Below are 71,779 nucleotides of genomic sequence, written 5' to 3' on the forward strand. Positions count from 1 at the left end.
TTAAGACCTGGCTTCAGGAAAAAGGCATCTTCATACCGTGGTCAACAAGCTGCTTTTTATGCAAAAAGCACGAAACCATAGAGCACGTATTCCTAGACTGCTGGGACCCGATTTTCCATGGGGACGTACTCCAGCGCATATTAAAGAAACAGTTGCCTCTTGACCCATATGGAATACGATTCCTGCCGGTAGACGCTGCGGACGATATACCGTACGACCTTATCATGGTCCTGGGAGCAGTGGCGCAATGAAAAAGTGGCGCAGTGGAAGCGTGCTGGGCCCATAACCCAGAGGTCCGTCGATCGAAACCACGCTCTGCTATAGTTCTTTTTTCTCTCTTTGGCGGCAGGCTCTCTCTCACGGCCACCATGCTGCTTCAAATTGAAATACGTGGAACTTTTCCTAATCCCTCGTCCAGCGGAGTGGCGCATCATTCTGCTTCCGGCAGCCGAGCTGAACGGATCGCAGGGTCATGGGCCGCGGAAACAGGACCGATGACTGCGATGATAAGGATTACCAGATTATTTTGCCGACACTGCCAACAGGACGTGTTGTTTTCAACACCGTTTTTCTTCACGGCGATGTGCGAGCGAGGCCGTTCAAAGTCGAGGACTTCCGTGACGCCCTGGCCGAGACCGGTACGCTCCCCGACGTGGTCGCGTTGGGGGCGTACCAAATCAACCATGTGTGGGCGGTTACCCTGCGGAGCACGGAGGCAGCTAAGAAGTTGCTCGCCTTCAATGAACTGCAAGTCAAGAAACGCCGTTGCCTCATCATCTACCCCGAAAACCAGCAGGTAAAGCTGCGGCTACACTGGATGCTTCACGGTGTGGCCGACGACGACATCCGGACGGCATTCGCGGCGTTTGGCAAAGTGACCGACGTTACGCGTGAGCGGTGGAGGATACAAGGCGTCAATGACAAGAGCTCAACGACAAGAACTGTCCTATTGAAGTTGAAGCCCGGCTTGAAAGTGGAAGACCTGCCACACCAGGTACGTGTCGCCGGAGAGTTGGCTCCTGTCGTGGCGCCTGGGCGTCCAATGCAGTGCTTGCGCTGCCATGGTACGGGCCACGTGCGGCGTGAATGCAAGGTTCCCCGCTGTACGAAATGTAGGCGGTACGGCCACGCGGATAACGAGTGTGTCCGTACTTACGCGGTGGCTACGGGCGGTGCATCGAAAGACGACTCCGCGGAACTTCTCATGGATGTAGTCGAGGCCGAAGAATCTGCGAAAGGCATAGAGGAACCCGAAAAGCAAGCAGGCTCGACGGGCTCTTCGGGACCCTCCAGCAGCAATGCCGGACGGAAACCTGAAGGGGCGGAACCTTCTAAAAAGGAGACGGAGACTTCGAGTGATGAAGCAAGCGTGCCGGCGCTCCCAGAAACCGAGCCAGCGACTCTGACCGAGGAGAACCTTGACCAGAGCTGCGCCCGCACGACCAGCGTCCCTGCTCCAGCGAAGCGGCCACAAGCCCAGACCGGTACCGAAGGAGACAAGGCGGAAGCCCCCAGCGTCGAGGAGCCGCCGGCAAAAACGACCCAAGGACGGCGGTCCTCCATCCGGCCACGACCAAATGTGTCAACGGAGAGGAGAGCCCTCGACAAACCGCCCCCGCAGCCAGGCCTGGCACCAGCACCGGATGGCTCCGGTGTCAATGATGTCGCCTAGCCAAGCGCTAGACGCGAAGGGTAAGCACCATGTTCCCGGCCTCTTTCTTCTGCATGAAAATGGATCATGCGTTCCCCATAAAAGTCGGTACACTTAATGTCAGGGGACTGTCAAGCAAGAAGAAGCAGAGCCAGGTGTACCGCCTTTTAACTGAGCATGACATTGACGTCCTGGCAGTGCAGGAAACGAAAATTGACGGGGAAGAAGAGACCGGGAGCATGGTGCGACGTTTCACGTCTAGGTTTTTTGCAGTAGCAGCCCACGCTGTAGGCACGTCTGCGGGTTGTCTCATTTTTGTAAAGAATGTACCGGAACTTGAGGTTCAGGCATATACGGCGTGTCCATCGGGTCGATTTGTTTTGATTGACTTCCTGTACAACAAAACATATTGCCGCATCATTTGTGTGTACGCCTCAAATGCGGTGGATGAGAGGACAGCCTTTCTTCAAAACGTTCAAATGTACTTCAGTTGTGAGAAATACCTGATCGTCATGGTCGACTTCAATTGCGTCCTCGGAGGCTGTGACAAAACCAGTGCACCTCGATGATGTGGCCGAATGTTTAGAAGGCACGCGTTGTGTGAGGTTCACACATTTTCAGCGGTCAAGCCATGCGCGGCTAGATCGCATTTATGTGTCGCAGGACGTTATTACAAAATGCAGTAGCTACAGTGTAGTACCGGTATCATTTTCTGATCATTGTTTAGTGTTGTGTGGGATAGGGACAAAGAAACGAGGAAATTAGTTTTCTTGGGATATGTGGAAATTAAATAATAAGCTCATTACAGACGACATCTTTAGCAGGAAAGTAAACGAAGAAATCAGTAAATTAAAGCCGCGCGGGGAACTGAAAGTATGGCAGCAGTGGGAACTGTGCAAACAACAAATAAAGATAGCAGCAATCGAAAGGTCAAACTGTATACGACAAGAGGAGAGGCGTGAGGAGGATAATTTAAGATCCTTACTGGCTAAACTTCTCGAAAAAGAAAGCGAACAGCCAGGCAAATGGATGGACGACATTAGAAAAATAAAACACAAAATTGAACTCTTCGAGGAAGAGCGCTATCGCGGTGCACTTGTGCGGGCTAGGGTGCAAGATTTAGCTGTTGGGGAGACACCTTCAAAACGAGCTCTAGGAATCGAAAAAACGCACGCTCAGCGAAACCACAATGAAAAGATTGAATGGGGCGGGGCGTTATCTGGGGACAGCGGGCATATCCAGCAGGCATTTCTTGAATATTATCAGGGGTTGTTTGCGAAGCAAGAAGTGGATGTGTGCGCATTCAAGGAAAAGTTTCTTGGTGCTTTACCGCGATTAGATGACCAACAGAAAGAAAGGCTGGAGCTGTCGATAACTGCGTCAGAGGTCGAGCACGCGATAGAAAATTTGAACCTGGGAAGATCTCCTGGACCCGATGGGTTAAGCGCGGCTTTTTACAAAGCATACAAACACGAAATAGTGCCAGTACTGACAGCAGTGTATAATGAAGCCTACAAAGTAAATGAATTGCCCCCGTCTTATGGTAAATCCCATACAGTGCTAATCCCTAAATCCGATGAAGCAGAAAAGTTAAAGCAGGTCACAGCATATCGTCCTATCGCCCTCACAAACGTAGATTATAAAGTTTTCATGAAGATTTTAGCCCGTAGACTACAGTCAGTAATTCAAGATATAGTCGGTCCCCACCAGACGTGTGGGATCAAGGGACGCTCTATTGTTTCCAATATTCATAGAGCGAGGTGTGTGCTGGAATGTTGTGATAACACAAATAGCTGTGTAGCCATCCTTCAGCTAGATCTTGAGAAGGCATTTGATTGTGTTTCGCACGATATCTTGTTCTGCATACTGGACCATGTGAATATAGGGTCCATTATTTGCGAGGGAGTGGCCTTGGCGTACCGGAGCTGCACGACAAGATTAATATTAAATAAGAGTTTGGGGGCCCCCATTAGCCTGCAGCGTTCGGTGCGCCAGGGTTGTCCCCTCAGCCCTCTTCTATTCTGCATTTACATTGAAGCGTTATGTTTGAATATCATGGAAAGTGAAAAAATTCGAGGCTTCCAGCTACAGGCGGCAGAAGTTAAGCTGCTGGGTTATGCGGATGATGTCGCGGTGTTCACAGTGAACCGGGAAGGTGTAACCGAGGCCGTGGCATGCGTAAAAGAATTCACCAAGGTCACCGGTAGTAAAGTGAATTGGTCAAAGTCCCTGGGGCTTTGGCACGGAGAATGGCCAACGAAGCCCGGCAATTTTGCAAACGTGTCCTGGGTGACGACCCCAGTAAAGTACTTAGGCGTCCCACTGGATGGTTATCGCGATAGCGATTCGTACTGGATTCGTACGCAAGCCACGCGTGAAAAGGTTGAGAGGTGGAAAGGGCGACATCTTTCAATTTTCGCAAGGGCCACAGTGTGCAATCTGTTTTTTATGTCTAGGCTGTGGTACGTGATGCAAGTGTTGCATTGTGCAAGGATGAGCGTACAGAGACTGCACCGGATCTTTGCCGTTTTTGTGTGGGCTGCGGACTGGGAACGCTGCAGCCGGACCAATTTGTTTAGGCTGGTGAAGGACGGTGGCCTGAGTCTGGGACACTTATTTCTGCGGCAGATTGTAAGCAGATTTTGTTTTGTGCGCGATGTAAGTGATCCCTTTTTGCGCACTGTGTGCCAATTAAGGCTCGGAAATGCACTGCCGGACTTTGTTGTTTCAACCGAAAGTTTCTCGGGACATATTTTTGGTTACTTTAGAGAGGTTGTCGCGAGTGTTCGATTCCTGTCTGTTCGATTTTCGTATGAATATTTATCTTCTGTTAGCAGGAAGAAGTTGTACAAGGATTTGTGCGATGTACTTCTTCCACAACCTATGTACAGGGCCTTATACAATGGAGGACGGGGGCGCGACGTACTTAAGCGTGTGAAGGCGATGCAGGTGCCACCAAGTGCAAAAACATTTTTCTTTAAATTAGATACCGGACGACTACCAGTATAGAAATTTTTGGAGGGGAAGCATTTATTTCTACCTTGGGGAACACACTGTTTAATTTGTAAACAATCAGAAACAATAGACCACGTTTTTTTACACTGTTGGGAGGGGGTATACTTTTGGGACATCTTACAAAGGACTTTAAAAAAGGAATTACCGCTGGACTCTCATGGTATTCGGTACTTGCCTGTAGAGAGTGAGGATGGGACACCATTCGACCTTATTATGCTAATGGGCCTCCATTGTATTTGGCGCTCCAGAATGGCAGGATATCATCGCGATCCTGATGCACGGCCAGCACGCATCTATTTTCGGGAGTGCATGCATAGGTATATTGAAGGTCAGAAACTTGCTCCTGAAACTCCCGAGTGGCTCGAAAGAGTCGAGCCTTTGGTGACGCTTAAAAAGAGCTTTAACGTGACGAAGCCACGCCCCGTCAGGCGGATAGTGTTCTTAATTATTGCTCATTGTGCTCTGTAAGTGTATTTGTGTATTGTGGTTCTTGCCGAAGTCAGGCAATAAAGAAAAAAAAAGCAGAGTGGCGCAGTGGAAGCGTGCTGGGCCCATAACCCAGAGGTCCGTGGATCGAAACCACGCTCTGCTATAGTTTTTTTTTCTCTCTTCGGCGGTAGGCTCTCTCTTATGGCCACCATGCTGCTTCAAATTGAAATACGTGGAACTTTTCCTGCTCCCTCGTCCAGCAGAGTGGCGCAGTGGAAGCGTGCTGGGCCCATAACCCAGAGGTCCGTGGATCGAAACCACGCTCTGCTATAGTTCTTTTTCTCTCTTCGGCGGCAGGCTCTCTCTCACGGCCACCATGCTGCTTCAAATTGAAATACGTGGAACTTTTCCTGCTCCCTTGTCCAACAGAGTGGCGCAGTGGAAGCGTGCTGGGCCCATAACCCAGAGGTCCGTGGATCGAAACCACGCTCTGCTATAGTTCTTTTTCTCTCTTCGGCGGCAGGCTCTCTCTCACGGCCACCATGCTGCTTCAAATTGAAATACGTGGAACTTTTCCTGCTCCCTCGTCCAGCAGAGTGGCGCAGTGGAAGCGTGCTGGGCCCATAACCCAGAGGTCCGTGGATCGAAACCACGCTCTGCTATAATTCTTTTTCTCTTTTCGGCGGCAGGCTCTCTCTCACGGCCACCATGCTGCTTCAAATTGAAATACGTGGAACTTTTCCTGCTCCCTTGTCCAACAGAGTGGCGCAGTGGAAGCGTGCTGGGCCCATAACCCAGAGGTCCGTGGATCGAAACCACGCTCTGCTACAGTTTTTTTTTTCTCTCTTCGGCGGCAGGCTCTCTCTCACGGCCACCATGCTGCTTCAAATTGAAATACGTGGAACTTTTCCTGCTCCCTTGTCCAGCAGAGTGGCGCAGTGGAAGCGTGCTGGGCCCATAACCCAGAGGTCCGTGGATCGAAACCACGCTCTGCTATAGTTCTTTTTCTCTCTTCGGCGGCAGGCTCTCTCTCACGGCCACCATCCTGCTTCAAATTGAAATACGTGGAACTTTTCCTGCTCCCTTGTCCAACAGAGTGGCGCAGTGGAAGCGTGCTGGACCCATAACCCAGAGGTCCGTGGATCGAAACCACGCTCTGCTATAGTTCTTTTTCTCTCTTCGGCGGCAGGCTCTCTCTCACGGCCACCATGCTGCTTCAAATTGAAATACGTGGAACTTTTCCTGCTCCCTCGTCCAGCAGAGTGGCGCAGTGGAAGCGTGCTGGGCCCATAACCCAGAGGTCCGTGGATCGAAACCACGCTCTGCTATAATTCTTTTTCTCTCTTCGGCGGCAGGCTCTCTCTCACGGCCACCATGCTGCTTCAAATTGAAATACGTGGCACTTTTCCTAATCCCTCGTCCAGCAGAGTGGCGCAGTCATTCTATTTCCGGCTACCGTTTGGTGCGGACGCAGAATCATGGCCTCCAACGGAGCAGCGACAGCGGCCCTTGCCAGCCGCGGTAACAGGATGGAACACGCTGAAGATGATTATCAGATTATTCTGCCGACTTTGCCTACAGGACGTGTTGTTCTCAACACCGTTTTTTTGCACGCAGACGTGCGAATGCGACCGTACAAGGTCGAAGATTTCAGGGATGCTCTCGCCAACGTTGGCGCGCTCCCCGACGTGATAGCGTTGGGGGCGTACCATATCAACCATGTCTGGGCGGGGACGTTCGACTGTGCGGATGGTGCTAAGAAATTGGCTGCGCTGAAGGAGCTGAAGGTGAAAGAACGCCGCTGCCTGGTCATTGACCCCGAGGACCAGCAGCTCAAGTTGCGGCTCCACTGGTTGCTGCACGGCGTACCCGATGAAGATGTCCGAACGGCTTTCGCGGCGTACGGAACGGTGACGGAGGTGACGCGGGAGCGTTGGCGCGTCGAAGGCGTCAAGGAGAAGGGCTCGACAACGAGAACCATTCTTCTGAAAATTAAACCTGGCATGAAAGTGGACGACCTGCCTCATCAGGTACGAGTCGGCGGCGAATTGGCTCTCGTTGTGGCGCCTGGACGCCCAATGCAATGCCTACGTTGTCGCGGCACAGGACACGTCCGACGCGAGTGCAAGGTGCCCCGGTGCTCAAAATGCTGGCGGTTCGGCCACACTGACGTCGAGTGCGTTCGCACGTACGCGACAGCTACAGGGCCTGTACTCACGGACGTTGCAGCGGATTTGACTATGGACGTGGTTGAGGCAGAGGATGCGGCGAAAGGCACTGATTCAGCCGATAAGGGCCAGGCAGGGACGGCCTCTTCAAAACCGGGCAGCGGTGACGCCAAGGGCAACGACGCAACCAGAGAGGCGGAGGTCGCCGAACCGTCAAGGAGCGCGGATAACCCAGACAAGGGCGGAGCACACACTGCTAGCGTCACCGCAGCAGCTAAGCGACCCCACGACCAGACCGGCGGCGATGGAGACAAAGTGACAGTAACCAACGTCGAGGAGCCGCCAGCGAAAACGGCCCAAGGGCGGCGGCCCAGTTTCAAGCCGCGGCCTAATGTCTCGTCGGAAAAGTGGGTCGACGACAAGGGGCCTGTGCAGCAGAGCCAGGCTCTTGCACCGGATGGTTTTGGTGGCGGCGACGGCGTCTAGCTGCGTGCTAGACGTGAGCGGTAAGCACCGATCTCTCGGTCTCTTCACTCTCTATAAAAATGGCTACTGCGCTTAAGCTCACGGTGGGTACGCTCAATGTGAGGGGTCTAGCGGGTAAAAAGAAGCAGAGCCAAGTTTACCGCCTCCTAACAGACCGTGGGATTAATGTTCTTGCTATCCAAGACACAAAAGTGGAAGGGGACGAAGAGACCGGGATTTTGATGCAGCGTTTCACGGCCAGATAGTACGCAGTCGTTAGCCACGCAAATGGCACATCGGCCGGATGTATTATTTTTGTTAAAAAACTGCCGAGTCTTGAGGTGCAGGCGCATTTTTCATCTCCATCGGGGCGATGTGTAGTGGTTGACCTTTGTTTTGCGAGGGTTGAATGGCGATTCATTTGCATTTATGCGCCCAATGTGCTGGAGGAGCGAGTTGTGTTTTTTGAAAGTATCCAGCAATATCTAAGCACTGAAAAACAGGTAGTTCTACTGGGTGATTTTAACTGTGTTTTGAATGCTGCTGATAAAACCAGCACACGTTCCCACCGGGATGGAAGTACCGATGTTTTGAGCCAATTAACAGATCTTTTTGCCTTGGAGGACGTGGCTGAATGTGTGGAAAGCACGCGTAATGTTTGGTTCACGCATTTTCAACGCAGTAGTCATGCTCGTCTCGATAGAATGTATGTATCTTTAGATCTGGTGCCAGAATGCAATAGTTATGATGCCGTGCCCGTGATTTTCTCAGATCACTGCATGGTGCAATGCAATATAGGAGTTAAAAGACGATCTAGTGTATTTCAGTGGGACTTATGGAAATGAAATAACCAGCTTTTACGGGACGAAACATTCACTGAGATGGTAAAAGTAGAAGTAAATAAAGTAACGTGCGACGGCATACACATATGGGGGATGCAATGGGAAATTTGCAAACAACAAATTAAAATAAAAGCTATCGACAGAGCTAGCTGTATAAAATACCAAGAAAGGTTACACGAAGCACAATTAAGGTCCCTGCTAGACAAATTATTTGCTGAGGAGTGCAAATCACCGGGTATGTTCTTAGACGATATAAAAAAAATCAAGCAAAAGATAGAAGTGATTGAAGAAGACCGATATCGAGGGGCGCTTGTGCGCGCGAGAGCCGAAGAATTTGCTACTTGTGAGACGCCCACAAAGCGAGCACTGGGAATAGAAAGAGCGCGCGCACGGCGAAATCACGTAGCAGAAGTTGAGAGGGGAGGCCAAACGGTGTATGACAACGACAGTATCGCGCAAGCCTTTTTTGATCATTATCAAATGCTTTTTGCCCAGCATCGAGTAGATGTGGCACGGTTCAAAGAAGATTTTTTGGAGGCTATGCCTCGTGTAGACGATGAAGACAAACAAAGATTGGAGCGAGCGATTAGTGAAGCCGAAGTAGAACGGGCCATAGATAAATTGAACGCGGGAAAGTCGCCTGGACCTGACGGGCTGAGCGCGGCGTCTTACAAAACATTTAAGAACGATCTAGCACGAATACTAACCGCTGTGTTCAACGAAGCTTATAAATTACATTCACTTCCCGCATCGTACGCGTCATCTCACACCGTACTTATTCCGAAAACCGAGCAGATAGAAAAATTAAGACAGGTGTCCTCTTACAGGCCGATCGCTTTGACAAATGTGGATTATAAGATATACATGAAGGTTCTAGCGGCCAGGTTACAAACCGTAATACGGGTATTAGTTGGGTCACACCAAACATGCAGGATAAAAGGGCGTTCCATTGTAAATAACATCCACAAAGTAAAGTGCGTGCTCGAGTGCTGTGATACCACGCAAGACCGTGTGGCAGTCCTCCAGCTTGACCTCGAGAAAGCTTTTGATTGTGTGTCTCATGAACTTTTGTTTTGTGTTCTAGACCATATTAATGTCGGGTCTGTAATTAGTGAGGGAGTTGCCATGGCGTACCGTAACTGCAGTACAAGATTAATTGTAAATAAGAAGTTGGGGCCCCCATAAGCGTACAACGTTCGGTGCGCCAAGGCTGCCCCCTCAGCCCGCTGTTGTTTTGTATATATATCGAAGCATTGTGTCTAAGAATTATTGAAAACGAGTCAATCCATGGTTTTCGAGTGCAGGCAGCGGAAGTGAAGTTGCTTGCATACGCAGACGACGTCGCTGTGTTTTGTACCGATCAGAGCAGTATAACCCATACGGTCGACATTTCAAGGCGCTTTAGTGCAGTTACCGGAAGCTTGGTGAACTGGCGGAAGTGTCTTGGATTCTGGCACGGTGATTGGCCATCAACCCCAGAAACTTTCACCAATGTCTCATGGGTGACAGCACCCGTTAAGTACCTGGGCGTTCCGTTAGAATTTTATCAAGATTCTGAGCCTTATTGGCGAGAGCAAGTGAAAAAAACACGTGAGAAGGCAGCAACATGGAAAAGCGCCCATTTGTCTATTTCTTCGAGAGCCACAGTTTGCAATCTTTTTCTCATAAGTAAGCTTTGGTATGTCATGCAAGTGTTGCACTGTTCTCGGTTGAATGTACAAAAGCTTCATCGTGTGTTCGCAGTTTTTATTTGGGCCTCAAGCTGGGAGAGGTGTAGTCAGTCGAATCTTTTCCGGGGCGTCAAAGTAGGCGGACTTGGACTCGGGCATTTATTTTTGCGCCAAGTTGTAAATAGGTTCTTTTTTTTACGGGATATTAAGGATCCCTTTCTTAGTACAATGTGCCAAGTAAGGCTCGGGCGCGCTTTACCGGAGTTTGTTGTCTCAACGCAACAAATGACTGGACGAACTGCAGGGTTTTTTAGAGAGATTGTCCTCAGTGTTCGTTTTCTCACCGATCGTTTTTCAATAGAATTTCTAAGCAATGTTAAGAGGAAAACGTTGTATAAGAGGCTATGTGAAACTGTTTTCGCGGAACCTATGTACAGAGCCTTATACTCTGGAGGCCGAGGAAGCGATGTCCTTAAACGAATTAAAAATATGCATGTGCCGTCAGGGATAAAAACTTTTTTTTTCAAGTTGCACATAGGCACTTTGAGTGTGAAATCATTTCAACAGGCTAGGGGGCTCTTTCTTCCATGGGGATCACTTTGTCTAATATGCAAGCAACCAGAAACCGTAGATCACGTTTTTCTTCATTGTTGGGAGGGAGTTTATTTCTGGGACGTCCTGCAAAGGACCTTAAAGAAAGAATTACCGCTGCACCCTCAAGGAATCAGGTTTCTGCCTACAGAGAACGAAGGTGGCGTACCAGATGATCTTACTATGCTCGTGGGCCTTCACAGTATATGGCGCTCTCGAACGGCGGGGTACCACTGCTACCCGGACGCGAGGCCAGCTCGAATGTATTTCCGGGAAAATATCCACAAGTTTTGTGAGATAGTACAAACAAGACCATGTGTTCCTGAGTGGTTGTCAAAGTTAGAACCTTTGACGCATCTCAGAGAATTTTAATCTGACAACGCCTATCCAAAGTGGGTTTCAGGCTACTATTGTGCTAGTTATTGTGATTGTCTTTGGTGAATGTGCTTTGTGTAACCTCTGTCGAAGTCCGGCAATAAAGAAAAAAAAAGCAGAGTGGCGCAGTGGAAGCGTGCTGGGCCAATAACCCAGAGGTCCGTGGATCGAAACCACGCTCTGCTATAGTTTTTTTTCTCTCTTCGGCGGGAGGCTCTCTCTCGTGGCCACCATGCTGCTTCAAATTGAAATACGTGGAACTTTTCCTAATCCCTCGTCCAGCAGAGTGGCGCAGTGGAATTCTACTTCCGGCCACCGAGCGTGACGGACGCAGTTTCATGAGCTCCGGCGGAGCGGCGATAGCGGCACTTGCTGGCCGCGGAAACAGGTTTGCTGCCGACGCAGATAAGGAATACGAGATAGTTTTGCCTACCCTGCCTACAGGACGTGTTGTTCTTAACACGGTGTTCCTTCACGGCGACGTGCGAGCGAGGCCCTACAGGGTGGAAGATTTTCGGGATGCCCTGGCCAACGCTAGTGCGCTCCCCGACGTCGTAGCGTTGGGGGCGTATCAGATTAACCACGTGTGGGCGGTGACGATGAGCACCTCAGAAGCTGTGAAGAAACTTGCTGCCTGCAAAGAGCTACAAGTGAAAGGGCGCTGGTGCATTATTTTCGACCCTGAAGATCAGCAGGTAAAGCTGCGCCTGCATTGGATGCTGCACGGGGTGGCTGACGACGACATCCGGACTGCTTTCGCGGCGTTCGGCAACGTGACGGAGGTGACGCGGGAGCGTTGGCCTGTCCAAGGCATGAAGGAGAAAGGCTCGACCACCAGGACCGTGCTACTGAAGTTGAAGCCGGGAATTAAGGTGGATTATTTGCCACATCTGGTCCGAGTAGCCGGTGAGCTTGCCCTCGTTGTTGTCCCTGGGCGACCGATGCAGTGCCTGCGTTGCCATGGCACGCGTCACGTTCGCCGCGACTGCAAGGTGCCCAGGTGTTCCCAGTGCAGGCGCTACGGACACGTGGACGCGGACTGCGTCCGTACCTACGCGTCAGCTACCGGGCTCGGAAAGGCGGACGACACTGCGGAACTCATGGACATCACCGAGGCGGAGGAAGCAGCCACTGGTACGGACGAGGCGGGCAAGTCGGCTTCTACGCTTGCGACCTCTGGGACTCCCAGTGACGACACCAAAGCGGCCGACGAACCAGAGAGCCAAAAGCCGACGGGAGGCTCCCTCGGCGTCTCTAACGAGACGTCAGAGAACGGGGCGTGCCCATCAGAGCCCGTGGTCGACGAGGGAAAGGACCTGAACGAGGACCACCACGAGAATACCGGCGCCCGCACAACAAGCGTCCCGCCCCCCGTTACCACCCCGGCGAAGCGTCCCCATGACCAGGCCAGCCCCAAAGGGGACAAAGTGGTAGTACCCGGCGTCGAGGAGCCCCCTGCAAAGACGACTCAAGCCCGGCGTTCGTCGTTCCGGCCACGCCCTAACTATGCGGCCGACAAACGGTACTCCTCCGCAGACAAGGGAGTACTCGAGAAGACTGATGTTCTTGCGTCGGATGATACCGGCGGCAACAGTGGCGTCTAGCTGCGCGCTAGACGTGGATGGTAAGCACCATGCTGTTGGTTCCTTCCTCTTGCGCAAAAATGGCTCCCGCCTCCGCCTTTAGAGTCGCTACATTGAATGTGAGGGGCCTGGCGGCAAGGAAAAAACAAGGTCAGGTGTACCGACTTATTACGGAGCGCGAGATAGATGTATAGGCCGTGCAGGAGACGAAAGTGGACGGCAACGAAGGAACCGACAGCATGGTGCGACGTTTCACGACTAGATTTTATGCTGTCGTCAGTCAAGCAGTGGGAACATCGGCTGGCTGCGTGCTTTCTGTAAAGAAGATGCCGGGGCTAGAGGTGCAGGCTTATTTCTCGTGTGTGTCTGGCCGGTGTATTGCGCTTGATTTTTGTCTGAATGGCACTGAGTGGCGCATTGTTACCGTGTACGCGCCGAATGTGATTGAGGAAAGGGTTGCCTTTTTCCAAAGCGTCCAAGAGCGCCTTTGCACGGAGAGGCGGCTCATTGTATTAGGGGCCGCCGCGGTGGCTCAGTGGCTATGGTGCTCGCTGCGGGCCCGAAAGACGTGGGTTCGATCCCGGCCGCGGCGGTTGAATTTCTTTGGAGGAGAAATTCGAGGCCCGTGTACTGTGCGATGTCAGTGCACGTTAAAGAACCCTAGGTGGTCGAAATTTCCGGAGCCCTCCACTACGGCGTCTCTCATAGCCTTAGTCGCTTTGGGACATTAAACCCCATAAACCAAACTAACCAAACCAAACCATTGTATTAGGCGACTTCAATTGTGTTCTTAATGCGCGCGATAAGTCAAGCATCCGGGGGTTTCGAGACAGGAGCACTGAAGTGTTGATGCGAATGATCGAGAACGGAAACCTTGAGGATGTGGCTGAACTTATTGAGGGTGCGCGGGCAGTGCAGTTCACTTATTTCCAGGGCTCAAGCCATGCACGGCTGGACCGCATTTACGCATCAGTCGACCTTGCCCCTGATTGCAACCATTATGAAGTTGTAGGAGTCTCCTTCTCAGACCACTGTTTAGTTGAGTGCTGCCTGGGAAGTGTGAACCGAAGCAAGGCATTTTCGTGGGAAATGTGGAAGCTAAACAACACGCTTCTTCACGACGATATCTACTGCAGAGCAGTAAAGGATGAAATAGGGAAAATAAACCCGCGCAAGAACCTGCAGATTTGGCAACAGTGGGAGCTAAGTAAAGAATCTTTAAAAATCAAAGCAATAGAAAGGGCGACATGTATCCGTTATAAGGAAAAACAAGACGAAGCTGAGCTACGGGCACTGCTTCAAACGCTGATGAAGCAGGAATGCAAAGAGCATGGGAAATGGATAGAAGATGTCGGGAAAACAAAACAAAAGATAGAGCTTATGGAAGAACGGCGTTATCGCGGAACACTAGTGAGGGCCAGGGCGGAAGACACAGCTGCTGGCGAAGCGCCATCGAAACGTGCTCTTGGTCTAGAAAAAGCGCGCGCTGAAAGATATCACATCGATAAAATAGATTGGGGGGGGGGGGGGTATCTTATCGGCAGACACTGACCACACCAAAGAAGCCTTTAATGAATACTACCAGAGGCTTTTTTCATCGACTCCTGTAGACGCAGTAGCCTTTACGCATCAGTTTCTTGGTGCAATGCCAAGGCTTGACGAAGAAAGCAAAAAGAGAATGGAACTAGCAATAACTCCCAGCGAGGTAGATCACGCGATAGATCAGTTAAACCTAGGAAAATCACCAGGACCAGATGGACTCAGTGCGGCATTTTATAAAGAATTTAAGCACGAAATTGCCCCAGTGCTGTGTACAATGTTCAATGAAGCCTATGAAATAGATTGATTTATTGGGGTTTAACGTCCCAGAGCGACTGAGGCTATGAGAGACGCCGTAGTGAAGGGCTCCAGAAATTTCGACCACCTGGGGTTCATTAACGTGCACTGACATCGCACAGCACACGGGCCTCTAGAAGTTCGCCTTCAAGAAATTCAGCCGCCGCGGCCGGGATCGAACCCGCGTCGTTCGGGTCAGCAGTCGAGCGCCGTAACCACTGAGCCACCGCGGCGGGGCGAAGCCTATGAAATAAACGTATTGCCTCCGTCTTTTGGGACCTCCCATACAGTGCTCATACCTAAAACGGATGATATAGAGAAATTACAATTGGTTACAGCGTATCGACCGATAGCACTCACTAATGTGGACTACAAAATTTTTATGAAGGTATTGGCGCGAAGACTGCAGACAGTGATATCGGATATTGTTGGACCCCACCAGACATGTGGAATCAAAGGGCGCTCAATTTTTTCCAATATTCACAAAACGCGCAGTGTGCTTCATAGCTGTGACGACATCAGTGGGCGAGTGGCGATGCTTCAGATTGATCTCGAAAAGGCATTTGATTGTGTTTCCCATGAAATTTTGTTTACCGTTTTAGACCATGTGAACGTCGGTTCAGTTATCCGTAAGGGTGTAGCCCTGGCGTATCGAAACTGCACGACAAGACTGATCGTTAACAAGAGTCTGGGGGCCCCCATTAGCGTGCAGCGTTCGGTGCGTCAGGGCTGCCCCCTCAGCCCTCTCTTGTTTTGTATTTGCATCGAAACGCTGTGCATGAAATTCATAGAAAACAATAGTATTAATGGCTTTAGGTTACAAGCAGCTGAAGTTAAGCTGCTGGCCTATGCAGATGACGTTGCAGTATTTACGGTTGATCAGGGGAGCATAAGTGAAGCTGTCGGGTGTGTACGCGCGTTCAGCGAAGTCACAGGTAGCGGGGTTAACTGGTCCAAGTGCCTTGGGCTCTGGCATGAATGGTGGCCATCCCACCCGGACCATTTCGCCAACGTACCGTGGGCGACGACCCCGGGCAAGTATTTGGGCGTTCCGCTCAATGCTTATCGCGATAGCGAGGAGTATTGGAAAGAGCAAACTAAAGACGCACGTGACCGATCTGGGAAATGGAAAGGCACCGGCCTTTCAATTTTCGCCAGAGCTACAGTCTGCAATCTTTTTTTTTAATAGCAAACTCTGGTATGTGATGCAGGTTTTGCATTGCTCGCGTGGGAACATTAAGAAGGTACACAGGAATTTTGCAGTTTTCATATGGGCGTCCGAATGGGAACGTTGTAGCAGAACGAACCTGTTCCGGCGGGTAAAAGACGGGGGGCTACGGCTAGGGCACCTCTTTTTAAGGCAGCTGGTGAACCATTTCTTGTTTTTTCGCGACGTCACAGACCCGTTCTTGCGCACAGTGTGCCAAGTGAAGCTGCGGCGATTGCTGCCGGAGTTTGTGGTATCCACAGAAGAGCTCTCTGGTGGAACTTTTGGTTACTACAAAGAGATTGTAACAAGCGTTCGGTTTCTTTCGGCACGTTTTTCCACCGATTATTTGTGGAAAAGTAAAAGGAAAAAGTTGTACAATGATCTTTGTGATATTGTTTTCCCAGAGCCCATGTACAGGGCCTTGTACAGTGGAGGCCCGGGAGGGGATGTTTTAAAAAGGGTGAAGAAAATGCAGGTGCCACCAGGAGTAAAGACTTTCTTTTTTAAGTCACACACCGGGACGTTACCAGTTAAAAAGTTTCTAGGGGGAAAGGATTTATTTTTACCGTGGGGATCGAACTGCTTAATTTGTAAACAGCCTGAAACGATAGACCATGTTTTTTTGCATTGCTGGGAAGGGGTTTATTTTTGGGACGTGTTACAAAGGACCATAAAGAAAGAGCTACCACTGGACGCGCACGGAATTCGCTATTTAAGCACAGATAATGAGGATGGGGCACCGTTTGATCTCATAATGCTCTTGGGCCTCCACTGTATATGGCGCTCCAGAATGGCAGGCTACCATTGTGACAAAGATGCACGACCGGCCCGAATTTATTTTCGGGAAAGAATGGACTGGTTTCTTGCCATCCAAAAAGCAGCTGCGGAGCCTCCCAAGTGGCTCTCAAGACTAGAACCGTTGTGTATGTTGCGGGAATTGTAATCTGACGAAGCCAGTCGCGGGCTGGCTGACCACGACAGTGGCGTATGTATATAGCATTATGTGTATTTTTGTTGTGCAATGTCATGAGCCAAAGCCAGGCAATACAGAAAAAAAAAGCAGAGTGGCGCAGTGGAAGCGTGCTGGGCCCATAACCCAGAGGTCCGTGGATCGAAACCACGTTCTGCTATAGTTTTTTTTTTCTCTCTTGGGCGGCAGGCTCTCTCTCGTGGCCACCATGCTGCTTCAAATTGAAATACGTGGAACTTTTCTCCCCTCCCTCGTCCAGCAGAGTGGCGCAGTGGAAGCGTGCTGGGCCCATAACCCAGAGGTCCGTGGATCGAAACCACGGTCTGCTATAGTTTTTTTTCATCAGTTTTTTTTTATGCCCAGTGTGCGCACGCTGGTTTCGCTTTCGATTTGGTTTCTGGTATGCCTATAGCGTATAAAACTGTTGCGCACAGATGTTTTGCTGCATCTGAAACATTGTGCTAAGATATATACACAACATTTATAAAACTGACCGTAAATAACGTCCTTGGTAAATCTAGAAGATGCCCTACGAAGAAGGCACCGAAAAGTGTGTCCACGGATACGCCTGCGAAATTCGATGGAATATTATAATTATAAGTTGCTAAGCGCTATTCCGTCGGGTAACAACACCGACCAAACCGTCAGTTGTCTGTTCCGTTCTTTCCTCGCCTAGTGCGACAGCGCTCTGTCCTCCTGCCCTTCCCACTCTTCATCGTCTTCTACGTGGCACTAATTCGGTGCTTCTGACCCAAGCAAAATCATGTCTTGCGTGTCCGCAGCTAGGCTAGCGCGAGCGCACCGTCCCTCGGCGCTGCCTGCTCATCGGCGTCTTCTACGTGGCAGAAATCTATGCTTTCGCACTGATTCGAATGCAGTAAACATTCTCTGTAGTTTTTTTCCCCACAACCAAAGCAACGCCCCTCCCGGGCTGCAGGTGAATGATGGTGTTAGGGATGAAGACACGCGACGCCGCACACTGCAACACCATTAAACCCCGTTGCGAGTCAGCGTTTGTGTTGTGTGCTCTTTCTTTTGTTCGTTCCGTCTTCCTCCGCTGTTTAGCAGTGAGTTTCCGTTTCTTTCGGTTACCGCATTCAGCTGCAGAGCCCACTGTCGCGGGATGGAATAACATCCCTGGCGGCCGCAGTTAGATGGGTTTGAAGTGCAAAAAGGATTGAATCGTGTGCAATGCCAGTACATGTTAAAGAACCCAAGATGATCCTGAAAAACTGACACCGTTCACTACGATGTCTCTCACAGCCGATGGGCAACTTCGAGATGTTAAAGAAGAGATCAGACAAAAAAAAAATGGCTGGGTAGCTTACTACCAAGGTTGCATGCTCTACCTCCTGTTCAAAGGGGTCGCCACAGTAGTGTCGGCACCGGCACTTTTCTATATTGTCACGTAGTGGTGACTGCAGTCCGGTGAACAGGAAAACAGCAAGAATAGCGCGTAAAGGAAACTCTTTATTTGGGCTGACTTGCGCCCGCAAAGAACTGAATCACTCGGCGGCGGCGTAACAACAAGCGTGCTCGGCGGTCGTCGAACAGAAAGCCCGCCGCTGTCGGCCGTGCTATTTTTAAAGCTGATAGTGAACTTTCGAGATAAAGCTTCGAAAGTTACTAGAACACTCTGGAACAAAGTAGAATCGGCTCCACCTGGATGCGATCAATCGAGATAAATCTGGCCGCGTCTTGCACCACAGACACAGCGATAAGGCGGCGTGTCGGCAGCTTTGAAGAACGAACAAACACTTGAAACATTCGAAGCAATATTGAGATAGAGCTCGTATGTAACGCGCACTTCCTTCTTCGCTTGTCATTTCTTCACAGAAGCTAGCACACGCCAGCCTAGACGCAAAAGATATACTCGCTAGGGGACCACCTTGGCTACCAGGTGATGCCATAACTTCTTATCTTCGTTATAGCAGTATCATCCTTGTCTGATTTGTCGGTGCTTATAATATGTAACCTTTTGTGGTAATATAAGCACAACCTTGCATGACCACCTCCCGAACTCCCCCTCATAGGTGAAATTCACCTCAACATTTTCTATATACTAACTAGCGCATATTTGCATCGTCACCGCAGCGCATCTTTGTCTCAACTGCACAGAATACTATGCCAATTTATTTTACGGTCTCTTTGAATGCCACAGCCATATCATTACCACATTACCCCTACCAACAACCTCCTTTTTGGCGTGCTTGGCTCCACTCGAACAAACTGCAAAACCGACTGGCCCTCGAGCGCTAAGCCCGCTGCCGACTCAGCGGTTACCGCAGAAGCTGCTCAATAAAGTGAATCTCTGTCTTTGGCAACACTCACCTTGTAACTGTACGCCTAAAAGCATCAGCATTATTCGTTTAGCTTTTTAAGGCAGCGTACGTTGTTTAGAATGTTAACAAAATGACTCTGTAGCCTAGTATTATATGCTTTTGGAAGTTTCCTACAGCCTTTCAGCGCTCGTGTAGTCTACTTTTTCTGCCCGTGTGTTTTGCGCTAAAAATTTCGCAAGCCTTTTCTTATTGGACAATGGCGACGCTGTGCTTATGTGATCATTTTGTTATGCTTAAACTCTCATCTCCTGCTATACCTGCGCCAGGTTTTGGTGTATTTCAGGTAACTGAAGAAGACCGATTCATGTATTGAGGTGCTTATGTCCATTATGTGATTTATCCAGTCGCCTGCGAAAATTTACGGGATGTACGTGCTCGAGCAGAAATTAATTGAAACACTGCATTGCCATTCATTCACCTGGTACCTTCGGTGGACGGAGCACATTGGTCGCCTTAATCGTGCAAACATTCTAAACGATTGCCTTTAGTCACGTCGCCGAAGCACGCCATATACTTTTGAAGGCCATAGTAGTGTCCCTGGGGCGTAATAATTTGGAGTATCTATGGAAAATATAAAATTTTACTGCGCCATTTTACTGCGCCTTTATTCAGAGCAGATACTTCTGAGAGAAAAGCCCTTAGAGCAGCACTGGAGCCTGGCTTATTATTTTAACGCGAAAGTGTTAAGGCGCCGCCGCGGTGGCTCATTGGTTATGGTGCTCGGCTGCTGACCCGAAAGACGCGGGTTCGATCCCGGCCGCGGCGGTCGAATTTCTTTGGAGGAGAAATTCTAGAGGCCCGTGTACTCTGCGATGTCAGTGCGCGTTAAAGAACCCCAGGTGGTCGAAATTTCCGGAGCCCTCCACTACGGCGTCTCTCATAGCCTGAGTCGCTTCGGGACGTTAAACCCCATAAACCAAACCAAACCGAAAGCGTTAAGGCTCTAGTTCTGCACTAAATCCAGCGTCATCATCTTCGTCAGCGTTGTGAGCCAAAAATCCTCAGAGAAGAAACCTAGGTACGCCTACTCAGTCTCGTCACTTCGAGGCCTCATCATAACCTGCCCACAGGGTTGTGAGCAGACGGAACACCATAGAATGTTGCAGTTGAATTATTTATTGGTCGCGACAGGTTGCTGGGGAAGTGCACCGTGGGTCGCACAGTCGAAAGCGCGGCAACACCTGTCATAGCAGAACAGTGTTGCATCACTTAACCGCTGGACCACTGTGCCAGAAGTTGCATGAGGACTCCCAGAGATCTATGAATGTAAAGCCGAGAACGAGCAATTCTGCTTATATCAGCATTACCCCAATAACATTATCGCGTCGTACACTTAAGGCGGACCTTAACTATCTATCTATTTTGCTTGTGTAGTTTAACCGCGATTTTTCACAGTTTGAATAATTTTAGCAACTGTAGAAACTGTATTCGTAACCGGCCGATTGTCTAGAAAGCGTGCTGAAGCTTCTTGCAGGCTCTCAAGAGGTGTCACCGATGTCCTGCATCTTTAATAAGCATCTATTATTGTAGAAAAGTTTCAGATTATCGTAATTTTCTTAATGCTGGCTGTTCTGTCCTTCTCTCAGACCGCACATAATTCTTCCCGCACGAGGAAATATCTGGCTCTTTAATCTTGTCATAATGGGCCATGTTGCTTCATATGCTGCCAGTGGAGCAGCGATACTGATAATGCACTTCCAAGTAAACCTCTGGTAGGTGTAAACATAAAAAGAAGCTCTAAACGAGCTACAAATCGGTTGGTTCATATCGAGACCTACACCAGCAATGCAAACTTGGAGTAGCGCAAAACAGGCCCTGTATTCCTATTTCTTTCTCTTTCACATTATAGGGATCATCCCTTTAATAGACACTTATTTCCTGTCTCATGATGTTTCCACTGCGGCTTTCAGTAGGCCGATGCAGATGCTGGATTCTTCATATCTTGTTCGGCACAACGTCGCCTGCTATCAAGCTACCCGTATACAATTCGGTGTTCCCCGCATTATTTTAGTTACCATAGGTATATTTTTCATGCTCATGAGTAAAATCAGCGTGCGTTCTTAGTTTCACTCTTGAGTTTCAAGTGGTTTCTCCACATTATTTTAGTTACCTTAGGCATATTTTTCATGCTAATGAGTAAAATCAGCGTGCGTTCTTATTTTCACTCTTGCGTTTCAAGTGGTTCCTTCATCAAGGATATGAACTCACATCGCTAAATCAATCAAGTTGGCGAAAGAAGTTATCGGCTCACCACGAAGCTTCAAGTAGTAAGAAAATGTTTTCATTTTTTTCACTAACTCTGTGCCAGGTAGCTCCGCTATAAGCGCAATGCAAAACCCAGTTAAACCTGACTTCCGAACAATCCGATCTCTCTGGTTAAGTCTATTTAGGTTCTTTAAGCAAAGTTGGTTTTCAGTAATATCTGTTTTAGTATCGTGCGCTGACCTGGTCATTTCCTATGCAAGTGCGACAAAAAGGTCCTAAGCCTGTGAAATTAGCCCTTTTCTTGTACCTTTATAGAGAATAAGTGGTGCACTCATTTACGACAAAAGTGGATTAAACATTTACTCACAACACAGAAAACGCTGTGTTAAATAGGTCAAACGAATGTAGGACGGTAAAACGACATTGGAGGCTTTGCTGGCACGTTTTCTGGCACGTTTTTTAGATGTTAGTAAATGTTCAGTTGATGTTCCAAATATTTTTCATAGTATGCAGACGATAGGAATTCAATTTAGCATTTCATCTTCCTGGCCATGGCGTTTCTTGTTTCGCCCCAAATTGCTAACTTAGATTTTCAGCTCATTTACTTATAAATGCAATGCACCTCAAACTCTCCAAAGGCAAAGGCGGATCAAAGGGCACGCAAACAGCAAAACCATGAAAATAAATAAGGCTATGAACAAATAGCAAATAATAAAAACAGCAAATACAACAATCACATGAAAAATTAGACAAATAATGAACGAAAGAGCTGAACACCAGCACTCAAATCAAACATGATACTGAACTCAAAAAAAGCTAAAAAAAACTGGAACGTGGTAGTGTACGTCAGAGCGCATGCAGTTTTTCGTGCTAATTTCGGAATGACAGAAGGTCAAGTATAGAAGCAATAGTGTCGGCTCTGGTAATATTTCCGTCTACAGCTTTCTAATTTTAGCTGAAACATTCTGTGTGACGTCACCAGCTGAAAAAAAATGATTGGCCCCCAAAAAGGTTCCAGACATCCTGTGCATCAACCTTTGAGTTGTTGCTATTTTACAAATTCCTTCTTCACTCCGGCCACCTTGCGTGTGTTCACTTCACCTGCCGATTGGAGTAGGTAAACAAAAACGGCTAACGTACTAGAAACAGCAAAATGGAAACCAGATGTTCGTTGCTGTCAACCACCGTCGTGCCTGCTCTTCAGAGACAGGAAATAAACCCTAAGCGCGAGCATAAATGATGCCGTCCTTGCTCTTCTGACCGGGTTCAGTGACAGAGCCCGTATTAAGCAAATGGGTCACCGAAAGGAGAGAAATGAAACGCAAGAATAACCCGTGATGACAACTAGGACAGCATGTATTGCAAACCGTACGGCACCTAGGAGGCGGCTCCTGCACTGTTTTGAAAATGGTGGAAGCCTGCCGCTTTTCCACTACGATTGTCGCATTTTCGGTTCTGAATTTGCGTTTCTTTCTGATCGCCGACAACGAACTGGCATTGGAAGCACGCATGACACCAGTAAGTAAACACTTAGCAAAGCCTTTTTGACATCAGCGATTTATGCGCGACCGTCATTAGCAGATTTGGCTTTTCATTTCAGAGTTTGTAAACCGACGCAGGTTGTTTCTGCTTTATTTTTTGCTCCGAAAAAACATTATAATTGTAGCCAGGTTTCAATAACCATAGGCCATTCGGTTATATAAGAGCAGTCAGGCGGATCCTATCAATATGAAGAGTTCCTCTCGTTAAGGAATGAAAATGTAACCAGCACTAATGAGATGTAGGAAAATTATGACACGACACTTTGAAATTGGTTCGTATTATTGTACGCAAAATTGCAGCCAGGAAATAAAGGAAATTTAATTGCCTCGTGTTGTACACAGAATCGCGACAGGGAAATAAAGGAATAGATCGGATTGTGGTCGTAGCAAACGTGTCAAAATAGACTGCGAGCTGCTGTATACCCAGTTTGCCTTTTCCCGGTCGGTGAAGCTCTGGCGTTTATTGAAATTTAAGGCACCCTGAGGAGAAATGAAAGTACGTAGGCTTGCACTGATGGACTGCCACATTTTATTGACAAATACACGGAGGTTACAAAAGCTAGAGAAGGTGAAGAAAGGAAGAAAAAAAGGTATGTCGGTATCACCGGCTAATTTGAAAAGAGAGTTGATGTGCGTCAACAACATTCCTTTCCCGGATCGTAGAGTCTGGGCTGCATTGCCATTTACCTGAAAACAGAGATCAGGCGCGTCCTTTTTAGATTAAACGTCATGAATTTAAAATCAAGTGGCGGTAAAGATTTTAACTGAAGTTTTTTCAGAAATGAAGGTGTCTTTTCCTTCCGGACCAACATCTACATACTCAAGAAGATGCATGAAATCGATTTTTACTATGAAAATATATTGTATAGAGTCGTCCGCTGAGTTCATGAGGCGGCATGCAACCGCGAACATCCCTATCATGCTTTGCTTTCTCGATGTTTAGATGCACCTTTCTTTTTGTAGGGGACAAAAAACTAGAGACATTAATACATCTGATTCCAGAAGTTTGCGCACTCTTAGGTTAGATAAGGTTGATTTATTACTGGCATGATGCTCGTTACTGAAAGCATCGCCCTAACTTCGGCATGCAAGCTTTGCAGATTATCGCTGAGAAAAAAAATTCAGACTGACGGGGAATATTAAGCAATGCCCGTGCTTGCTAAAACTGCCCTCATTATGGAACTGCGCATTATTATCGAATGCTACAGATGGTAAATTTGCCAGTGGAGATCAGATGACACTCTTTGCGTGAATGATTCTGGGCGTGACGGAGAGTCAACTCAGACTGCCTTGACTTCTTACTTGATCAGTATCGCATCATTTCGTTTGTCTCTACAGCGCACCCGATTGAAGAGTTTGGCTCTTCATGCGCCTGGTATGGGCAACACCAATGAAGAATACTAGCAATGCCGATTCTCCGAGATAGATGTCAGGAGTGCTTGGTTGCTTTCGCGGAACTTTACTCAGTATCATGAATACTGATGCGTTTGCGCATATTGAAACAAGGCAGTTGCCAAAGTCTCAAAAAAGCCGTTTATGGAATAAAAATGGTGTACATGTTAGGTTCTGCCCTGCATTGAGCTAATATATTCTTAGAACAAGGCCGAAATTCTTCCTTCCTCTTCCTCTGCATTGACATAAAGTTCTTGTTGATAATGATCAAAACATAGCTGACATTGTTCACGCAATCTCCCGTGAGGTAAGGACTGCCGAAAAAAACTGTGCAGCTTCTGCCTCTACTCCACGCGATGGCAACTTTTAATGCAGTGCCTATGTCGATAAAAAAAAAAAAACCGCGCGTGACCAATTCTAGAGAATGCAGAGTTTATGTTCCATTCCGGTATTATCACCCTTGGCCACACTTCAAACTAGTTTTACACTGGTTACTACGACTGCTGGGAGCGATTCAACTGCAGTAGTGATACCTGTTTGACACCGGAAATAGAAAGAATCTTGGATGAATGGTCTTTCTTACACAACCTCCTGTACAGTGTGAGCTGATAAGGCACTTCGGCTACCCTTGCGAAATCAGCTACACGACGACGGAGGACGGCTACGTGCTTGAAGTGGACAGGATTCGGCACGGACGGCAGAGATGCAGTGCCTCCGCTCAAAGAAAGCGAGGGCCTGAGCAACGCCGCTACCCCGTTCTAGTCCTGCCTAGCTTTCTGGCCACCTCGGATATGTGGTTCCTCAACTATCCATCGCAAAGCCCAGGTAAGCACTGTCGTAAGTAAGTGCAATGTTAACGTGTATGCATTACAGTGCATGTTAAATAAGAACCTGGCCTCTACAAGCATATCAGACAACGGAATACATGCAGGAAAAATGCTAGTGCACTGCCAACGGATCACAGCCAGCGAAGCCTCTTAGCCGTGTGAGGAAGAACACTTAGCTTCAATTGGAACCGTGCTCCAATATAAGGCATTGTTTCTTCAATCGTGCAGTTAGAGCACTTTCTAAAGAACAACTATTTTTGTTGTTTTACCTATACTATACTATAGTTTTACCTATACTGCGACCATGAAAATGGAAATTTCTTTTTGCAATCAATTCAAGTGGCATACAAAAACAGGCAAAAATTGTTTATTTCGCACATAGCGCTGCTCAACTTCACATAATATTCAGGCACTTTTTTGGAGTTAAATAACGGCTTCCGATACTGCCTTTGCGTATTACCCGTTGTTGCGCTAATTAGAGGCGTAAGATTAGCACACACATATCTGTTGACAATATGAAAGTAGTCTTATTAAGCAGCTCACTTCCATGCATGAGGTATTCCGGTAAATGCAGAGCTTGCATCGTTTTTGTAGTTGTCAATGGTTCCAAATGAGTGTAATTTGGTTTACAGCGCTTGATATTAATGAAAAGGCAACCGGGCAAAGCGTCTTTGTCCTAATCACTGTTGTCATAGCAGTAGTAGTAGCAGTAATAGTAGCAGCAGTAGTAGTACTCGTCGTCGTAGTAGGAGCAGTAGCTGTACTAGTGTAGTGTAGTACTTAGTAGCAGTAATTAAGTTGTAGTAAAAGTAATAATTATTTCAGATTTGTCTATTTGTAAATGCGTTATATGTGCAATGGCAGTTTTCCTCCCCTGTGAACCGCTCTCAGGCTATAAAGAACTTTGTTGATATCCACGGCATAAGCATGTGTTTTGAAACCAAGTCCAAAAGATAGAAAATTTTCTAACCGTTTTCGCTTTAATGTCTACCGGAATAAAATGGTCGTCCTCAGCTTTATGCGGCACAGTTTTGAGCTGGTTCCTTTCTCTACGAGAACATAAACAATCGGCACCTTGATCCCGTGCCTACAAGAGTCGGCGAACCTGCATCAACCTGCATGAGGAGATCAGCCTTTCGCATCTAGATTTAACGGAAGGAAATTTGTAGGTTTGGAAGGATCACGTAACTATTATTCAAAGAGTATAAACTTTTTTTGTCTCAAGTGCACCTTAAATGTGTGAACACAGCAAAACCACTTACATAACTCACTTGGGAAAGATTGTCTTTCACGCGCATGTGCCAGAGCCGGTTACACAAAGACCACGCGTGGCCAAATGGATTTTCCAGCAAATCCCGCTTGAAGGTGTTTGTCGCGGTGATCTGCTGCTGCTGTCGTTACTTCGCTTTCCGCTTCCGTTCAGCTGCCTTAGCTAAGCAGTCAGTCCGCTTCCAGTTGAAGCGTTTCCTGCTCTGGAGTTCCTGATGTTTGTCGATACCGTATTTTGGCAGTTTTCGATATTCGATATTCGTTTCCACTTGTTGGCAAGGGCATCTGCAGGCAGCCGCTGCTCTCTTTCTGCGGAAGCTTCAACTTATTGTCTTCCACGTTTATGCCTTTGCCTACCCTGCTTGTCGCTGTCTGTCAACTCATGATGTTGTTGCCGTCTTTTGCGTTGGTGATCAGCCCGTCTTACTCGGCGCAAAGCATCTGGATCGATTTTAGAAGGCCCGCCGTGAAGTGAGCGCGAAAGCTGTGGGAAGAAAGCGCGGTAGCAATCCGCCAAGGAAACCTGCGCGCGCTGTAAAAGCCACACATGTCGTGCATCAGGCTAGGCAAGAAAGGGAAGATGTAGGTTTGTATCTTGAAGGCTTGGGCACCGAAGTGTAATGTCATTCCGTGCCAGAATATAGTCCTAAAGAAGATGGGGACCAGGACAACAAGTTCACACATAAAATCGACCCTTATCTTGGGTCATACCACTAAACCCCCGCCAGTCGCCCCTCGCAATTATAGGATCAGGAGGCTGGTCAGAAATAGGCGGTCAAGAAGCGGGCTCACAACACCAAAACATGGCAAGCCGTCTTCTCTTTAGTTTCTGGATGCAGGGGGGGGGGGGTTATGTCCTTGTTTACTGACCGGATTATTTGGCGAAGTAACTGTGCAGTCACAAAAGAACGACTCCTTTATTTATTTTCCTGAATAGCTTTGGCTGCAATGGATCTTTCGCTAAATGCGGGCCCCTGATCGTAAAGAATAGACGTTTCTAGTATACAAGAGATGTATCAGTGTACACTTATACCGGTTGATAGGACGCCGGCTGCTCACCCGCAGTGACATGTGTGGCGCCCGGAGGGGTCAGTATACGTCTAGATTAATACGCCACCGGTATGCTAAAGATGTTTAATGTGGTCGCGTGTTGTTAGTGGCCCAAGTGCTTCACTGCAGCAACTTTTATATAGTCGCGAAATGGAACAAATGCAGCGCCACCGGGGCAGTTCAGGTTCCCTGCCGCACGGAGCGAATAACGGACCCTCTTCTCTCGTCTTTGCTCGCGCCGCTGACTCTCCGACCAGATGCGCCGCCGTGTCACGTGAACCTCTGCGCCTCTGCCAAACACCGCACGCGTGCCTCGTTTCCCCGCTCCTCTGGCCTCATGCCGATAGAGGACGCCTTTTTCGCAAGCGACCCATTTAGTGCTATCGCAGCACTAAACGCGTGCGTGTAGCCGACCGTGATCAGAAGGATGGGGTCAAAGAGGAGACAAGGGACAAATGGTCGCACGCACGAGGTGCCTTATCTGGCGGCTACGTCTCGTGATAACAGTCTGCATAACCCGTGCTATGCATCTCGCGCTAACTTTCCCGAAACAAAGAGAGCGATTGTTCTCGGAAAAGGCATGTTTGTGCTCGTAATCTTACTCACTTGACGTATGGGCTGCCTAGCATGACCAAGGGGACGGGCCCGGTGTCATTTTTTTAATCGGCAGTTAGACTCAAAGGCTGGTTAGCGAGTCGCATGAGTTTCGTGATCGATGAAGGAGGACGATGACGGTGCGATGGCCGATGATCGGTATATGGCAATCGAAGAAGTCTGCAGAGCAGTTTGCTTTTTTCGTCGCTTCGCCGGTCATACGTTGTCCTTTTGGGGCTTCTTAACAAAGCGGTTTATTGGGGACGTAAAACAAGATACAAAGGTTGCGAAGAAAAGAGGCAGTTTGAAAGCGTCCGACACTCGGCTCGCTGTCTTTCCTTCTTTGCCTTCGGCTCCTTTAAAATCCTTCAGTAACTGAGCGGAGCTGTACTATGCATGCTCTCGTCCAGTTTCATCCAAGCACAGCAGACACGGGACGGTACAGGCTGTTAGAGGGAAACTGTGAGCCCGCGAGTGGCTGCCACCGAGAACCGGCGAGAATGGGTGGCACCAGACGCATGCGCGGAAAAAGTACCCGGAAGCGCATGCGCCTTTGCTACCAAATCTTCCGGGCTTTCGGCGGCAGCTCTTCGATGAGCGCAGCGTCCACGTGTTCCACGTTTCGCTCTAAATGTCGAAAAGTGTGCGCTTACATGCAAAGGGTTAAATAAGTGCGGAACCCATTGAGGTGCCCCGCATTGTATTTACTCTGTACTGTGAAACGCGAAAAAAACAACAACAAGAAAGCAGGAAGACCATTTCAGAAGCAGTCAAGTTTAATTACGAGCCCACTTGAATACTCGTCAGTGTTCGTGCCCAAAAGATTTTTGGTTCTTCAACATTGGGAAACACTCATCAAAGCCGCCTCAAACTTTAGGTTGTCGTAAGCTTTGCGCGGCACAGCTCAAGATTTTGGTATTACGTTGTGCGCACCACCCGCGACATCTCGCTCTTCGAAGGAAAGGGGAAACGACCTGGTAAGGCCGTAGTCGGTGTTCATTAATTTAACATCGCCTTTATTTTTTTTCTCGCAGATAATTACTGAAATCATTCAACTCTGATGGCGGTGTTTCGATGAACCTTTCTTTTACTCCCGGTTGCTCTCAGACTTCAACTGGAATGTTTAATTCATAGCCTCATTGTCGTAGATAGTGTTTTAATAAACATGTCTTTGCTTGATATAACGTTTTAACGACTGTAAATTTTTTGCACGAAATTTATTTTCTCTGTGAGTAGAATTTTTGTCTATTTCTGCGTCCGAACTTTTCCAGCCGGCACCATCCTCATACTGGGATTTAAATTTAACCGCAACTGGGTTATATGGCGTCCAAAGCAAAGTAAAAAGAAGAAATTATTATTTGTGTTTATGCAAGATGATTGGCAAGACGATGTGCTTAATTCACCTGGGAGCTTCGAGTTCAGAGCAAATAAAAGAGCAGAGGAGGAAGTTCCATCACTGAGGCGCAACCTGCGGTTGAACTCGTGACTGCGAACTAAAATAAAGCACATCGTCGTCTTCATCAACTAATACCACTATCACCGCCATACCTGACGGCCACCCAGCAAAGGAAAACTATGAGCCAACCAGGCTAAACACAGGCTTTCGCAAGTCTACTCGGTTTGCCTACGTTAAAATCGTGCCACTTTTTTTTCCTTCAAGGAATCTTTTGGAAAAATTCCCAAACATTGTTGAAAAAGTTAGGCCCAAAGGCGTGACTAGGTCGTCAGGTATACCCAAGGCCCATCCTTCTCTCCTTCCCGCAGCGGAGTCGCCGGGAAGTTCTCGTGAGTGGATGTTTTCTTACAAACGGCCGAAAAGGGCGTCCCAAGGAAGCTGTCAAGTTTAATGCGAGTATGCATTCAAGAGTAGGGTGTTTTATTATTAGCCTACCCACCTTGGCTACACGAATTGAAACCTGGTCCCCCTCCTTCCGTTCTAGGAGAACACTAATGCAGTGGACATAGTGGGTGTTTATTTTCTGCACCAAATTTCGAAAGAAAGGGCGCAGTATAAGTGCATATTCACACCTGCAATCCGAATTTATGGCATGGTAGCTGCTAGAAACGGGACATCGTTCAAAATATTGGCGCCAATAAAACAAAAATGGTTATTATGTTGATTCACTCTTTAGATAAATAATGCGTTCGCAAAATTGAAGGCCCATAATAATATTTTGTAACCCGACAACAACTTTACAAAAATAGTTGTAGGTGCTATGCTATACAGCATTTTGGCTCTGCGGGCTGCCCTGAACTTAAAAAAAATAACAACAGGCACGTCATGAGTCACTCTGGTCTTTCCACCCCACTATAGAGAAAGAAAAACAGAAGAGCGGAAAGTCAGTGTGGTTAACTAGGCGACGTCCAGTATGCTACCCGACACGTGGCCAATGGGAACAAAGGGAGGGAAATAAAGGAAGGGAAGAAATGGGAGATCACTTTTGATAGTGTCCGCAAGTAATTACTATGAAGGTACAGAGGGAACGTACTTAAACTTTGTAGCCTCGAACTCAACCTACAGTCCTTTAAGGACTTCAGTAGCGCCTTCAGAGCCTTCCTCTCAGATTGAGGTTCGTTCCATTTCCCCATAACTTTGGCTTCTGAAAAGGGACTAGGGTCCAAGCGGCGGAGTGTTGCAGCCAGGAGGACACGCTCACGCTCAAAGAGAGCGCAGTCATAAAGTAGGTGCCCAGTCGACACACCACACCTGCTGTTCTGACACGCTAGAGAATCTTCCAGTGTGATTAGCTGCGCGTAGGCAGTTGTAAACCCAACTCCTAGCTACAGGTGACACAGCAGCGTAGCATCGCAGCTGGAGAGGTTGTACAGCATGAAAAAACGCCACCTGCTTCCCTGATGCTTGGGCGCAAATGCTATGATCATTAGGAGTTCTCTCCATCCTTACCCGTATCGTGTTTATTAGTTTTCTGCTGTAATATAAGCATCTGCGCTGCAGCCACAAAGCTGTGAACATTATAGAGCACGCTTCGCATCAACTGCTGGCGTCATGATGCAAAAAGGTGCCAAGCTCCCTGGACGATGCACAAATGCAGACGGTGGCGCCGTCGCGCGGCAGTCGCGAGCAGCATACGAAGCTCTCTCATAGCGTTACGTCTCTGGTACAACATGAAATAAACAGTATTGGGCACGGTTTACCGGCCCCATTCATGTTCAACTGTTTATATCTGCAGCTCTTAGCGACGGTCAAAAAAATATTGGTCAACAAAAACGCGTTAGTATTATGCGACTTGAATAGTTACGAAGTGGACGATACATACCCAGGTGATGAGTTCACTAACAGCTTTACTGTCTTCGGTTTCGACTCTCTAGGAAACATAGTGACCAGTCAAAAGCTTATAACAACCAAAAGCTCAGAAGGGTAGCGGATCGGGCTAGCTATCACGCGGCTGTCACCAAGAGCTATCACGCGGCTTGCTGTCCCTGGGTTTCTCCAGTGGAAACGGCCGCCTACGATGGCATGTGTTTTGCGTCGTTACAAGGTACGGCCCGAACAATTAAATCAAGCTTACGAAAATGAAAAAATGTTTTGAAAGCAAGCTTATCGAATATGGTAATGACGAAAAAAGGAAATGGAAACTGATTGGAGACTTCTTAAATGCGAAAAGTAGACATCATGAAAGATAATTCAACTATTGAAGAGTCCCTACCGATACGCAGTGGATTTTGTGTATTTTATTTCTCCTCTGAAACACTTGAGATCGTTGAAGCTACACTTTATCCTGTCAGCCACAGTCATGTTTCTTATTAGTACGCACGCCCTATGAAGTCGCAGAGGTAATAAGGAATCTAAGCAACTGAGGAGCCTGACTAGTCAACATACATTCGTCCTATATTAGAAGCGTCAAGCGCCTTACTTCAGTGCACCTCTGTAACGATAGTAGCCGTGTTTTTGTGGAAGGAGTTTTTCTAGGTTTATTAAAACAGGCTAAGGCAGTTTTGATATTTAAGAACGGAGAGTGATCACAAAAAAAAATAATTATCGCCCGATATCTGGGCTTCCGTTCTGAAGCCGGGTTAGAGAATAATCACGTGACACACGAACACACACCTATTACGCACAGTTTAATATCTTACCACATGAGAATTCAGTTTTCGACATGGGCATTCAAAAGAAAGTGCCTCTTGCATTTTTCGTCCTGGATTAGAACGGAACTTGATACCGGCATGATTGCCGGAGCTGCCTACATAGACTGCACCGAAGCCTTCGAAAATTTTATTACTTTATTCATTTTTTAAAACTCGAAAGCGGTGGCATTAGAGGCCCAGCTTTAAGTCTAAATATTTAGCTCATAGATACCAGAACTTGTGTTCAGAAGGAACATTTGCCTCTGTGAGAATAAAAAGTTCCCAAGGTTAAAGATTTCGACCCCTTTGCTTTTTAACATCTATTTATGACCTTCATTGTTATTTACATACAAGGTAATATCTGCTGTGCGGCGACGACGCCACCATTATGGCTTCTGGTAACACATCTCATGAATTAATTGCAGATCTTGAGTGGATGCTACGAACCCTAGAGAACTCTAGCCGCATTAACTGTGCTGAAGTAAGTTGGTTTAAAACCACTACTGTGCTATTTCAAGCCACATAAAGGAAAAACATTCGAGACCCATCAATACGTATAAAAATGTTGCCATACCACAAAGACATTGTGCCAGATTCCTAAGCTCATTATTGGCTCTGACTTGAAGTTTATTCATGATACTTCTAGTGCAGTTAAAAAATTTTGATTTTAGAATAAAAGCACTCATGAGAGGTCTGTGAAGGACGATTACTATTCTTTCTAATGCGAAATTTGAGTGCAGATCTCTCGTGTCTCAGGCTCTGTGCGCTCATTGCTTTGCTTTGGTGGGTCGTCGGCACGTCTGTCGACGGTATTAGTTGGATAGCTGCATTAGTTGATCAAGACGGCGATGTGCAATGCACAGCGTCAGAGAGCCCAGTGCAGTTTAACACCAGGCGTGATCGGCCATGGCGACAGCCTTGCGCTCTCGTGCAGTGGCCAGCGAAGCTGAGCGGTTCGCGGCGTCTTGGTTTCGAATCCCAGTCGCGGCAATATTAATTAGTTATTTATTTATTTATTTGTTTATTTGTTTGGTCATCCTGTTAACCCTCAAATGAGGGTCGTTACAGGGAGGGAACAAAAACAAATACATAAATGAGCAATCATGAGTCAGAGTTCAAAATTTGTACACCATTTCTGAAAAATATATCAACACCTAGCTCAAATTGTTGCACGTTCGTACTCTCCACAACATCACTTGGCAATTTGTTCCACATTTCAATTACATCAGGGAAGAAAGAATACCGGTACACATCCGTACGTGTGTTAATAGGCGGTAGTACCCTGCTGTGGTTTTTCCGGGAACCACGTTTTAAAGGCGCTTTCACATAATGTTCTTTATTTATTTTTAATGTCCCTTGCATTATCTGGAAAAAAAGTTTGAGTCTATGTTTTATTCTTCTAATTTCCAGCGTTTCCAATTCACACTGCTGCATCATCTTTGTAACCGAGTCAGTACGGCGATACTTTGAACATATAAAACGTGCTGAAATCCGCTGTACTCTCTCTACCTTCTTTTTTAAGCATTTTTGATGAGGGCTCCACACAGCATTCGCATATTCCAGAACTGGTCGTATAAACGTTTTGTAGGCGACTAACTTAATTTCTCTAGTTGCGTTTGGAAGTTTTCTCCTAAGAAATCAAAGCTTCTGGTACGCTTTTGAATAGATATTCTCAATGTGAATACGCCAGTCTAGATTATGCGTCACTTTCAATTTCAATTTCAATTTATTTCCCAGAAGGTTCTGGTCGGCTGACTGGGCTAAAAGCTGTGCGTAAACAGCTTGACGAGGCCCCAGCCAGCCGTTACAAGGCATAACAGCACACATTAAAAGAATATTCATATACATAGAGAAGCAAATAGTTGATACAACAAGGAAACAAAAGAGTATCATGGATTCAAGTAAAGGCAGTGAACATATAGTTATATTAAGAGGACACCAAAAATATCAATTCGGCAAATAACACTAACTGCAAGGAAACATTCAATCAACTCAATAAATGACAGCAAATCTTACACACTTTATTAACGCTTTAAACGAGAAATTTGTTAAACAAACTGAGGAAAATTGGAGAGAAATTTTCAACTAAGAGAAAGAACATCAGGTTACATCATTACAAAATAATGACGTAGTGTAGCTTTGGTAGATTTATTCGTGTCTTTGTATTTGTTGAGAATTGTGGGAAGATTGTATTCTAGTTCCTGTAGCCTGTAGTCTGTTCGAAAAAACGGTACTAGCCATTTGTCTGTGTTGTGTGTACCCCTATGTACCGGAAACTCTGCACCTCGACCAAGGTATTTTCTCCAATATTATATTCAAATCTGATAACGTTCTGTTTTTTAGTTACGTGAGTGTATGTAGATTTATTGTAGTTAATTACTATGCCCCATCTTTGGCACCACGAGTTTAATGATTGTAGGCATTTATTCAGTTTAATCTGATCTTCCGTGCAGGCTACACGCGTGTAAATTAAACAATCATCGGCAAATAGTTTAATTTTTACAGGTGGGTTAATATTAGACGGAATATCATTAATATACAATAAAAACAAAAATGGGCCTAAAACAGACCCCTGCGGCACTCCAGACACAACTTCACACTTCCCCGACTCACTTTTCGCGATTCTGACCCTTTGATAACGGTTTTTTAAATATGCCTGAATCCACAATACTACATTTTCACTAATTCCTAGGCTCCTCAATTTGGAAAGTAGTTTATGATGTGCAACTTTATCGAATGTCTTCGCAAAGTCTATACATACAACATCTACCTGTTGGCATTCATCTGTAGCTGTACAAAAGTCATGTACAGTTTCGATTAGCTGTGTCACCGTCGAAAGGCGAGATCGGAAACCGTGCTGAACTGGACATAATCAATCGTTTTTTTCTAAAAAATACAGAATATGTTTTGCTATTGCATGATCTAGGACTTTACAGCACACAGAAGTGAGCGAGACCGGTCTGTAGTAGTTTACACATAGCCTATTGCCACTTTTAAATATCGGAACAACGGTGGCATCGCGCCAGTCCTGAGGTACTGAATGATCCCGCAAAGATTTTTCGAATAAAAGCTGCAAATAATACGATATCCATTCAGCGTACCGTTGAAGAAATACCGTTGGTATTTCATCTGGGTCACACGATTTTTTTGCATCCAACGTAAGCAAATGCTGGAACACGCCCTTCCTTGTAATGCGTAGGTCTTCCATTGGGTATTGTATTGCGCAGACTAAAGGATCACCATCACTGTCACATCTATCCTTCGTGAAAACCGATTGGAAAAAATGATTAAATACGTTTGCAATATCTTTCTTTTCTGTCACGACTGCGTCGCCATCCACTATCTGTTCTATTTCATTCTTTCTATCTGTGAAATATCGCCAAAACTTTTGTGGCGAGCTTTTAAGGAAGTTTGTAAGCGTTTTATTGAAAAACGTTTTCTTCGACTCCAACAATGCAGATTTTAGCATTTGTTTGGTTATTGAAAGTTCTGTTGCCCTGCTTTTTTTCTTCCTTCATCTCTTTATCTTACGCTTAAGGTGTATGATGCTCCTAGTTATCCATGGATTTTTTCGCTTTGCTTTCTTTATACGTGTGGGGACAAAATGATCTATGCAATATTTGATTATGCCTTTAAGTCGGTCCCATAGTTCTTCTGCACCTTCGCGGTTGGATGCTATAGTTTATGGATAGTTTATGTTATTTATTCCTGGTGTGGCTCCAACGAACCGACGGTGGACATGCGGCTCAACCCACGAACGAGCGCTTAAGAGCTGCGATCTAAAAGCATAGATATAAAGTATTGCACCCCTTTGGTGGAAATTTCAATAAAAGACGGGGCTTCGTTAGAGGGCTTCGTAAGTTGGACCTATGCATTTCGTAAATTTTATCAGAAGCCCAACTGCATTTTCATCCCTGAAAAGTACAGCATTATTGAGACTCGCATTAGCAAGATCTACAGAATCACCTCATAACGAGCAAAGATGGAAAAACGCAAGCTTCCAAAATGTTTTTCAGAGATCATGACACCGTGCAAACTAAAATGCCGCCATAGGCACTGGATTCCAAGTCGAATTCATGACTCTTACTTCTTTTAAAATAAACTTTTGCCGCTTATGTTTGCTCAAAAGAAAACATTCGACAGAAGTCTGTCTGGTTGGGAAATTTAATGTTAGGAGAAGGTAAGGTTTATTTGCTCACCCTCAAAACCGCCGGCACTCAGCTTTATCATTTTGCTCGTGAGGCGAGATGTGACCAAACTTATTTAGAATGATTGCAGCCGCCCACAGCTGCTTCCACTTTGTTCCGGGTTGTTGTAGTTGCTATGGCGAGTTATCTCGATGGTTCCTTTTCCAGTTTTAAGCTGGGCGCGGCCGAAAGCGGCAACCACTCTGTTCGACGACAGATGAACACGCTTTTTGCTACGCCGCCACCGAGTCCTTCAGTTCTTTGTGGGCACAAGTCAGCTGAATGAGGTGTTTCTTTTGAAAGCATTTTCACCGGCTTCCTGGCTACCGTGCTGCCATGACCATTGCGTTACGATTTGTAGTAATGGAATCGAAATAAACAGTCGTCTATAGGAGGCATTTATTTCCGTATTTATATTATTAACGCATAATTTTGCTTTTGTCGTCCCCATTACCCGGTAATAGAGGTTTTTGAGGGATATTTCAGAGAAAGTCAGCGATGAAGGGTTCTTAAGTGAAAATAAACTTCTGCCATTTTACCGAATATTTAATCACTGTAGAAATGAAGAAGTGAAAAAAAAAAACTTAATTCATCGAGAATGACAAATTTTCCCTAACGATAACAGAAGAACGTGATCGGTTCTCTGGAAAGGTTTCGGGGAAAAGATTTTGCTGCTTGTTGTCCAGTCATTGAAGGGGATAATGCTCGTCTTTAAAAGTATAACTGTTTTGACAATTATTGTGATTTGCCTTGTTCAGAAATTCCTGCAACCCAGAATCTTTTTTGGGGTGCATCAGACAGACGCGTTTGCATATAATAGCGAAAAAATGCTCAGGGTTCACAAAGTTTTAATGGCCGCCGCGGTGGCTCAGTGGTTATGACACTCTGCTGCTGACTAGGAAGACGCGGGTGCGATCCCGGCCGCGGGGGTCGCATTTCAATGGAGGCGAAATCCTAGAGGCCCGTGTACAGCGAATTCCGTTTTTATGTGCGGGAATTTAAAAAATTCCTGTGAGCAAACTACTGGCCTAATCGAGAGCAAACTTCGCTCACGGGGTAGCATATTATGGTCTACGTTATTTGAGATGTAATTAAACGTCGGTACTTTCCTGCATTTCCTGAAATTAAGAAGAAACTGCTGTCAACTGCGAGAAAAGCTGTCGCAGACGAGAGCTATACGCGAGCCGAGCAGCTGGTTTGACGCGTTTGCCTCGCCTTCCGGCAGATGGCGTACCCTGTTCAACCAGCTGTTCGGCTCGCGTATAGCTCTCGTCTGCGACAGCTTTTCTCGCAGTTGACAGCAGTTTCTTCTTAATTTCAGGAAATGCAGGAAAGTACCGACGTTTAATTACATCTCAAATAACGTAGACCATAATATGCTACCCCGTGAGCGAAGTTTGCTCTCGATTAGGCCAGTAGTTTGCTCACAGGAATTTTTTAAATTCCCGCACATAAAAACGGAATTCTCTGTACTGTGCGATGTGTACTTCAAAGAACCCCAGGTTGATGAAATTTCCGGAGCCCTTCATTATGGCGTCCTTCTTAGTCTGAGTCCCTTTGGGACGTTCAACCCGCTAAGTCAAACCAACATTTCAATTTTTTTACAAGCCTGGAATAAAACTCTAAATTCACCGAAATTGTAAAAGCGTCAATTGCCTCCGCTAGTGATATATAAATTCTCGAAAACGGCAGTGTTTATTGAAAAGCCAACGTCCTTCGCTTTGTGTTGGAATATTTACCTGTCATATTTACATAATTATTCCAAAACTAAAAGGTACAGGCGGCCTTGGTTACCTTTCCTATCTGAAAATACTGATATGTAATGTGCCGTTCCCGCTAGACTATAATACTGTATGCTTTCTTGATTCGTACAAAAGCAAGATATTGAATGATGTTCCTCCTGAGCTCCTTAAAGTGCAGCAAAGCCTGACGGGTGAATGCGGGTTCATCAGTCCTTACTTCTACGTACAGCCTTTGCCAGAAGTTTAGAACCCAAGTGATTTGCTTCACAGCCGTGTAGTGGGGCTCCTGTAGCACTCATGAATATCCTTCCCAATTGAGGGGCGGGATAAAAAAATCTTCCCACTGGCAGGAGAGTTTGATCCCCAAGGAGCATTACAAGCCACAAAGTATGGCTCAGAAGCAAACGTCCTGGGCTCTAAACTTTTCACTAAGGTGCACATAACGACCGCGCACGACATTTTTAAAAGTTCTGCAATTGAAGCCCTTGGAACCTTCCCACCTATATTTATCACCGTGACATAATCTTGAAGGCTCTAACCAATAAATATTTTTACTCGGCGTAGATATACTGGAGGGGAGATTCTGGAAAGTTTATAAAACCACTCGAGAAAATACTTGGACAGGTGCGATTCGAAAGGGAGTCTGGGGGGTGATTGCTCTATGCAGTGCTCCCATTGTAGTCTACAGAATTGTGCATTACTGACGTTATCTAAAGACGCGATTCCTAAAGCACTGGTTATTACTGACCATGAACGAACGTCGTAGTTTCAGATTGTTAGTTGCTTTTGATTTTGAATGTCTAGCAGGTGTAGGTAGTTGGCGAAAAAGCATGCTTGCAAGCACATTTCGTGACACGGGAGCTCGTAGCTTACAGTAACACAAATATTCAACTTTGTCTTCGCAGGTTTCCTGTTTGCCGACAATGGCTTTGAAGTGTGGGCCTTGAACACGAGGGAGTCAGAGCCGTACTCACGCCATCTGACGCTGAAGAAAAACGACCCAAAGTACTGGCAGTGGAGGTGAGCCCGTTTTGTTCCTTTTGTCACAAAAGAGTAGCCACTGGTGCTGGACAAGTGATGGACAAGCGGAACTAACATTTAGGAGCAAAACGCTAACATTTTCTGATATTGTGTACATGAAACCTCGACCTTAAAAAATAACAAATTCTGACCAAAAAGACCCTAAAGTGGACACCACAAATAAAACACTAAAGTAAAGATGGCCGCGCATACGGAGGTCATAGAAAAAGATTAACATCAGAGAAGGTCCCTAACATAACGCTTTATAGGAACTGCCAATTGAAATAACGTGAAAATAAATACATAGGGGCCGGAAAAAATTACAATCACGACAAAGTGCATTCCAGTCTGTGACTGTACAGAGAAAGAATGTATACTTGTAGACATTTGTAAAAGCAAGGATAGTCTAAATATAGTGTCTATGACTTTGCCGTGAGTTCTCTGTGGAGTTCTAAATTATGTATTATTTGGTATCTGCGCTTAAAGTCGAAAAATATAAGGTACTGAGCAATATCTTGCGAAATATTTCTGCGTTCTTTCAAGCACTCTAGCTTTGCACCGTAGAACATTAGTTGCGGAGAATTGCGGATTGTGCACCGGCTTTTATTAAATGAGCGGCTAAGGCGCTGACTTTTTTTCTAATTTATGTTGACCTACTGCTGTGTGAGGACCCCATACAGCGTTTGCGTGCTCTAGACTAATTATTCTTAGTGTGTTTTACGGCTCGTTTCTCAATGCATCCGAGAGTATAACAATCAGCTGAGGTTTTGTTTTAGAAGCGTAAGATTTCTATGACCTCAAGAGCATTCCGCTTCTGTACGCCGCGATTCATTTAATTTTGAATGTAATAGTAACGCTCAAGTACTTATTCACTGCCATCTTTGTACCCAGGTTGCCTTCCATATTTATAAACATTCTAGTTTTTTCTTTCAGTAATAAGACGTATATACAAAGTTAATTTTAAAAACTAATAATCACTCTTCTTTGTTCTATTCTGCTTGTACTTTAATGTTTACGTAAGCTCAAACTGATCGCACACAAAATTTTTGGTTTTTGGGGTGACGCATTGTTCCCGAAACAGCTTACATGGTTTATTTCACAGCACGAAAGTGACGGTAGATATAAAGAGTCTTCAAATACGCTCAATGTTCCCGCCACATTTTGTTCACTCCTCCAGAGCCATAAATAATCGACCGAAATCGGTCGCGCGATGTCGGCGACTAGCAAGCATGAATCCGCCTTTATGGCGACTATTGGCGCCCCTCCGGCGTCGTCTTAGTGTGACAATTGGTTAAAGACCACACAGAAAATGGGTTTGCAGGCAGTCTGACAAATAAGGTCAGCCTAGTGTTACAGCGCGTTTAGCGCAGCCATCATGCTCCGTTTGCTTTCTATAGCTAGTGTTGAATATCGACTGTGGGGGACTGTGGGGATGTTTGCTTGCGAACAGCAAGTTTTGCTGTCGTATTGAACCGAGTGACGGCAGGATAAAAGAAAGCGGTCTTGCGCCTTGACTAATTAGTGTTAACTGTGTCCTGTCAAGCTGAAAAACTTCATTCACGGCTATTTTGAGTTATTAAAATACGGCGCAGTTAATTTTACGACGAATTTCTGCTCCAATGAGGCATTCATATCCGTGGTGCTCGTATTTTTGTAATTGCCTATTAGAAGGCGCAACTTATATTTGACCAATGTGCTAGACCACATTCTCTAGTGAGCAATAAGCTAATTGTGGAAAATTCCGAATGTTTAAATGCAAATGCTGCGCGAAATATAATGGCAGCCGGTGAGTTCTACGAGAGCTCAGTGCACTTCAGGAAACGGTGGTCCCTCTAGATGCCGGCGCCGGCCCTAGATGAAGCTACGCAGGAGTTTTGTAGCCAGATGCATTGCAGGGATCTGATATAAATAAATATAAGACTGTTCCTATTGTAAACTCCTTCGGCACTCCCAAGTTAAGGTAATTCTTAATACCGTGCCGTCAATATATACATATCATTTTCTGTTAGGTGAGATTTAACGCAGTTGGTTTTTTCCGAACGTATACCAATTTTTGGATCTTTATGAATGTTTGTGGCATGGCACAGTGCCAAAAGCTTAAGAAAAGCTTAAAAGCATTTTGTTTACCTGGCTATTGGTTATCAAGAATTCATTGACGATTTCAGCTAATGGAGCTTTACTAGAAAAGACCTGTCAGAAGCCATAATGAGTTGCAATTATTATATGTTCATCTAAAGAGGTATTTCATATTTGAACGTTTGACCATATTATGCTGCAGCAGTTTGCAAGGAAAACACGTAAGTTAAGGCGGATACTTGGGCTAGTCGGAAAGCGTTTGAAATCATATATTTGCTAGGGCTTAGTGAACACACGAGACAAGAACACTCGTCTGTCCTGTGTATTTGTGTTCTTGTCTCGTGTGTTCACTACGCCCTAGCAAATATGATTTCAAACGTAAGTTAAATGGCTCGCTAGTAAATGATTTCTACCTGGCTACTTCTCTCAAACACTGAGGAAACGCGAGTGAGGGGCCAATCCGTCGACAGGGCATCAGATTTTAATGACATCATAAACGCTATGGCAAGAAATTTACCTAATAGCTCTGCGCACCTTGTAAGAAAAATTGCGAGAATCTTATCTAGTGCGATAGAGTTTATATCTTTGCAGTCGTAACAGCTGGCATGCTACGTCCTCCAAGGATATCGACAGAGTTCCTAAACCATCTTTGGCGGTAGTGACATTGCAATAATTGTCCCACTTCAAAAATATGCTTTGCAGAGGTGACTTCCAGAGTTGAGCTTTTCCCCTGCTTTCTGTGACGAGGCAGTTTCGTACTACTACCCCCATCATCTGTTATTGCTGTGGGTGCACCCGACTGTCATAACTTCCACGCACTTTTTGAAGCAGATCGACGAAGTGTTTCAGTACCATAACATTTACGGTACTCTTACATTTTAAAATCGTTGGCAGCTTTTAGTTTTTTAACTACATTGTCGTCATTGCGCTTTAATTTTCTACTATGCTTTAGCGCACGTTTTATTTGGAGCAGGGCTCTGGTTAACCAAGAGTTCAAGCGAGCAACATTTTTCTGTACTTGTGGTATGATGTCTTAGAAACAGTAGTGACAGCGAGCTGAGGTCGAGTTGCGTAAATCTTTTCATCGTTGAAATAGAGAAGAGGTATCAGAAATTGCAACGAAGACGTGCATTGCACGATAGGCCATTTCTTGTCTCCAAAGTTTCTTGAGGATAACGAGGCGCAAAGTGATATACCGGTATGCTTCAGCTTGGAGCTGCTTTTAAAGTAGTGATATCTTCTGTGTGTAATTGTACATCTGGGAAATGATACGTAGAATTCTCATTTCGCCTTTATTTCTTTACGAAATAACCTCTCTCTTAGTCTGAAGCAACTCGTGTCCTTGTCTATGTTTCAGTTAACTTTGGAATTTTTTTTCTTTACAACGATAGAAAGACTTTTTTAAAAGCGTTGTGCATATACCTTGTAATGATGAATTGTAAAGACGAAGATTGGCAGCGGCAGCAGTCGTACCTCCTGCGCACGGCAAGAGATCAGTGCGTTGATAGTCGGAGCTCGGGCCGCCATTTTGGCAAGCTCTGCTGTGGCCGTTTTCACTGTAAATACCACTACGACTTGACGGAGATGCTGGCTGTACCTTTCGCCTACGTCCTGGAGCTTCACAGCAGAGCCATCGAGTCAACTATGTCCACCGATGCAAGCCAGCCATCTGCCCCTTCGCCTACGCCCGTCAATTGCCCTGGCGGTCTCCGCCAAAGAATAGGTTGGGGCAACCGAAAAGGAAAAAAAAAAATAATAAGCCCCTGCCTGCACCACGTACGTACAACAGGCTTAACCCAATTCTGAAATAAAAGAATAGGCCCGTAGGCAAATTGTAATTTCACCACCCATGGGTGGAAAAATAAAATAAAAGGGAAAAGCTACTATAGCGACCCACAGCAGGGGGAGCGGGCCCGGGGAGACTCCCCTGATCTCCCCTGGGAAGTAGCGGAAGGGATGGATAAATGGATGGGTAGAGTGGTTGTAGGGAATGGGTTAGTATTAAGGCTGGGAATGGGGACAGCGAGGTTTTTGTTCATATCCTTCGATTGTCTCGACTCCATTACTGGCCTGCCTGGCCAGGGCAGGGAGAGCATCGAGATTGCCCAATGGTGCGGCCCCGCTCACGGGATGCCCGACCACCCACCATACGCAGCGGGCTCCGACCGTCGGAGAAGGAAAATCTAACACGGGGTCAGAGCTACCTGGGGCCCTTCCACGACACTAGGAGGCTTTTCCAACCTGCCGGCTACTAACCATCGAGTGCTTTTCGCGGTTTTTCAGACACCGGAAGTATGTGTGATGTGGTCCCTAGACCCATCTGTGCTTCCATCCATCCAACCATGTACTTATTTCCTCCCCTAGCTTAGGCGGTCTCCGACAGTGGGACCCAGCCTTTCTTAGCTGGTCTGATGACCATGACGCGGAGTATTGCCTTGCCTCCTTGCATCCCACTAGCGAATGAGCGGCCGCAACCGCTGGGACGAAGCCATAAAGATAAAAAAAACATCGTATTTTACCTGTGGGACGTAGCCACCCTAAGGTAGAGGAACCACGAAGCAGAATTCACCACTTGGTCGGCATTCATACCCGCCTTTTCCAGTATCTTCGGGCGCCCTGCCATGCGCAAGGTGTGCGCCGCACAGCGCCGGCGAGTAAGAGCCCAGATGCAGGGCGAATCGTTCACGGTGACATCGAGGATGTAATAAACCTGTGTAGACGGGTGGATTCAGGCTGTTTTACCTCTAAATATTTGTACGAAGTATTTAAATTGTTTGCACTGGTCTGCAGACCGCAGCGGTGGCCTAGTTGTTTGAGCATTCGCCTCGCAAGCGGAAGGTGCGGGGTTCGATCCCCAGTGCCGCCGGATACACCGGTGATACGATGGGTACAAGCCCTGCCTGGTTCTCAGCTTCCTCAGGGCGAAATGCTTGAAAAATGGGTCTTTGACCCTAACTTGAGTAGAAGAAACGTTCTTGTGTCATGACGCTCTTGGCTGCAGATGCCCTTGCGGCATAAAAAATTAATAACTATCAAATGCACTGCGCTGTATCCCTCGCTTTGGGATTTAGTGCAGTGTCATATATAACGACAGATACTTTAGTCCTGTCTTCTTTGTTCTTACCCCGAAAACCTATTTGCTTCGTTTCCACCGCTTGCAATGTTCTATATATCCCCCCGCACATAGTTCTCTCACCAAGCCCCAAGAAGTTGCGTGGAGGCAACTCCAAACGAACACCTTCCCCAACCCCCCGATATATGCCCGCACATACCCTGGGGTCTACTCCCCTTCCTGTCAACTATGTGGCCAACATGCCACTCTATCCCACATACTCTGGGCTTGCTCTCGGGACTCACCCCCTCGAGGCTCGCAGCTCTCGAATCCAGACCAGTGGGAGGCCGCATTGCTGAGTTCCGACTCGGACACACAGATCCGGGTTGTGACAAGTGCCCTAGAAGTCGCCGAACGCCACGGGTTCATGGCCTCTTCATGGGGCTATAACCCCACAACGTCAGCGACATTTATCGACGAAAATAAAGTTTAACCTTCTCCTCCTCCTCTATGTTTATTAGCTTTGTTGTTATTGCACATTTACCTGGCCATGTAGCTGCTTCTGATTTGTAATTTAGCTTAGTGTTAATATATCGGGGGCCCTGTTACAGTCTCGTCACTCTGGGGCCTTCGCCTGCGCAGGGATGTTTTTGTATTCAACCCTCATGTACTAAATAACTTCTTATTTGATATTTCAGTTTTCTTATTTTCTGCTCTACCTACCAGTTTTTCGAATGCGCTAACGCTAACTGGTGCTAACAGTAATTTTTTATTCCCAAATGGGGCGGAGAACTTTGTGTTCAAAACCCCGTCTGTGCAAGTCGCAGGTTTACGGAATAGTTTCGGCGCCATCGAGCTTCACAGTGCTATCACCTATCCTTCTGAGCCAAAAGCACTTATTCCAGCTGTTGCGCTTTTCCTTACAGCTTTTGTATTTTCACTTCGTTCTCGCTGGATAACTTTAACACATCGCCTAACTGTGTAAGCTCGTCATTCAATTCTGAAAGCGTAGCTTGATATTCCATAATTTGCCGAATGGAATCACGCTGCTGCGACGGCACCGCGAGCGAACAACGTGGCCAGTGGTGGCGCTGCAGTCGCCGGCTCTGGTCGGTGCCCTCTGGCTGCGAGTGTAACCTGGGTGACGTAATCCTTGACCCTTGCTCTCGTTCTCCGCATGTTAAAAGGCAGCAGAGAAGCATGTGTGGCTCACGCTTCTACGCATTCAGAGCGCTGTGCGCTTGGGCGAGGGTACTTCGCACAGCCAAAAGCGTTGATTGCTGATTTCTGGATAGCGCCGTGAAGCTCACTCTCGTTAATTAACCTGCGCGTTTAACTTTATACGCTGCTCGTTCTGCTACCAAGAATTGTCAACAAAGCTTTTCAGTGCATCTTCATCATCACCACCACCATCACCATCAGCTTGACTACGTCTAGAGCAGGGCAAAGGCTTCTCCCATTTTTTTCCATTTAACCGCGTCCGTTGCCAGCTGCACCCGCCATGTCCCCGAAAACTTCTTCACAGGTCTGACCGTCGCCTTGGTCAGATGCGCCGAAGCAGCTAAGGACTGAGGGTCGAGGGTCTGATGGGCTGAGAGAGAACGGAGCCCTAAAATTCTCTTTGCATTTTGAAGCGACGCCTTCTGTTTCACCTTGCTAAGAAACGAAGCCTTTTGAAACGTATAGCGCGGCTCTTTCTATTTATTTTCTTTCTAATTAAGGCCATATCCTTCTGCCCCCCCCTCCCCCACCCCACCCCCTCTTTCGCATTGATAAAGGTGTGTAATGGTTCTGATTATTCCTAGATTGAATGGGCTTGAGAGTTAACCTTTTGTTTCAGAAGCAATGTAGGAGACACACTTATTTCTTTGAGCCGCAGAACACACGTGACTCGCCTGTTTGATAGTCGCGGCTCTTTATTTCCACAGCGTCAAGGCGTCGAGGAAAGATATCAAGCAATTATACATCGTTCCAATTAGTGAAATGCCGTTACGCTGTCCGCTTTTAGCTCACCCACTCCTTGACAGTTCGCTGCCCATGATTGCACTGATGACGTTAGCAACTCATTATTTATATCCTCAAGTCATCGTGTATATAGCGAACGGTAGTTCAGCCTGTACTGCGCTATCGGGGTTAAGCCCTAAAATACTTTCATTCTTCATTTGAATATTCACGGCAACGAAAGAAATGGTTTCTTTACCGGCAGCATTATATTATTTTCGACAGTAATATCCCAAAAAGTTCATCTGGGCAGGTTTCCTACCAGTAATCGTAGTACAGGGAAGGATTTGCATAGCAAGTTATAAACTGTCGAATTTTAAAGAAGCCTTCTCTCTACTAAGTTTTAAAAGGGATCTATTTTTTCGAAGCAGTTTGAGGTCAATGCTCCCTTTATAAGCCTGCCTGCTTGTGACATCTTTTTCCCCAATTTATTTGTTTGTGCTGCTGCGGTTTGAGGCCTGTCGACTTTAATCATTTAAAGATGCCAAGGAAATTCTTCTTCCACGTAAGCCTGTAACTTTTCTAAACACGCGCTCGAAAATGTAGGACTGAGGGAGAACTGCGCTTGAAAGGGCTTGAAAGAAAGGATAACACGCGTAAATTGTCGAGGTTTCCAACTGGCATATTGTATCAGAGGTATTCGCCATGCATACAAAATATTAAACATCTCTTGTACGGTCACGGAAGTACTGTGCAGAGGTTGCTCTACGCGTGGCGATAAGTGCAAAAACCGATAATTTTCTGAAGGGCTTGAAGTGCTACAACACTCTAGAGGGTTTAGCTGCGAAATGAAAATTGGCGATGATTCTACACTACTCCCAGCTTTGACCAGATGGGGCGCTACGACACGGCTGCAGGCATCGACCACGTTCTCAACGCTACTGGCGCTTCAAAGGTGGTGCTCTTCTGCCTGTCTCAGGGAGTGACTTCTGCTTTGGCTCTGCTGTCGACGAGGCCAGAGTACAACAACAAAGTGAGTTGGCCTTGTCTAGCAGCCTTGATCCCTGAGGAGGAACAAGTGCTTTCGCATTGTTTCTTCCTCCCCGATTTTATAACTTTGCACGTGGAGTTCACTGCCTAAATAGAACTTACTGTAAAATTGCACATTACTGATTATGAAATTAAAATGGAACAACCTCGGTGTTAGTTGCTTTCAAAAAACCTCGAAACCCGAATGCAGAAATTCGTATGTTTTATCAGATTTGTGGCATCTTTTCGTCGGCAATCAGTTACACATTACGCCGCCTAAGTGATCGCTGAGTTACTCTTTACTTGTGAACAAAAAAAGAAACGCCTTATTTTTTTCTTTCTTTCGATATCAGCTGTTTCGTTCTCGGTGGCCTCCGTCAATAAATTTCTTCTTCGAGACAATAATTGTTCATATGGCCGACATACTCATTTAAAGCCGCCTGGTGGGTCACACGGCAGTCGCGAATAATTAAAGTTTGCACTACTTCCTGACTTTGATATTTTCTTGTCATCCAGGTTGAACTCGTCGTGGCATACGGTCCCATTGCTAACATCAGCAACATGGGAACTCCAATGCCGTTGTTACTGCACATACTTCGGGGTGTCACTGTAAGTGTAATCTTTGCCAGAATTGCTTGTTCGCGAGTTATGCTTAGGAGTGAATGACTCTTAAAATGATGACAAAGATCATAATACCGAAGCGAAGTTGCAAAGTTGCAAAGAGCGTTAGAAAAGCTGCGTAAGATAGGAAGCACAGGAACTTAAGGCATTGGAGGAAGAACATTTCTTTCCGAAAGTTGCGTGTGGTAGCAGAAATGACGTATCTTAAGCGCAAAGCCAAGCGTTAAGCCGGGGTTTACCCATTTTACCACCGGTGGGTACCTGGTGGTACTGGGGACCGAGCCGCGCCTCTACTCGTTAAGGTTAAATAGGCATACTGACTTAAGCAAAGCAAAATGTGAGGTGACAACTGGCACGTTAAGCAAATTAGTAACATTTACAAAAAGAGCATAGACGTTTTTTTGGTTGAAGCAGAAAGACTTCTCAGAACTGTAAACCTTTTCAACCTTTTCCTCGCTATATTACTCGCTCAACTGCTTTTTACACCTGGCAGTAACAAACCACACCAGAGGCAGGGGCGCATCGCGAATCAGCGAACAATAATGCGACGCCCAGGTAGCGCTTGGTAGCGTTAGGTATAAAGATGAGTGCTGCCAGCAATGCTGTGGGGCACAAGTTAGCAGGTCTACAGTGTGTGTGTGTCTGTCTCCGGCACCGTGCGAGGAAATTTTTAGCGCGATAACTCTGTCTTCCTTCATGGGAACCACGTGTTAACTAAATATGACACCTGAAAATTGGTATAAGTTGCGGTAATCAGGCATATAACTGGTTGCAGTTGCAATGAATTTCATGCCCAATATCAGCTTCCACATCTTCTCTCAGTTTTCTGAAGCAGATGATAGTCATGTCACGCTTGTACCACGTTCTTGTTCTTTTTCAATTCGTGACTTTTCTTTAAAAAAGCCGTGAAAGCAATGACAATGCGATCTGTGTAGGTGGTCGATTGTAGGCCAGGTCGATTGTGGGCTTCGTGGCAGTATTTAACAGTAAACTGGCTGCTTATTATTAGTAAATAAAAGTTTATGCTTAGGGCACTGGATTACCTTCTGGAATTAGAGGCGTTCGATATCACGTGCTTCCGGCCGCGGCAGATCCGATTCCATGGAGGCGGAAAAAAAGAGGGAGAGGGCACATTTCTTCTTGCCGACACTTCTTCCGCTTAGTAGTCGTGGCGACACTGCTGCTACCTTAGCGAAAATAAAACGCAAATCAGTTGCATTGAAAAAGCTGTGAGAAATCCGGAGTTAGTGCAGTGAGGCTGCCAGTATGAACTCTGTCATTCCAACAACTGTTCAAAATATTCACAAACCGACATCAGCGACCAAGATGGCTTACAGCCCTGTATGCAGCCGCAGGCAGTGAGTCATATTCAGAGCCCGTAACGCGACAGAGGGAAGAGGCTAACTCGTAAGCGGGAAAACAGAGATCTACAACATGTACTGGGCATTCTGTGTTGGAGGTACACATAAAAAAAGAAAACAATAACAAGAGAGAAGTGTAAGATAACACTGCACAACAAAATATTCGCGTTCTACTTTATATAACCAAGAATATGAAATAGGCTGGTGAGGTATGAAAATCAAGGACGCCAACAGTAATCGAAACCAAAGAAAGCATATGGGACTGTTTCCCTTTTACTTGAGGCGTTGATCAATGGGAATATAATAGTGTGATTACTTAATGACGAGAAGAAAAAATCACATGCCGCCGGTCGGATTCTAATATCGCGTGCGGTACTGTACCAACTCAGGTACGACGATGACTGCTGGTCTTCAACTTTGGGGGTACTTAAGTTGCTTATACCCTAACTTTGAGAGTGTTCTCCAGCGCCAGCCTCGTCCATAGCGACGGACGTAGCTTGTCCCGCATTACTTCGAGTGCCACGTGAAATGGGGTTGAACAGTCAGGGCGGAGGCTGTGCGAGAACCCTCTTTTGTTATACACGAGATCAAGACTGCCAGAACCGAGGTCCTCGTTAAGCTATTGCGCAGACAAGGCTAGGGATATGGGGGCGGGGGGTTCGTATGAGATACAAATGAAAGAAGCCAATAGCTATCGAAACAAAGGAAAGTATAAGGGAATGTTTCTATTTCTTTATTTATAGTACCGATCAATGGGACATTAACGACGTATGCAATTTTAGATATGAAAAGTGATTGATTAAAAAATAGAAGAATAGCAATCACTTGCAACCGATGGGATCCGAACCCACGGCGTGCGAATTTAAGCTACCAACTAAGCTAAGGCGGCTACTGTTGAGTCTCCTACTTCAGGGGCATTTGTGTTGCCTGTAGCCTAATCCCGAAAGTGTTGATCAGCGTCACATTCGGTTATTTCAAGTATGTTTCCTGCAGGCAGTTTCGAATTGGACTCTCACTTGCTGTTTAAATTTTTTTTAATTCACTGCCAGAACAGGAGAAACAAGCTCGCACACTTCGACGCATCCACATTAAAGAGCAATGATTACAAGGAATAGGACGTCACGAGCGAGGCGAGGCAGAAACTTCTTTAAGACGCATGGGACTGCAGACGTCTTCAAATGCTGAGCTTTACTGAACTGCTTTTTTTAATGAATTTGAGCGCCCAAGAACACGCACACAAGAAGAGAAAACACACAGGACCGGCGCCAACTTCATCTGATTTGTTCGCAGGCCAGAGAGCAAATACATACATAAAAGAAGACATGCTCAGTAAAGAAACACATCGTCAGTTCACAATACGTGCTCAAGATACCTGTACTCTGCCTGCAAAAGATTAGCAGACGTGTCACTCACAAAGTCATGCCCCCTCTTCCTGATATGAAAGGCTTCTAATAGTTCACGTGCCGTCCTATCACCGCTTCTGCCAAGTATCTTTATCTCCTTCAGCCGCGGCACACACACTCTGCAGTTCGCACAATGCTCTGCTAAATGTGCCCCTCCACCCCTTAACGTCCGCAAATGTTCCCCCGCCCGGCCATTGACACACCGCCCTGTCTGGCCTATGTAAGCCCTCCCGCAGGTCAACGGTATCTCGTATACGACACCGGAACAGCAGTCGACATACTTTGAGTGCTTCGTCCTGCAGCCACTCTTCTTTTCCGCGCACGAAATGCGTGAACAAAGTTGGCCGAGGCCCTCCTTCGGAAAACCAAGCAGGTCATGTTCGCCAAAGAGAGCGCACTGGAAAGGAACTCGGTTAAATCTGTAGTAGTACCGTGTATTCACAAAGTTGCCCATGTGAAAAAAGTGGCAAGCCGACACGGCGTTCCTGTGGTGTTTTTCGCACCGAAGAAACTCGCCCAACTTTGCTCACGCATTTCGTGTGCGGAAAGGAAGAGTGGCTGCAGGACGAAGCACTCAAAGAAGTATATCGACTGCTGTTCCGGTGTCGTATACGAGATACCGTTGACCTGCGGGAGGGCTGACGTAGGCCAGACCGGGCGGTGTGTCAGTGACCGGGCGGGGGAACATTTCCGGACATTAAGGGGTGGAGGGACACAATTAGCAGAGCATTGTGCGAACTGCAGAGCGTGTGAGCCGCGGCTGAAGGAGATAAATATACTCGGCAGAGGCGGTGATAGGACGGCACCTGAACTATTAGAATCCTTTCATATCAGGGAGAGGGGGCATGACTGTGTGAGTGGCACGTCTGCTAATCTTTTGCAGGCAGAGTACAGGTATCTTGAGACCGTATTGTGAACTGACTATGTGTTTCTTTACTGCGCATGCTTCCTTTTATATATATATTTGCTCTATTGACTGCGAATAAATCAGACGAAGTTAGCGCCTGTCCTTTGTGTTTCCTCTTCTTGTGTGCGTGTTTTTGTGCGCATAAATTCATTTCAAAAAAAGCTATGCACCATCTAGCCCAAACAGAAGTTTTGTTAAATTTACTAAACTGACCGGAGAGTAAGTTAGTATGCAAGAAGAATATAAAACGCGGCCAAATATAGAGACATTAACTGGTGGCCTCAACTCTACAGGCTTCGTGTTGCGAAATTAACGTTTATCAAGGCTAAAATATTCGCATAGTGCGCCCCGCCGTGGTGGCTCAGTGTTTACGGCGCTCGGCTGCTGACCCGGAAGAAGCGGGTTCGATCCCGGCCACGGCGGTCGAATTTCGATGACAGAAAAATTCTAGACGCCCGTGCGCTGTGCGATGTCAGTGCACGTTAAAGAACCCCAGGTGGTCGAAATTTCCGGAGCCCTTCACCAAGGCGTCCCTCATAGTCCGAGTTGCTTTGGAAGGTTCAACCCCAGTAAACCAATAAACCAATCTACATTTTGCGCTGCAGAATTTTAATTTATTCCATTAGTTTCGTTAGAGATGGTCGATTAAGTGAAGGAAGTTTAGTTTTTGGTTTTGGTTTTATTGGGGTTTAACGTCCCAAAACGATTGAGGCTATGAGAGACGCCATAGTGAAGGGCTCCGGAAATTTCGACCTCCTGGGGTTCTTTAACGTGCACTGACATCGCACAGCACACGGGCCTCTAGAATTTCGCCTTCAAGAAATTCAGCCACCGCGGCCGGGATCGAACCCGCGTCTTTCGGGTCAGCAGCCGAGCGCCGTAACCACTGAGCCACCGCGGCGGGGCGGAAGTTTAGTGTAAGCATGCAATTAGGAACGTTGTGCATTATTACCGAAAAATCGTGCTGGAAAAATAGTAACTTAAAATGACATATGCATTGTGATCAAGCACAGTAGCCGAATCTCTGCTGTCAATGCATTCCTTTGCCTCCCTTTTTTTCCACAGGTGATGATTGACCCTTTGAACAAGGGAGGTTTCATTAATGTGCATCCTATTGTAAAGGGCCTATGCGAGCGCTTCGGAGGACTGATCTGCACTACGGCCGTCACTTTATGCTTACTGAGCAGTCCTCACCAGTTGAATGAGGTGAGCGCAGCACGAGACATCAAAAGGAAAGTGTTTTTCAGCCTATGAAGTGTCGCGCGAAGGCATCAGCAATGCCGAGTGAGTGAAGGTTGAATCAAGGTGGTACGGAGGTACAGCAAAAAAAAAAAGAAGTCTAACAAAGACACTGAAGTCTGCTTACGTATGAAACTGCGAAATCATAACTGTCCTTTGGTGCATTTTTTTTGCGCATAACGCTGGGGCGTGCATTATTTCAATTTCTACAAGTTAATGCGTTTGCGTATTGGTGGCGCACCAGACCGCAAACGTTTGGATCTCTCGCAGCGCGGCGATTAGTTAGCGATTAGCGTGTCGTGTATGCAAGATGCAGGCGCCCACATCAATATGGTATTTTTTTCACCAGAACTTAACGCACTCACTTGAGATGGTAGAAAATACAGCTGCTTATTCATTCTTTCTAACTACCACAGAACTGTAAGCATAACCAGCATAAGCAAGTCTCGGTATTCCATCCCTTGCGTCTCCTCGTACAAAACTTCGTCTCCGCCTTTTTCATAAACTTTTCCACCATTGTAACCTGCGCGAAGAACCTACTTCGCCCCCACAGTACGTGGGGGCGAAGCCAGGGCACTGCAATTCCCACGGAAGCAACCTAGGTGCCAAAGGGGCCCCGTTAGGTCACGAGACCTTGCGACGTCATCCCAGCCTGCCTTCACAGAGGCAGTGCACAGAAAACGGCTAAGAGGCTCAGTGAAGCTCTAGTGCTAGTGCGCTTAAAACATTATTAGATGCTTAAGCAAGATGTGTTGCTGGGCACGTTGGTTAAGAAATATGCAGACAATCACAGCGCTTGCAGACAAGCAGACAACGGACGAGAACAAGGAGGACAAAAACGTGCGCTGACTGACAAGTTTGTTGGGAAGGCAGCCGATCCGAACCTTTTATACAGACAGAAAACTGGAGGGGGCGCTGCCTTTTTATTTATTGATTTATTTGAAATACCTTATAGGCCCATTCGGCATTGTGTAAGGGGGCGAAAAAATATAATACAGTGCAATAATAACCAAAGGAAACGAAAAGGGAACATACGATCATGATAAAAAAAGATAATAAATCAATACAGTGCATTAATAACCAAAGGAAACAAAAGGGAAACATAGAATCATTATAAACAATATATGAACAAATTAGCGGAGAAGAAGAAATGACGCCGAAATAACAAGAGGAAAAGAAAAAAAAAAGAAACATTTCGTTATCGTCACCATCGAAGAGGACGATCTGATCTCCCCATCTGCTCCCCTGCCTCCTTTTCCTTCGCTTGTTTGGGCTGCGTTAATGGTTGTGGGTAACGATAAAGAAAACGTGGCTTATCTTTTGGTTCTTTCGGTGTTCGAACTTTGGTGATCCTTGCGCGTGCGTATCACTCCCCCCAGTTTTCTACCCGTACAAATGGTGCGGATCGGCTGCCTTCCAAAATAAAGTTGTTAGCGCAGTTGTGTGTCCTCCTTGTTCATGTCTGTTGTCTGCAAGCGCTGTTTATAAGAATATTACATGCTCATGCCTTTCATGAACATGTGGTAATAAAACATGTATAATCTGAAATAGTACGTTCTATTTGCTCGCTTCGCATGAGAAAAGCTAACATTTTAAAGTTCTTAGTTGGGCGTAGTTATCAACTGATCCTTGCAGTTCAGATGAAATGGCGTGGCTGATGGTGGTTGATCCTGCTTTCAGACACGAATGCCAATGTACGTGGGCCACTACCCTATAGGCACAACCATTCAAAACTTTCTTCATTATTACCAGGTAAGCGTTGGCTTGTGCTCGTGGAAGTAAATTTTTGTTTGCCCTACAAAGCATCTATTAAAAATTGATTAGGCGCGTAATTATATTGTAAAGTCAAGTACGACTAAAACGCAGTACGTACGGCGCTGAATATCAGTTTTTGTTGCAGTAGATATCAGTGCTAACATTGCTGCAACGACCAATACCGGAAACCACATTAGAAACCAAATTGAGCTTCCTGTGTCCCACTTGCCTCGCACTCGGCAGAAGGACAAGAGAGAAGATGAGTGACCATTGGCTTTACCGCATGAAGTCAATGATGACACATGACGTCCGGTTGCCAGAAAAGTGCCCGATCGTCCTAGGTTGGTTCTGCCACAAAACTAGTTCCTTCTTAATGGCGCCCGCCTTAATGAGAGAGAATCCCTTTCACTTCTATGCGAGCACAGGAATCTGGTTGTGAAAAAATCGTGGTCTATAATGAGCACAAATTCCACTGATATGTGAGTTATATCGCACTTCATACAAACCACCGTGCTTCACGTTCAAGGGCCGCTGGTAACAGAACAACAAGAAAGACGAGCACTTCGTAAACAAAAGGGAAAAGTGGATGGAGCCAGTATTACCCATGGCACGGAACTACTGAGATCGCAAAATGTTTACCTAAAAAAAAACTGAACAGGAAATCGAAGGCGACACTTAAGCTCCGCCTGAAAGCGTCCTAGAAAAGGTTGTTTGAAGCTGGCTGTAAAATGCTTGCAATATGTGAAATAGAGACCTCCGAGCGTTCATGCCGCATAGAAGACCTCAAAAGCGAGCTGATGACTTACAGCACATTTATAAAAGCTTCCGGTTCCGCGCCTCGCGGTGACCATGACTTTCAACCGAATCCACGCGCGACGCGTCATAAAGAGCTCGTTACGTTAGCAGCAGACTGGTATCATTGGTTGGCCGTGCCAAATCGGCCCCGCGTGGTATTCCCGAGCGAGTTAGCAGTCGGCGGAGAGGCCGAGAGAGTACGTCCGGTGGAGGTGCGCCGACAAAAAGTAGAGCAAAAAGTAGAAACCTTGGCGAGTTGGTAGGTACTCATTTTAAAACAGCGCACAGAAGGCAGGGACGACGGAAAAAAACGCTCGTGTTGCACGTTTCTCTCCGTCGTCCTTCTGTTGTCGGCGCTGTTTTAGAATGAGTGCAAAAATTGACGAGAGGAGACACGGAAATTCACATTTTGACTACATATACCGCATCTCCCATGAAAGAGCCCTCCCTTTCCCTACCAAATCGGCCTTAGATGCCGCCCTCATAGCATTAAGCCCACGACCGGTGACCCTTCTATGGATCCCTGGTCACATGGGCCTCTCCGGCAATGAGCTGGCTCACCAGCTTGCCTGCGATACTATACACCGGGCGCCGGGGATCCCATGGACGAGCCCACCAACGGAGCAGGCGGTCAGGGCTTACAAACGCACTGTTGATGAATACTGTACGCAGTAAAAATTGTACAGCTGGTTTACCACCACCACACCCATCCTTATCGATCCGTGAAGCTCGCATTCTTCGCCGAATACAGTTTAATCTATGTACACCAGCCAAACTTTATCTGTACCGGCACACTTCCACACCTCAGTGCCAAAACTGTCCACACTCATATGCAGATAAAGAACACTGCCTTGCACAGTGCCCCGTAGCCTTCCAGTCCCCCGCCTATCCTTTACCCCAGCACCCACTGTGGCCCACCTGGCTCGCCTCCCGGGACCTGAACGTGCACTGCGCCCTCGTCACCTTGGCCCAGGACCTATAGAACGCCTAAAAAAAAGGCTGTTAATACAAAGTGTTACGCCACGACTACCACCAACAAAGCGCATTAAAAAAATTCTTGCTGGAGATTTGTGAAACGGCGTCGTTTAACGTCCTAGGCATACCGCAACTTTATTGAAAGCCACCTTGAGACCTCCATTAAGGGTATACGCCACTATAACGTTAACATTTAATTAACCATATGCGCGTAAAATTGATTGGTTACTTTACAATCATAGATACCTGACGTCCTCATACCACTTCCGCTGCAGGGGTGCAGCGGTTAAGCGGTGCACCACTGCCCTGCGATGGCAAGTGCTGCATGGTGGGGCTTGCTGGGTAATAGTTTGCTCTTAACGAACGACCTCTCGCGACCAGTCATTAATTTCCTGCAGCCGTAGTGGGCACTTTGCTCACAATCTGGTGGGCAGGTTATGACGACGCCACCGGATGACATTACCTAGGTGGCCCACCTGCCCCTCGGCGGGGTCACATGAGCGGCGCACCTTGGTTGGTTTTCTGGAGATTTTTCGCTGATTCTTCGCTCGCATTCAACGATGGCGATGACGACTTTTTTGCAACACAGGCTCCTTAGAGCTATCGCGTCATTGCCTTAAATAAATGAATACAAGAACAGCCCAGTTTTCCAACATGGCCAGCAGCAACAGATACATTTGAAAAACTGCTCTCAGCACTTTACAGACTCTTCTCACTTTCTTTGAATTGAAGACCCTTTATTTTTTTTACAGATCGACGAGTCATAATATCGTACGGAGTTGCGTTATAAATGTATTTGAACCACAAATCTGATGGAGCGTGAGACGCTCGATGGTGGACCCATGAACGACACGGCAATAAAAAAAAAGCCACATGACACATCTGCGGGAAGCAGATTCCATCGAACACACTACTGTAGGTTATAATCACTGGAGATTATTACAACAAGCAATAGCTCGCGTTTCAGACCAACTACGGGCAGCTTTTGTGTTTATGACAAGTGCGCAATGCTGAAACCTTTCTAAATATTGTAGAAGTCTGTGCTTTTCTTATCGGCAGCTTTCTGCTATCAAATTTATTGTTCCTTGTGTATTGCTAAATAAATTTATTAGAGTGGTTTTCATCGATGTATCGGGCGTTTCCACATGTATAAACATGTGCAACACTCTTTCGTCCTTAGTCTTGAGAGTTTCCAAGGTGTTAAATTTAGATTTCGGTGCTGCTGGCACTTCTAACCAACCGCGGTCAATATGCTTTCAGATATACAAGTCCAAAGACTTTGTCATGTATGACTATGGTCGAGAGGAAAACCGCTTACGCTACTCCCAGGTAAAGCGTTTCATCGTCTATACAATTTTTCCAGCATAATAAATTCGAATTATCGGCAACAGCAGCGTTACAAGGCAATGTGAGAAGGGTACCGCGGCACCCAAACGCGTTGCTAAATGTCTTAGAAAACTTAGAAGACATATAATTCAGCAGAGTAGTAATTGGGGCCTGTTGGTAGTTCATGATGAGGAAGTTAGAGCGCAAAAAAACAAAGACAAAGTGGAGACGTGGATGGGACAAGCGCTCCACTTTGTCTTTGTTTTTCTGCGCTCTAACTTCCACATCATGAACTTAGAATACATTTTTGACGCAATCTGATGCAGCAGAATGCAACGAGTGCCATATGCCACCCGTCCTTTGTATTGTGCAACGTGGAACTTAAAACCTTACCATGCTGACAGCTATATTTTTTCTGTAACAAGATGCGCACGGGTAGTCCGAAAGCACTATTCCGATTAGGTAAACACCGAGAAAGCTCTTGCGATGTTTATCGGTTTGCGATGTTTTTGGGCTTGTGCCTAGTGAAATAAATAAATAAATACATATCCGCCGCAAGGATTCGAGCCCCCGGCGGCGCGAACAGGTCAGCTTCGCTGGCCACTTCGCGTGATCACTAGGCGATCGCAGCAGCCGAACCCGTCTCGTGTCAAACTGCCGTACACTCTCGCGCTGTGCATTGCAGATCGTCTTCCTGATCAGCTAATAGTATTATGAAACTAATGTTCGCGGTTTGAGCTATGTGGCGGTAGCGGCAGAGAGATGTGCGCTGCATGTGTTGGTGTTGACAACTTTGAGGCAGAAACAACAACAGCACGCGTTGACAGCATTGTTGCATAAACGCATCACTGGAGCAAAGGCGCCGGCGTGCTGGGTAAAAAGGCGGTGACCGTGAAAAGGTTGTGCACGCTCATAACTGGCTCCCAGGGTCAGCGGACACCTCAATAGAGCTTTCAGGTACGTGGCGGTGGTGTCCTAGTGCAAAAAACTGTGCTTTCGCACCATTGTTCCTGCTTAAGAGTGCTAAACTGCCAGCCACTTTTTTTTCTAGCTTCGCTAATCTTGTGTACCAACGTCCTTGTAAAGAACTAATTCTAACTATATTACTGATTGGTTTGTGCGTCCTGGAGCGCTGCAAAGTGCGATGAATGAAGTGTTAGCGTCATCTGTCGCGTAGAAGTGAGAGGTACCGGCGGACACATTGCTTCACTCGTACAGGGTGAATTACCTATGACTGCAGCGCACATTTGTGATCTCCCATGGCGGTGGGAGAAAGTGAACTTTCCACAGCATATGCTATTTTCCCCGAGGTGTGGGAGAGGCTATCTTAAAAAGGAGCGGTGTTATGGGAAGCTCAGCAATATTGCTCCTCTTCAGCGTATATTTGGAAAAGTTAAGCTTAGTAGGAGCGTATACGTTGGTGCGTAGCTCACGTTACCGAAGTACAAAAAAATCCTCAATTGGTGTGCCATTAAGAGCCATTTCATATCATACTGAAGAAAGTTGTGGCCATACTAATACAAGGATTGCACCTTCAGCGCACGGAGGCATGCGCTCAGTCGATAGTACTCTATTCAACAAAGTATATCTGATGAAAGAACTTCTTGGCTAACAAGGAAGTATAATCGAAACTCGTTCGCTGCTTGCGGAGTGAATGATTTTTAATCAGTTGTCAAGCCAGTATGAACTACCTTGGAGCCATCGGAAAGTAACTTTTTTCCATCAGCGCTACAGAAGGCGATGGCTGCTGTATAATGAAAATAATAGCTCGAAATCCATCTGAAAACACTTGAAATATTGCATTTGCCCTTCGCAAAGTGAACAGACATTGTAACAGCCGACAGATGCGAGTCGAGATGGTAGTAATGAACGCTATTTGCTGCACCCAGGCTCTTCAGTCACCCCTGTTTTTCCTACTCATAGATTATCCTCTGCAACCTCTCGCAGGATACAGCCCCGCCCTACCCATTGGAACGCATCACGACTTCTTTCGCCTTCTTCTCGTCAGAAGGGGACAACATGGCCGCCCCTCGGGATGTCGCCAACCTTATCACCAGAATGCAACATGTGACTGTGCTGCACCATGTTGTTCCGGATAAAACCTTGCGCCACTTGGACTTCGCTATAGGGAACAACGCGACGGAATTTTTGCACAATGTTGCCTTAGATTTCATTCGTAAACACATCAGTACACGACCTTAAAGAGAACTTGACTCACTCTGCTGTAACGGATGGGCCCATTCTCGTTAATTTTTGTCTGCGTCTCTTTTTTGACGTATAGAAAACAGGTTAGTATTTAGAACCTTTTCAAATCTGGCAGCCTGAAGTTTTGTGGACAAAAGCTTGACCATTCCGCAGGAATCGCTGAAAAAATGGCTGTGGCTTAGCTCGGCTGAGCCGGGTTATACGTAGCGAAAGGCAACCGAACCAGTGGCCGATGTGGACGCGGAGACGTTGGCAGCATCCGACACCCTTTTCAGCTTGAGATACTCTGCCATACTACCGCCTCAACTGTGGTTGCGGCGCACGCGAGCTCTCCTTTTCAATCCTCCGACATGTTATCATGCATGCGACACAGCTGGCGGAGCAAGCGGAGGCGAGCGCATCGACGAGGCAAACGGAGTGACGTCATACCAAATGGCGGCGGCGGCTCCGCGGCGAGGCGCGCGGTGTGACGTCATGCCAGATGGCGCGGCGAGCGCGCGGCGTCCGCTAGCTGCGGCGTTTGCTAGGCAACGGCTTAAGGTCGGTCTCTGTGCCTCCTCGCAGCACCGCCACATTGAAATCGCAAGTTCGTGGCCAATGTAGCTGTTTCACGAAAGAAAGTGGAGCGTTATTTTTATTGTAGCGAAAGCTGCAATAAAAATAACGTTCCACTTTCATCTCCTCACCGTTGGCGGGCGAGGAAGGCCCGGTGAATGGGAGTGAGGATGAGGAGCGTAAACATTGTCCAGGCATGATGGCTGCCAAAGACGATTAACCTCTTGACCTGCGAAACTGCGAGAAGAAATACGCCAACTCAGCAGAGAGCAACCCGGGAAGTCAGGAGTGCGGAGGGATAGCGAACATTGCCTTGAACGGCTGTGTGCCCACACATGCTAATCTGGGACACATGGCACGGCATTGCTGGTTGGGCTTACCTAGCAAAACAAAGAACACAAGTGAGGAGTAAGGCCTAACAAAATATAGGGAAGAGAAGAAAAAAGAGAGGTGCAAAGAAAGAAGGGAAAGGAAGAAAGTGCGAAAAGAATAGGGTCCTGAAAAAAGGTAGCACATGGCTGAGGTCATAAGGTAAAGTAGGTAAGAATAAAAGATAACACAACAGAGAGAAAATCGAGAAGAGGACCGGTAGGGAAGGGGTAGGGGGGGAGAAACTAAAGCGGCGATATGTAGCTCCTACACATCGATAACAAGGAACCTTTGCCAATAAAGACAAAGCCTCTTGTCGAACCGTTGGCGAGCTACCTGAGGCTTCCCCCTTCCTTGTTGATTAGTGTTTCAAAGAAACCCATCTACGTGCCCTCTCTCTCCCATTCTATAGAATATATCGAGCATATAGTTCCTGTAAAGAGCGCAGGGACCACAGAATAATTACAACGCAAGAGGGATGAATCTAAATGGCAGATACGGCAATGCAAACGTGCGGAAGGAGTGAAAGATGGCAAAAAGTATGATATGCATGAGGGCACTAAGAAAATATAACATAATTACGAAGGATTCAAATTTATCTGTAAAAGTGTTGATGGCTGCTGATGCGGTAGTAACACATACGAAAATAGGGAAACACGTCACTACGGCAAGATGCCACACATGCCGCTTTCTTCAAATATCTGCAAGCCAGTCATCTCGCCAACTTCTCGTTAGATCAGCCAATCTCGCTGCACTGCTGGTCTATGACGTCACCTGCCAAGGATATAAAGGCCATGTGCGCGGATCGACTCTTTAGTGGGCTAGGCTGCAGCAGCACCGGCATCATGTTTAATCGCTGCTTGCTCTTCATGCAATTATGTTACTATTCTGACGCTGAGTGCGTCCGGTCTGATGATCGATACTTGCTGCTGTACCCTTGCCTACATACTCTTGTGTCCTGCTGCGTACACGCGTTTTATTGCGCAAGTCATCTCCTCCTGAGTGGTGACGTGGAACTCAATCCAGGCCCCTCATCAAAGTCAGCGAACTCCAGTAAATGCAGCACATCTGGTACCAGACCGAGTGGTTCCAGTCTCACTCTGGGGGAGGCTGACGATGCGAGTTCTGCCGCTCTGAATCTTGACAGTGAAATCTCTTCAAATGCTTCGGTGTCTGACATGTTTTCTAGAATACTAGCAGGGCAGAATCAGTTGGCCCGAGACATCGCGGACATTAAACAATCTTTTGCTTGTCGCTTTGATGCTTTGGAGTCACGTGTGGCTGCATTAGAGTCTTTGCCCACTCCCGAAAATTCCAATCTAATTTCTGATTTACACGCTGAAATTAACTCTTTAAATTCCACAGTAACACAGCTAGTGCAAAAGAATGATGACCTTGAAAATCGCTCTCGAAGAAATAACATTATAATACACGGCGTTTCAGAAGACCCGGACGAAACCGCTGACACATTGTTGGCTAGCATCTCATCTGTATTTACTGATAAATTGAAGATTAGCTGTCCCAGTATTGAGCGCTTCCACAGGCTCGGTGCAGCTCGCAGAGGTTATACTCGTCCAGTTATCCTAAATCTTTCTAGCTTCAACGACAGAAGTGTGGTTTTTAAAAACGTCTCTAAACTCAAGGGCTCTGCCTTCTTCATTACAGAAGATTTTTCTGCAAGGGTTAGGTCCATTCGGAAAAAAATATGCAACGCATCAGTGTCTTTTCGTGACAACGGTTTTACCGTGAGGTTAAGTTTCGATCATGCCTTCATTGGCAAGGTTCGTTACAATTGGGATGAAAGTTCTAACTCGTTGGTAAAAGCATACAGTTATCCTGCTTGTTCTGCGCCTGTGTCCTTGACTGCCGCATCATCGACTCCCTGACTTAGCTCTGGCCGTCCTGATAAGCTAGTTGTTCTGAATATTAACGCTCGCAGCATTGTTAAAAAGTTTCCAGATTTACTGTCCCTTATTTCTGTTCACACTCCCCCCCTATTATTGGCATAAGGGAGACTTGGCTGCATAGTGGAATTTGCGACTCCGAATTCACTCCACCAGGTTTTGTTACCGTGCGCTTAGACAGAAGTTGCAGTACTGGTGGCGGTGTGGCATTGCTTATCAGATCGGATTTACAATTCTCAGTTTTGCCTTCTCCCCCTGATACAGAATCCTTGTGGTGCAAAGTTTATCTAAACAATTATAGTATTCTAATCAGTGTTCTTTATCCTCCACCTGGTTCTTCCATTGATGTCCTTCACGCTGTCGCAAATTTCATGACCAAGATCAACATTACTTCATCAAGATTTATCTGTTTGGGAGACTTCAACACTCCTGGCATCCACTGGCCATCGTTGTCTGCATTTGGTCGTGACATTACCTTTTGTAAAGAACTAATAAACATTTCCTTATTGTTTGGACTAACTCAGGTTGTTTCTAGTGCTACTAGGCTGAATTCCATCCTCGACTTAGTTTTTGTCAGCTCTACTTTGGCCCAAAATGACTTCTCTTGTGAAGTAATTGATGGTCTCTCAGACCATAAAGGCGTGTTAGATTCACTATCTTGTCCAGTCTCCAAATCACCCTATTTGTTTACTACTTTTCCTGACTTCACTCGTGCTGACGACAATTCCATTATTGATGTTTTAGCTGATCGTTTCGATACATTCTCTGCTTTCTCAGCAAGCCACGACGTAACTTTTCTTGCTAATTACTTTGAATGTCTTGTCAAGGAATGCGTCCAACGCTTTGTTCCTGTTAAAACTAAGAAAAGAAATACCAATGTTCCTTGGATGACTCGAGACATTTTGCATTTGTCTCGTCGCGTTCGTAGGCTAAGGCGTTCTAAAAGAAGCAACGATCCCATGACCTTAGACAGATTTCACAAGGCAAAAATAACTTAACCTTAAGTTGCTCATGGCCAAGGATTTCTTTTTTCGTGTCCACCTGCGCGATCTGTTAAGAATTAACCCCCGAAAATTTTGGTCATCCTTCTTACCTCGTGATACTTCATCCACTTCTTTCAGGTTAGTTAATGACGTCATCAGTGAGCCGGCTGTAATATCGGATGCTTTCAACAAATATTTTCACTCGGCGTTCGTTCCGGATAACAACGTCATTCCGCCACTCACTAATATAATTTCTTCTCCAGCAATCAGTGATGTTGTCGTAAACACTGATGCCATCCTAAATCTAGTATTAAAACTCGACGTTAATAAATGTACCGGCCCAGATGGAATACACAATGCGTTCCTGGTTCGTTACTCCATGTGGTCTTCGAAATATCTGACCATCATATTCAACAAGTCCTTATCATCTGCTACTGTTCCTTCTTCTTGGAAATTAGCCAAAGTGCTCCCTCTTTTTAAATCAGGTGATAGACAGTGCTTGTCGAACTACAGATCGATTTCATTGACATCACAGTCATGCAAAATGTTGGAACAGGTCATTCATAAACACATCATGCTTTTTCTTGAATCCAATAATTTGCTATATAACATAAGCATGGGTTTAGGCGCGGTTTTAGTACGGTAACACAATTAACAGAATTCGCTCATAATATATTACATAACCTCGATGTCGGTAACCAAGTTGATGCCATTTTTATAGACTTCTCGAAAGCATTCGATACTGTTCTACATTCCAAGCTTCTTGCTAAACTAAATGCTATACTAAACAATCCTCACTTGGTTGATTGGATTTCTAGCTTTCTCTCTTCTCGTTCCCAGTTCGTATCCTATAATTTTTCTCATTCTGCTGATGTTGATGTAACGTCAGGAGTGCCTCAAGGCTCCGTTCTTGGACCACTACTCTTTTAATATATATAAATGACTTGCCACATAACATTTCTTCTAACATTCGTCTTTACGCTGATGACTTCGTTTTATACGAAGTAATTAATGGCCCTAATGATCATCGTCACCTCCAAGAGTCATTTGCTATGTTTTGTAGTTGGTGTAGTACCTGGCAAATGAGAATTAATTTCGACAAAACCGTCCTCATGTCTTTTTGTAACAAATCTTCTGTTTCCCATTTTAGTTACTCTTTCAATGGCCGTGTGGTAGATAGGGTCTCTCAGTACAAATATCTTGGGGTCATATTCCCGCATAACATGTCTTGGTCTAAACACATTGATTACGTATGTAATAAAGCACTAAAAAAACTAGGTTATCTACGACGCACGATACCCAATTCACCAAAAGACACAAAGCTACTGTTGTATAAATCTCTAATCCGCCCTGTTCTTGATTACGCAGCTGTAGTGTGGAACCCGTACAAGCAATTCGAAATTAACATGTTAGAAGCAGTCCAGAAGAAAGCTGTGAGTTGTATATGTCATCGTTATGATCGCGATTTCTCACCCTCTTCTACACTTCTCTCATTGAATTTAACCACGCTGTCTGCCCGTCGCCACACTGAATCATTAAAATTCTTACATCGTATCGCCAATTCCTCAGTAAGGCTCACAGCTAACCACTACATTAACTTTACACCATTATCATCTACAAGAAGTCATCACGAGCTTAATTTGATACCGTATTTTGCGCATGCTAATTTGTTGAAATTCAGTTTTTTTTCCCGTTCAATAGAAGCCTGGAATTCTCTACCTGGGTCCATTCGTTCTTGTCCATTTCAAAACTTTTTAACTGCCGTTGAAGACGCATAATATCTGTGTATTCTTACCCTGTCATTAACAGTTCCTTTCTTGTTTGATATTTCGTTTGTGATTTTAACTTTTTGTAGTGCTCACTTTGTACATTTTGCTGCATTTTGTTACCTTGCATTTTGTGTTTTTCCCACTCCTGCCATAGCGCATATAATTGCGCTGCAGTATGTATAAATAAATAAAAATAAAATAAATAGCGCTAAGCAGATTGTACTTAATTTTAATGCATGGAAATTGCATCCCGCTGCCTAGACGTAAGGCGGGGCTTAATGGTACCGTTGCAGCTGATACTTTGCCTTTATTGTTATTGTTAAATGTGGTGGAAAGCCTGATGTGCCATTAATGAGCAGAGAACTGAGGTGTTCCTTGGATAAGTTAGGCTTGCACCTGTAAACAGCACATAAAGAAATGATAATGGAGACTGTTTGATGAAAATGTAAGTATTGTCATAAATGAACGTGCATCCATGGGTAAAATATGTTAAGTTTGAAAACTAGTAAGAGGCTAGTAATGTATTGCAGGAGAGTTGAAATCTGGATTAGTTGGTACATACTTATGAAAAAAAAAAAACAGCCAGAAAGACGGGGACAAAGGAGAGACGAGGCACACACAACGACGGGACTAACAACTGTGTAGTCGTTTGTGAAGTTGTTAGTCCAGTCGTTGTGTGTGCCTCGTCTGTCGTTTGTCACCGTCTTTTTGGCTGGTTTTTTCATAACTAGTAATTTATAGAATTTTATTACTTTTTGTACCTCTCCTTCTTGGTTTCGTTTATACAGAGTTTAACTACTTCGAAATGAAAGTTACCCGGCAGTGCATGCACTTCACAGCTAACTGGATTTTTGGACAATTTCACTGTCTTCTTCCTAGGCTCAAGGTAAGAGCACCGTTTACAAAATTGTGCGTGCATAACAGCGAAGATTTTTGTCACAGATAAGGGAGGAAATCGGCCTCTGATCGAATGTTTGAACACCGTGGAAAGTTTTCTGAGTACCAATTCCTCACCTGCCTAAAAAAAATGCGGTTTTTCCGTGAAGATTTTTAATTTCATGTATAGATTAGAATATCGTACCGCACTATAGATGGCATCATCATGGGGCCCCTTAAAAGAAACTAAGCACTCCTGCAGAGTTCTTAGTTCCTCGTAAGGGCTGCTGCAGCCTTATTCGGCAATTTCACTACCAGTTCTGGTGTTAACATAAAGAAATCGCAGGCTTTGACTGCCGGCTTCTCATTTTAGCTGCTTTTAAGCTCCTCGGGTTATGAAACTATTTCATTAGCCATTTAATGAAGACGTAGAGTATGCGGAACTCGAGATTTTTAATTGCATGTATAGATTATGAATCAGGTGTGAACCTGTTTGTCGTTTGGAATTGAGCCTTTTCATGAATTCCGTTACCTTTGCCCAAAAGGCCAATTCCCAGAGCCACCCGTTACTGTAGAATTGCGGAGCCGACCGGCACAGGGCACTAGTGGCTCGGGGCGATCCTTCTGTGCAAGCAAAGTTTTTATTTGTTCCCTGAGATTGAAGTAACGTGACAAAACTTCCTCGCAGCTCAGTCATCGTAATCCCCGGTAACACGTCTGGTCTGCGGACTAAGATTCAATCTGGTTAAGAAATTCGCTTAACTTACGGGGACTGAGCCCATGCGGCCTGAGGAAGTTAGCACCTGAAACCCCAGGTTTCAGACCACAGCACACGTCCCCTTATTTTACACAAAGGGCAGCTGGTGAAGCATGCGTTACGAAAAATTGTCTTAAATAAGCAGGACATTGTGTGATTTTCCCACGTCGAACTCTTTTTTTACTCCGAACACGTTCTTCACCCTGTCAATGGTGACAGAGTTTGCCCCATTCCAAGCTGTACCCGGATAGTATCTTTTCTACTTCTCTGTAGATCTCCTCCCCTGTCACTCTACTGCGGATGCTGTAGGCTGAAGGTAATTCATGCGTGCCGTTGAACTCAGCGTCAACACCCCGAATGAAGACACGAAGTTGGGCTTATAGTCAAACTCTTCCGTTGACTACTCTAAAGCCAGAGCATAATGCATGAACTGTTTGGCCACCTTTGTAATTAAAGAGGACGGATTTCTCCCTACGTCGTTGACACTGCCCGCCACTGGTTATGGAGCTGAGCTGACGTTCCTTACCACGTTAATTTTTTTCAGGCATCAACCGTATACCGCTGTGAGCGCACATTCTTTAGCCATGCCTACGTAGGAAAAAAGTATTGCTTTTTTTTTTGTGGCCAGCTAATGTCGAATATCCCAGCTTGTCATCGTTAATAGTTCATTTTGTTCAGTTTGCTTCGGTAACGTCGCTCGTTGCGAAAGCAGAGGGCGTTCCTGTGCCATGTACTTGTTTGCACGTTGTGCTTCAAGCAGATTCTAGCATTCTGCGTCCTTTTCCCCTTAGGGACCATGCACATTGTACTTCTTTAGGACCGCAACAGTTTCGTCACGAATAAGAAGTGGCGTATCTCCGGACATAAAAAGGAAAGCTGAAACGCTTCTGTCAGAATTCGACGATATTCAAGGATTCGAATGTATGAAGCTTGTAGGTATAACATGATGTATTTTTTAGCGCTATTAGTTAAAATTGCAGCGTAATACCCAATTTATGTCTCCACGGTGTTCAAGCGTCACACTGCGTTGTAAAGGTGCGAAGAAGGTAGCTTATCCCATCATTATTTGAGATTTCAGCTGCCTTCTCCCACATTCTGCCTTGCGTAGCACGATGATGCCAAACAGCTCTGGCTTTACTTTCGGTGGCGCTGGTTTTCTTCATCCCAGCCAACATTTGTGCGTTAGAAATGTACCGCCACTGTAGATGGCGTCATCATCGGGCGCCTTACGAGGCACTAGGCGCTCTGCAGGAGCCTGGGCGGCTACTGGAGCCTTAATCGGCAGTTACATCGCTGCTTCTAATGTTAACACAAAAAGAATTCGCATGCTTTTGCCCGCCGGCTTCTCATTTTAGCTGCCTTTAAGCTCGCCGAGTTGTGAAACTTTTTGATTATCCCTTTATTCAGTTATCCTAAAGGCTCGTGTGGGCATTACATAGGGAGGGTACAATAAAAGTTTAGAATGCGGAGAAAATACACAAACAGGCGAGTGCACACAAAATTCGAGCATGAAGCAAATACGTCATTGCAGATAGATATATGCTGGTTTAGGTTGGTTTATGGGGTTTTAACGTCCCAAAGCGACTAAGGCTATGAGAGACGCCGTAGTGGAGGGCTCCGGAAATTTCGACCACCTGGGGTTCATTAACGTGCACTGACATCGCACAGTACACAGGCCTCTAGAATTTCTCCTCCAAAGAAATTCCAGCCGCCGCGGCCGGGATCGAACCCGCGTCTTTCGGGACAGCAGCCGAGCACCATAGCCACTGAGCCACCGCGGCGGCAGATAGATATATGCGGCTCATATATATACAACATTCACAGCCCCAGGAAGCACTTCAGACTGTCGACAAATGGGACGTGGTCAGTGATGGACGCCACGTTTTCCGAGAGCTGATTCCAGTTGTGAATGGCAACAAGAAGCGGTGACTGAAAAAACAGATTTGTGCAGGCGAAAATGGGGTGTACTTTGTGTTGGTGATCCAGTTTTGAGTGGATTAATGCAGTGTATGCCGTAATGAAGACGCAGAGGATGCGGCACTCACTGTCTGTTTACCTTATCTTTTTGTCCGTTGCTGAGACAACTAGCAAATCAGCTGTTTTAGAGCGTAGCTCTTAAGCTCCCTTTCGTGGGTTGAGAGGCATCCCTCGCCGTCGGCCTCGGTGCTACCGGCAGAGTGAACGAGCAGCACAGAGGAGGATGTAAGCGACCGAACGCGGACCACAGCTGAGGATGAAAGCACGGAGATAGCGGAGAGAGCTCGAGGAGGAAAGCGGAGGCGGAAGAGGGTACAGTGGCAGCCAGAAGAAGGGCTACGCTGCAGCGACCCGATAAGAGACGGCATCAGAGTGACGCGCGACGTTGCCCGTTCGTTCGACGAGGTGCTCAACGGCGGCGGACCGCTGTGTGTTGCGTAAGCGGAAACCCAGAGCTCCGTCCGTTCGGCACTGCTTGTTCCGTAGGGGGTCGTCTACTGTTCAAATATCGCAGCAGCTGCGCTGAAAATTCGCATTTCCGAGAAGCGTAATCCTCACCAAATTTTTCAGTGCTACACTGTATCTGCAACCACGGCGCGTAACCCTGCAGCACATCGGGCCATTTTCAACGTTGGTAAAACTGTTCGCACAGGAACAACAACAAGGCAGTCACGAAGCTCTCCCTGGGCTTGCGCTCCTTCCTCACGTCGCTCGGTGAGTTTCGAAGGTCCGTTCAGAATCACAGTGCTGTTTCTTCTCTGACCAGGTGCACTAAAGGCTGTCCGGGACTGAACACGTCTGCTGCCCTACCAAGGCCAGACCCAGGAGCGAAGCGAAGAGGAACGAATACGGGAGATTTATACGTAGCCGTGTGCATGGTTTAGTTTTGAGGACAAAGTATTCTGCGAGTCTTCTGATGTGGTGACCCCGAGCGGCCAGTCGGAGCGTGGCGAGCGTCGATTCGTTGGCGCTGTCGGTGGTAGAGCGACCGGAGTGGTCTCTCCACCAGCTAGCTAAGCGAAACTGCTAGCATTTGGTAGGGAGAATGTGAATTGATCAATAACTCGAAGTGGCAACAATACTGTGGGAACAGTTAACAGTTATAGTTTCAATCAATGCGCTCTCTCCCTACCATGTGCTAGCCGTCTTAGGTAGTTAATTTAGTAGAGCGATTGCTCCTCTGTAGTGGTTGTTCCGGGTTCGGACCCCGGACCTGGACGAATTTTAGAGCGAGAGCTCTACATCTCGGGGTACAACTGCCGTTTTTGATGTGGATGAGGCAATGACCTTCAATGCCGCACAAGGTCGAACCGAACTTAACCGTGTGGTAGTACGGCCCGAGCTATGGTAGCATGACCACGTGAATATATGACTATGACCATTGGGTACCTGACTTTGACCTTTGACATTTGATTTGAGACCGCGAACACCACACCGACAATGACATTCAACGCCTCACGAGGTTAAACTGAACTTAACTGCGTGGGGGTATGGCCCAAGCTGCGGTAGTATGACCACGTGATCATATCACTATGACAGTTGGATACCTGTCCTTGACCTTTGACCCTGACATTTGATTTGAGACAGTGAAAAACATGCCTAATAGAGCTTTCGCTAGTATAAGTATGTTCAAGCCACGTTGAACACCAGCCACTTTTTCTCTAAAGCTACGAAGTTTCTGAGAAAGCTGTATATCTTTCCTTTATTTTATTTATTTCTTTCTGTTTCTTTATTCAATTATTATCCCGCTTAGCTGCAAGGCGCTACAGCAGGGGGGTTAAAATGATGAAAAAAAAACACATCTGCATTCATACAGCACACTTGCTGACCTGAACTTATAGAACGTACAAAAAATGAAGTTGCATACATATTGTTACGCGGCGGCCAGCCGAAGAATGAGACGTGGTGAACCATGGCTATGAGATGATTTAATGGCCGCTGGTCTAGCGCGGGCGCTCCGTCCCGCGCCACTGCCAGCTTCGTCTTCGTCACACTACCCGGGGCCTCCGAGCGATCGTCCCGATCGGTGACGAACAGACGGCGAAGTGGCGATGGTCTTGAGTGAAGCATCGAACAATATGTAGAAGATGATGCAGTGCTGGCCGCCACGATGAGAAAGATGAGAGAATGAGTCCCGGTCAACGAAGCATCCGGGCCAGATGGTGCCAGGAGCTGACGGCCGAGGTCTCTGGACGCACCGAACGGCAGAGGCAGGGGGACGGTGTCTTCACGTTTGGGTCAGTGGGGTCTTGGGTCGGTGGGGTCTTGGGTCCGTCGGGTCTTGGGTCCGTCGGGTCTTGGGTCGTCGTGTAGAGTGGTCCGGGCGGGGGACGGGGCTGGGGTGAGCGTCGAGGTCGGTTCAGGTCGGGCGGGCTGGGGCACGGCCGTGCGGCGCTGACTGGGTACTCACGGCCGACGTCCACGGCAGGCCCAGGACGCCGAAGCTCCGTGACCAGGATGGCGATGAAGGTTACCCAGCACCTCCACCAAATGTTACGCGGCGGCCAGCCGAAGAATGAGACGTGGTGAACCAAGGCTATGAGATGATTTAATGGCCGCTGGCCTAGCGCGGGCGCTCCGTCCCGCGCCACTGCCAGCTTCGTCTTCGTCACAATATTAGTTCTGGTACGGTATTCCAAAATCTTAAAGCAATAATCAATACGACAAGAGACATCATGGGGCCAGTGTAAATATTTTTCCTTTTGGATGCCGGTTTTGTCATGATTATTTGATACAGCAGTTTAAGACGCAATTTTCTTCTTCGAGAAGAGAGACTTTACCACCCTAACTCGTTTTTCAAGTCCGTACAGGTATCACCTCTGGTATATCGACGTAGGACGAACC

The 71,779-nt window shown here is 46.4% G+C and overlaps 2 protein-coding genes and 2 non-coding genes across 4 annotated transcripts; all 4 read left to right on the forward strand.

Moving 5' to 3' along the window:
- The first annotated feature begins 6,019 nt into the window (after window positions 1-6,019).
- TRNAM-CAU (transfer RNA methionine (anticodon CAU)) lies at window positions 6,020-6,091 on the forward strand. Its single transcript has one exon. It is a non-coding gene; the product is annotated as a tRNA-Met (tRNA).
- Window positions 6,092-6,351: 260 nt separating this feature from the next.
- On the forward strand, window positions 6,352-6,423 carry TRNAM-CAU (transfer RNA methionine (anticodon CAU)). The gene has a single exon. It is a non-coding gene; the product is annotated as a tRNA-Met (tRNA).
- A 5,121-nt stretch (window positions 6,424-11,544) lies between these two features.
- LOC149360824 (uncharacterized) lies at window positions 11,545-13,093 on the forward strand. Its single transcript, XM_089569400.1, has one exon. It carries the CDS (start codon window positions 11,545-11,547, stop codon window positions 12,808-12,810), a length of 1,266 nt encoding a protein of 421 aa, XP_089425526.1. The 3' UTR covers window positions 12,811-13,093.
- A 9,666-nt stretch (window positions 13,094-22,759) lies between these two features.
- LOC149360825 (lipase member N-like) lies at window positions 22,760-59,742 on the forward strand. Its single transcript, XM_089567937.1, has 9 exons — window positions 22,760-22,870; window positions 24,885-25,110; window positions 38,946-39,060; window positions 47,012-47,162; window positions 47,675-47,767; window positions 52,516-52,656; window positions 54,370-54,441; window positions 57,475-57,543; window positions 59,488-59,742. The coding sequence occupies exons 1-9, from the start codon at window positions 22,760-22,762 to the stop codon at window positions 59,740-59,742; spliced, it is 1,233 nt and encodes a 410-aa protein (XP_089424063.1).
- The last annotated feature ends 12,037 nt before the right edge of the window (window positions 59,743-71,779 follow it).

The sequence above is a fragment of the Amblyomma mixtum genome, chromosome 2 (assembly GCF_055824585.1).
Source record: "Amblyomma mixtum isolate Tamu chromosome 2, ASM5582458v1, whole genome shotgun sequence".
NCBI classification, from domain to species: domain Eukaryota; kingdom Metazoa; phylum Arthropoda; class Arachnida; order Ixodida; family Ixodidae; genus Amblyomma; species Amblyomma mixtum.

Excerpts from the sequence above, each read along its gene's own strand:
- LOC149360824 (XM_089569400.1), top strand. The coding sequence starts at position 11,545 with ATGAGCTCCGGCGGAGCGGCGATAGCGGCACTTGCTGGCCGCGGAAAC.
- LOC149360825 (XM_089567937.1), top strand. The coding sequence starts at position 22,760 with ATGGTGGAAGCCTGCCGCTTTTCCACTACGATTGTCGCATTTTCGGTT. Across the intron at positions 25,111-38,945 it reads CTATCCATCGCAAAGCCCAG|GTTTCCTGTTTGCCGACAAT; the intron begins GTAAGCACTGTC and ends TTGTCTTCGCAG. Across the intron at positions 47,768-52,515 it reads ACATACTTCGGGGTGTCACT|GTGATGATTGACCCTTTGAA; the intron begins GTAAGTGTAATC and ends TTTTTTCCACAG.